The sequence below is a fragment of the Vigna unguiculata genome, chromosome 6 (genome assembly GCF_037176805.1).
Source record: "Vigna unguiculata cultivar grain cowpea cultivar isolate G323 ecotype 2 chromosome 6, ASM3717680v1, whole genome shotgun sequence".
NCBI lineage: Eukaryota > Viridiplantae > Streptophyta > Magnoliopsida > Fabales > Fabaceae > Vigna > Vigna unguiculata.
In genome coordinates this window covers 40,106,200-40,168,131 of record NC_140797.1, presented here as the reverse complement: position 1 = coordinate 40,168,131, position 61,932 = coordinate 40,106,200, and the positions used below count along the sequence as shown (strand labels likewise).

The following is a 61,932-nucleotide window of genomic DNA, read 5'->3' as shown; positions in this document are numbered from 1 at the left end:
AATTATCCGGTAATAATATATTTCCTTATATTATATCTTTTATTCATTTGATTATACCGAACGCTAAAACGTTACCTAATGAAACGTTATAAGTTGTTATCTATGTTAATATAATAAAACGTTTGTACATTCAAAAAAGAAAAATATTATTGAGACGTTGTCTTTGGGTTTGCACGTGCACGTCCTTATGATTGAGTATACGCAGTCAGCAGAGTTATGCAAAACAAATTTTGCACGTACACTGCTAAAATCTCATCATTTTCAAAATCATACGACTCAAACTAAATTGTGGTTTCAGGGAAACATTGGTTTATTGCAAGCATGGTCCTTTACCTAACAATCTAAAACAAATATGAAAAGAAAGGGAGGACGAGATCTTAGATTTATTTTTTTTAAGGATGTTTTCATACAGCTAGTAAATTTATTATTTAGCTAAGATAAAATTGTGATAAATATTTTAAGAGTGTTTAAGTTACTTAAGAGAATAGTTTATTTAAATAACTTAATTTATAAATTTCCAGGATATTTTAATTATTTTATAATATTTTTTCTTACCTAATTAAATTTATTGACTTGACAATGTTGTAAGAAGTCTAACTCTCATTACTTATATATAAAAAAATCTTAAATGACATAAACATATTATAACAATCCTAGACAAATTGTATATTTATCTTGACCTCATGTAATTATTACAAACTTCATGTTAAACTTTCAAAATAATAATAAAAGATGAACTTATAAAAAGAACCTTTGATAGCAAATATAAAAAGAAGATAATAAAATGAAAGATAATACTTTTAAAAGAGATTATGGTCTTCATAAAAATGAAGTTGGAGTAAATGATTTTTCTACTTATAAATTTGTAGTTTAATGTAAAATATTCAAGCTTTATTTATAAAAGATCACCTATGCTTTTAGCTATTTTTAGATGTTTACATTTTTTAATAAAAAAATAATGTTCTTAAAAATTCACTTAACATGAAAAAAGAAAAAGAGAATGTATTTCCTCATTTGATCGATGTTAAACAAACGATAAATGTTTAATAATTGAGGAAGTAAACAATATCCTAGACTACTTTCGACTTATCTTTCTTAATTTGTTCAAATAAGAAAAAACATTTACAACTTTTAAAATTAAACACAAGTATTAGAAATAAATTATCTGAAATAAAACCTAAAATTATAATCATATAATAGTATATTTTTGTTTTGAAATATAACTTTCGTTAATTAACTGTTTGATTATATATTTAAAACAATGGTGTTATAAGTATTTATTCTCATATTTGAATTATTTTCAACAATCTCTTTTTAAGGATGAGTCTCATATGAGTTATAGTTATATGTATTAATCTTACACATATAAGGTATTTGACACCACTTTTACACTGAATATTTAAAAATAATAGTGCTACGGTCTTTATTTTTATATAGTGTTTAACTTTGTCCATTCTATTTCATCTGGAACTTCGACTCGCATTTGGACTATTTCCAACAATAATAAATAATAATAACAAATTAATTTAATAACTAAAAAAAAGTAAAAAAAGAATTTATTAGCTATGGATAACATCTGGCATGGGCATAATGAATAATTAATTGTATACATTTCAACACTAAACACGATATATGATGGTAGTTTTATAATAATGTGAAAGAGACCCCATATCAAATCCACTAAATGCCTTTTATAATTGATAATTATCACTTGTTTTCCTTGGAAACTTTACAATCCAATTATTTTGTGGGTAATCTTTAATTGTTATCATATTCATCATATGAGAAGCTTTTTGCCACACTTCTTTCATCATTCTTTCATCATTGAAACGTGGTGTGGGTACCAATAACAATAATATTTTTACAATAACAGAAGCTGCTGAATGGGATGGATAAAGTTCAATTCACAATTCATTTTTAATAATGTAATATTAAATACTAAATCAGCATTATTCACTATAATGAAATTAAGTTCAATAAAATAACAACAATACAATAAATATTACATATTATAATTTATGTAAAAAATAATATTAATTTTTGTATCATAACTATTCATATGATATCTAATACATTCTCATTTAGGAAAATCGAATTGTACTCTCAATCAGTACGTTAGTTCATCAAAATTTAATGCACTTTGTTAATGTTTTTAATTTCTTTGTCGTCTCTAGCTTACTTTATTAAAAAAATATTAAAAGTTAAAATAAAATAATATTAATTTAAATTTTCTATTATATTATTTAAAATTTACAACACTATATATTATTACTTAAATCATTAATAGTATAAATGTTGTTGGGTGTGAATGCTGAAATATTCTACGAATTAAAAAGGAAAACACACACATGATGAACGTGGAATTGAAGTGAATATACAGTCTGTCAGTTGCTATGAGGAGGAAATGATGTAACTTGTAAAGTCTTCATAAGCATTAATTTGGTGTCTTTCTCTCTTTCCATTCACATTGAACACTCTTATTATTTCAATTTTTAATTAATCCATGCAAAATTATTCTTAAATCTGGAATGCTCATTGCTTTCGCCCTTGACTTTGGCCTATAAATTATCAAAATCAGAAGTATAAATCATATATCCTGAGATTTCTTATGATTTTGAATTAAAGTGTAATCTTACATTTTCATATAAAATGATAAACAACTTGAGTCATTGGTGTTAGTTAGTAGATAAATGTTTTTTAGTTAAGCACTGAACTTAGACTAAGTGCTTAAACTTCAATTTTATTAATCCACCTCCACTTTAACTAGAAAGCAAATCCATTGCTTTTTATTCCACAATGTTGCAGAAGATTAGCTCTCCAAAATTATATTGTCCTTATTAATTAATTAAGTAGATATATTTGAAGATCTAAACTTAATTAATGGTAGATTATAATGAATTCATTCTAATCCACCACTAAAATATAACGAGAGCTCGCGAAACGTGGAGGAGAGCTCGTGAAGAAGAGAAATAGTGAGGTTTCATGTAGCTGTTGTACCATATATCAGGCGGTACGTTGGGTCTGAGACTACCAGACATCAAGTGATGTTGGATAAATGAAAAAATCGACATCGAGTGATGTTGGGTGCGTAAGGAACAGACGTCAAGATGACATGACGTCGGACGCGTGGTGAACAGACGTTAAGGGACATTGAAACACACATGGACAAATGTCAAAATTGACGTTTTATTTACAAAAATGTTACCGGTCATTTTTGACGTCAGTGTTCTCTTTACCAAACATAACCCGGTGATAATATTTGTTAGTGAAAATTGTTTACTATTGCAACTGTGGCAAGAATGGAACCATGAAGTGTGTATTTGATATTGAGTTTGAGAGCTTAAAATGAACTTTACTTTGTATTAGAAGTCATTGTGACAATTTTTTTGTTCTATTTTATTAAACTTCAAACCTGAATTGCTTTTTAAGTAAAATCATTAAACTTTTTCCTTAAGTAAAATTCTCAGTTTTCATTCAATTCAATAAACTTAATTTTTCTAACTAAAATATAATGAAAGACTAAATTAAAGTTGTGATGTGATGATTTTTGCATAGTGCTTATTCAAACATGGTGGCAGCAAAAGTAACAGTGCTTCTGCTTTTTATGTACCAAAAAGTCATGCTTTCCAATTCATGACGTTCTATGCATGGTTCGATTCTTTGCTTTGCCTCTCATTATGCAAATTATTCATTTTAATAAAATCATATCGCTTTTGAAGGAAACCAACACAATTTAATCACGCTATATTTAATTTTGTAAAAAGATTTGGATTTTATTTTATTTTTATAGAAATAAAAATTAATATTATAATATGCTATAATATAAAAAGTTTGCATTTTATACTAAAATTTATACTGTTTACATGATTTCACATGTTTCGATTTAAATATAACTTAACATAATATAAACATGACAATCTAATTACTAAAAAAAAATGGCTACTCTGTTGATTTTCCCTTGTTTTCTTTAATATGTTTTTATTTTTTAACTTTCAATAAATATTAAAATTAGTCTATTTTGAAATTTTGAATCAATTTATTTTTTTATTTTTTCAAAATATGTGTTTTTAATTAAATTTTGTTAAATTTATTTAACATTTCAAATGTATTTTATAATAGTATTTGACTTAACATTAAAGTAAAAATACGTTAAACAGTATAAACAACTCAAACACAATCCTAAAATGCATATGAAACATCAAATAAACCTAACAAAATTTTGTTAAAATGACTAAATTAATTTAAAGTTTTAAAATAGACTAATTCCAAAATTCATTAAAAAGTTAAGGACAAAAAAATATTTAACTTTTTTTTTACATAATTAGTTTGATCTAGCAAACCAAAATACTATAGTCGTATTTTTCTTTACTCAATGTCTATTACTTATTGTTTGAAAGTTTAATTAAATAATTTGTCCGTGGTTGAAAACCCGATAACAAGTTAGTACGAGGAAATAATGGTCTTAAACCCAATTTTGACATGCGTATAAAGTTAAACTTAGTTGCCTTACTATACGGTAATAAATAAAATGAGTTATTGCACTCACTCAATCACATGGACTTGTGTGAATAGAAAAAGTGATATGTGCGATTTTAAAATAAATACTATGTTATTTTATCACTATTTGAAACCTGACCACTTTATATTACACGTGACTTTTGTTTTTTATTTAAGGAGAATGATTATTGATGAAGATAACTCCTTTACTAATTTTGAGTTGTAATCGATAACATTCGTACGCTTACTTTTAAAATTATTTATGACAAAGTTTAATTTGAAATATTTTATATTTTCAATTTAATTTTACTAAATGTACGCTGGATTTTGTGATGTCGAAGTTATCATACCCAGTTCCACCACTCTACTATATTATCCGTTCAATGTTTAGTTTCGATTATTTATTTAATTTGAGATTTGACTAGATGAATAGCTTCCAACAAACACACGTTACAAATTATTGTTGAGACACCCGTGATGTCACAGTACACTGCATCTGCATAGGATTTAAATCTATCTGGGTCAATTATTCGAAATAGAATCCTAAAACGAAAACTAATATATCTCAATATTTAAATAATCTTTATTGTCAGAATGAACATGATAATATAAGACAATGTTTCTAATTATCAATATCTTACATTTTCTTTATCATGCATTTTTACCTATTTTCATTTTTCTTTTTTTATCTGCTTCTTGTAAACTCACAGCACACGGAGGATTTTCCTCAAGAGGAAAAAAATTAAATACATCAAAGTGAAAAATCGTGAGGATTTATACATATGCTAAAAAAACAAATAAAAGAGGGAAATTTAGTCATTATGGTAAGGATAAGGATACTATAACTCCTATTTTTTAATTTTTATCTTTTATCTTCTGACATGATTTAATATAAATTATTAATTTTTAAAAAAAAAATATAATTGTATATTAATCAATGACTTATATTAAATTATGTAAAAAAATAAAGGATGGAATTAAAAAATAGAAGTAATATTATAATTTTCCTTATGATAATATGTTTTGGGCTACGAATTTTAGAGATTCGTTGGATATGGGTTTTAACTTTTGCCACTGCAACAACTACTATTTGTCACTCCCATCCCTAGAACTCAATTTTCGTTTACCTAAAGGAGTAATTTTTTTTCCCTGTTGGGGGTTTTTCTTTATTGAATTGAAATAAATACTTTTACTATATTCAACTTACACATATATTAACTATAAATTGATTATATGACTTATTTATACTTTTAAATTGTCAAATAAGTTATACTTATTTATAAAAATAATAATTAAAGTTTAGTAACTAATAAAGTAAAACGATATTATATGATTATTTTGGTGATCTATATCTAAAATATATATATATATATATATATATATATATATATATATATATATATATATATATTTGATATTTTTTATACTTGTTTTATATATTGTTAGAGAATTTCTTCGATAAAAAAACAAAAACAAGACTAAAACAAAAAAATGTTCGCATACAAATCGTTTTAGATTTAATTATTATATATAATTTATTATTTGAATCAAATGAATGTGATCATAAGTTAAGAAAATAACAAAACAATCGATCTCCGCATAAATTAGCATAATTATCTTAATTAAGAAAATATATATTTTTTTTAAACAAATTCACCTTTCAGATTATTTATTGAATTACAACAATTCTAGAAACTTCTTTAAAAGTATTTCCTCTTTAATATATTATTTACATCATTATTTTTAAATTATATTTTACTATTTTAAAATAAATTATCAACAATAAGAAAGATTGATTTAGCCAATATATTACACAAACTAAAATAAAAATATCATTTATCTCTTCAAAACCAATTGAATTCACTCAATAAACATGATGTAGATGTTATTTGATTATCTTCAATTCTATTTAATCCTAACTCCACGTCGTCGTATTGTTTGAGAAAATAACGAATTTACATGAAAATGTTCAGACTGTGAGCATTTGCAAAAGTATGTCGTTCCAGGAGTCAATTGGGCCTGGGAGACACCAATGCAGGCAATCATTCTGGACCTTAGAATTGAGCAAAGGATGAAACTGGCGGTATGGGCCTGGATGCCCATCGGGCCTCAACAGTGAAAGCCCAGTGGTGTCCAAAAGTTTGAAGTTGGGACTTGCCTTCTTAGCCCAGTTAAACTCTTCAAGTTCAATGCTTCTCAAGATGGAATCCTCATACCTCACATCTATCTGCTCCTCTTTGAAGGGCAGTGTCCTATTGCAGTACCCTCCACTGAACCACTCCCCGTTCTCAAAGTGGTCTGGTGTGGTCGTTCTGAAGAACACAACCGCTTTGTGCTCTGAATGTGCCATGAAATCAAAAGCCTGATGCAATGCTTTGCTATATGCATGTTGGAACCCTACATCTGTTAAATTCTTTCCATGGCATTTGTGGCACCCTGTTACAGTGTTGTTTTCATGGTATATTGCTGTCTTGAGGAACCATTTGCCACCTGCGATTACAACGTAGTCAAAATTCTTGTACTGGCTGGTCCACTTGTCGTCCACAATGTCTAGATGAAGCTGTGTTTCTGAAGAGGAAACTCCATTGATGTCCTCGAAAATATCTGCTTTCACAAGGAATGGGCTCCATAGTGTTGAGAGGGTGAAGTTGTAGGAAGGGAACTTCCATATCCTTGATTTAAATTCCTTATCATGATACACCTCATCACCTGCTTCCACCTGCACCACATAATCATTTCAACAAATCTATATTCATGCCACAAATCGGAAAAGTGATAAATTAACGACGCATACCTGAGAAAGGAGCAATTGAAAGAGAAAAATCTATTCAATCAGAAAATAACCGGTGTTTACACTAGTTTAGTCATAACTAAATTAATTTTGGGGGATTAAATTAGACTTAAATTCGACTTCTTCTCGCATTAATGATCATTGATCACAGAATTAATCACAATGTTCTCGCATTAATGATCATTGATCACAGAATTAATCACTGGCTAGTGTTTAAGATTAAGAATTGAGGTAGACAAAGCTGTTTGAAAAAGACACCATGTATCATGGAAGTAGTGGACCAACCACACAAGCACAAGCTGTTTTCCACAATCCTACTTCTACAGCTTTATTTACAACGACATATAGAACTACACCAATAATCTATGGAACTATTAGGTAGATCACACCACATGAACTGGACTCGGTATAGAGCTAACGGCTCCATTTCTAATTCTTGGCTTGTACTGTAAAATTAAAAAAGAGGAAAAAACTAAAAAAGATTTTAGTTTGTTGTGATTTGACAAGCCAGCGAAGAGGAAAACATGAGTGTGTCTAAAGCTGAGTAGAAAAGAATTGACACCAATGACACGAAAGAAAGCATTTCTTGTCGGTGAGAGAGATGAAGAAAAGCATTAAGAAGCTCTAAAAAAGGAAGGTAAGTGTAGTAGTACCTGTGAGAGAAGGCACAGTAGAGATTGGACATGGTTGCGAGAGATGGAATCACCGATGAAGGCCCATGATTTATCCCTCATCATGTCAAGGAATTTCCCAGGACTGAACTTTGGTAATTCACAACCTCTTGGGTTCCACCTCCAATAAAGGTACCCCGAATCAGGCCGTCCATTTTTCATGCAGTTCTGATGAGCTTCGATCACACGGCAGCTCTCATTGTTGTACATTGGACCATTCAGGTCCGGCACCCAATCTCCCACAAAAAGATCGCACTCCACTGCATCTAAATATTTCAAAGGAAAATCATCAGCATTGCATCAACATTTCTCACTTCAAATCACAAACATATGCAATGATTTGTTACCTTGGGTCTGGTTTGGCGGAAAATGAAGAGAATAAGACGGCGGAGGTGGAAAAGAAAGAAAGGGTGAGTGTGGTATTGCATTTGCAAGAGGAGGAGGATTGTGCACAACAGAGGACAAACTGAAGGAATCGGTGAAGAGGAGGCGAACAGTGAGACCCAGCAAGAGACACGACACTGCCAATTTAAGGAAGAAACGATGATGACGACTGTGCTTCTGCGCGAACAATGAGTTCGAATCAGACCTCGTTTCCTTCATCATCTCCTGTCACTCCACACCACCAAGAAAGGAAAATCTCTGACGCTAAAAATGAAAACTTTACAACTAAGGCTTTAGCTACTAAACAAAACAAACGAACGGACCTACAAGAGTGACCAACTAATAGTGGGTATGAATGGAAATATTTTAGAATTAATTAATAGAATTAAACTGCTTCTTCTGTACTTTTTATGTGTTCAAGAACGTTTGCACTGTTCCGAGTGAGAGCTACTATAATAAAAAATGAAAATGTGGAAGAAGTGAAACTTGTTGTTTGGTTTTTCCCCGGCCATAGCATAATCGAATGTGTGTCACAGGTACAACACTCTATATGCTGTTTGTGTTTTTTTGTTTTCATTTTATGTATTCTGTTCTTTCCATAGCTTTTATGTCCTGTCATGTCACGTGCTGTGCTGTCATTGTGTCATATTCTATTTTGAGATGGGATTAAATTAACACTGTTTTATGGAGGTGAGCTACTTTTATTAAATTTATTTAATTAAATGTCGATTTGAAATTAAATCATTTTTATTTTAAACGTAAACTAATGAAAAAAAAAGAGTTTTTAGAAAAATGATAGCTTCGAAGGTGGAAATCTAACGAAGAGTGTAGTTAGTTTTTTGACAGACCAAAATCCTCCTAACCATACTCGAGTTTGCTTAGAAGGAATATTTAGCAATTGTCGTTTTCTTACTATGTTGGTCAAATTTTATTTTTCAGTGTTGATGTTCAAACAAACCCAAATTTCACAGCTTTACTTTTTATAAATAAAAAAAAATTAAGATTATATCATATGTTAATGACTTATAAGACACTAAATTCTGAGAGCATCATATTCTGTCTCAATTTTTTTTCTTTATGTGCCTTCTTTAAACTGTTGTGGTCGCATTTGGAATTTTTTTATTAATGGTTTCATTAATCCAAAATCCTTTATTCTCAAACCTTTTTCCCAATTTCATCTCATTTTTCTGTCATTGTTGAGTGATAAAATATATAAAATTTCAGGATAATCCTTTTCTTGTTGAAAATGGTCCACACAAAAACCTTAGTGTTCATGATAAATTTAAATAATGGCTATCTTTAAAAATATAGTTTAATTGTTTTTTTTTTTAATTTTGGGTTTATTCAAATACCACAATCTTTTGAAAATCTTCTTTGGACAAAAGTGTGATACTACACATGTGAACAGAGATCCGAACACCAATTATCACAAATCTCATCGTCTTTAAATTAAATTAATAGATATATCCTATAAAAAATACCCAATAAAAAGTACATATTTTTTAAACAGATTTTAGTACTTCAGCACATGAATATTTAATCTGGTGGATAAGAATAATTTATTATATAACCTCTCAATTTTAATAATAAGGCGAATAAATATTTGTTTAGCATAAGTATGGTTTATCCATCATAAATTTGGTCATAAATATTCTCTTAACTCTCACTATCCTCTTTGGTGCTTTCACTGCAAAAAACAAAAAGCGAAAGCTGAAAGCTCAAGGCCAGCTCATTATCTTTTCCGTTATTAATTCATTTTATTTGAAAAAAGAAGAAGGATAGAGTTATGTCGACATGAATTGTATTCCACCCATTTATTGTATTGTTCCATCTCTTATCTCATGATGATGAATATACTTCTGTTTGGATTTTAGTTTGGATCACCTAAGTCGAATTTAATTTTTATTCAACAATTTAATTTTAGTTCAGCCATATTGGATTATGAAAAAGTTGAAAATTTCGATACGAATCAAAAATAGATATGATCTAATAAGAATTTGATTTATCTATAATAATAATAATAAGTTAGATTGACTCATCAATACACTCATAAATTTTAAATTATATTAAAAAAATAAAATCCTAAATATTCTTCTCTCTTTAAACTAGTATAACTAAATTATATAGATATTTAGAACAAATAAGATTATGTAAAAATGTATAAGAAATAAAAATTCAAAAAGTAAAATGACACACCAAAATTATAATTATAATATTTTCCTTTATGAATTTATAAACTTATAATATGTCTTAATTTAATTTAAATTTTAATCAAAATTATAATTTTGACTTTTTTAGGATTGAAAAAAAAATTATATATATTTTTAATTAAGTGAACCAACTCGTTTAATTCACCAATTTGTGGTGAGTCGTGTTAGAAGTGGGTTTTAAACCTAACTCAACCCCACAAAACCAGCTTGTAAGGTGAGGTTTGCACCTCACTTATATATTATGAAATAACCTTATCTCTAGTCGATGTGGAACTTCCAAGTTAGGTTCGAATTTTGTAAACTCGTTAATAAGTGAATTAAGTTGAATTGACTCACTAAGTGACCAACCTAAAATAAGCCAGACCCGCCTACTTTGACAGCTCTGGAGTGAAAATGTTATAAGTGGATATAAAATTAGTTTGATGATATAATTTATTTATTTTTTATTAGGAAAGTGTTTGAACTAATAGGTTACAATTTTTTTTTAGTTTGACTTGAAATATGATTGTGATGATGATGTTTTTTTTAAAAAAAATAATAATAATTGAAAACCAATGATATAATATGCAAACAAACTTTACAATATAAATTTATACATGAAAGGATGTATTTGATATTGATATTTTTATTTTTATTGTAATGTTTCCAAGTCACAATTAATTTGCTTTTAACTCAACAAGATATACTTATATTAGTTTAATATACATTTTTACAACTCCATGACATAACTATTTGCGTGTGGCTATGCATCATAAGAAATGACCAATGAAAGAAATGGGACAAACTTTAACAATAGGTAATATCAAATTCAAGCCATGTACAAAATCACATGAACTTGTTCATACAATGGAAGAAATTCAAGTAATCTTGCAAATCTTTCTACATAAGCATACTTGGACAGATCTTTAAAAAATATTTTGTGTAACCAAAGTTGATATACAAATGTTTTAAAATACCGAATATGTAAAATATGTTAAAACTAAAATAAATTAAATATATAAAATACACTACAACTAAAATAAATTGCTTAAGCTCCGCCACTGGGTACTTTCATGCCAAATCCACGTTTCCATCTCTCCATCCTGTTAAATTGTGGGAGAAAAAACATGCACTGAAATTTTCGAACCGAAAGCTCTCAAGATTAATAAAAATACGTTGGTCAAAGAAAAATAACATTTACCAACCCAATCTGATATAAGTTATAAATCACTATAAATTGAATTCATTTAATTTATATTTGATAAGAAGTAGTATAGATTTAATATACTTCAATTTAACCCAATACAAATATTTTTATTTAAATAAGTTTTAATGAAAAAGAATTATATCTGCTTATAAATATTTCTATATCATCATAAAATAAGTTTAAATTGATTTATGGAGAAAGTAATTTATAAAAGTTAACTTTATAAAAATTAAATATTAACTCGATAATCTAATTTTAATATGTAGAAAGAATTATTTCACTTTTTCTTTGGAAATGTTTACAAGAAATTTTTTCATAATCAAAATTTGCAATGATTTGCAAGATATTGATTGTTTTATTTCTATGCCGAAATTTTACAAGCATTCAACGTGTTTCATGGAATGGAAACCTCCATCCAATACAAGCTCAATTAAGATGAGATCGCTGGGAAAATGTAGCAACACTAGCATCTCCAAGTATATATAGTAGGAGCTAACACGAGATAACTAAAAAAAATACTTAAATATATATTTGTAATGCCTAAACTTAAATTTGAAATTAAAATTTATCTCAAATTTTGATATATTTTGATTTCAAATTTTATAATAAATATAGTTATTTTAATTTATAATATTAAATATTTTTTATGTATCAAATGAAGCTTAGTTTAATATTAAATTTTAAATATATCAAATCGTGTAAATATTTTAAAATTTAAAAATTAGACTGTATCAAGAAAAACAAATTCAAATTTTACTTCAAATATTTAACCCATATAAAAAGAGAAAGAAAATTATATATATATATATATATATATATATATATATATATATATATATATATATATATATATATGAAAAAGAGTATAGGGAAAGAGAATTATCAGAGAATATATATGAACAGAGTATAGGACTTACGTTGGTGCAAGTTTGCCTAGCCCCAACAGCTCTTCACCTGTGTCTTCATTCAGCACTCTCCCAGAAATTTCAATTATATAAGACCTATCTCTATCCTTGGGGAGTCCTCTCTTAGCTAGCAAATCCAAGTCTTTTTGGTGAAGTTCCCTACCATTTACATAAACACCAGTATTTCCACCACAACATTTGTATGGCATGGGAAGATTGAACTCTTCTATAAATGGCTGCACGAGAAATCACCTTGTTTAATTAAACCGACTAGGGTGTGTATGTTTATATTACAACCAACATAATGCAATATAAGGGTAGAATTAACTTACAGGAATTATTCCAAGACAAGGCCCTCCCATCACACCCCAAAATCCACCTCTAAAATCATACCTATTCAACACAAAATCTGTCACTTGAACTACATAAACAATCAACAGAAAATTTATAACATCCACAAATGTTATATTCTATAAAGGGAATCCAAGCATGAAAGGCTCACTTTTGTTTTGACAGTTAACACATACACACAGAAAATTGCAACTTAACTGAACCTACTAACTAGGACAGGAACTGACTGCAGCTTTGAGACTTATCACAATTTAACACATCACTATTTAGTTGCACAAATTGAATTACCCATTAGATCGGGTCAGTGCTGGTGAGTTAGGAAAGCAAGCACACACAATTTTTGGTTCTAACTATATTGTTACCATTATAAAAAATATGTATAATTACACGAAAGTTTATGGTAAAGTATACATACTAACCAATATTTTCCAGGAAGGATTATTCCAGCTAGCTTTTCAGCCCTGTTGATGACAGGATTTGACATACGCTTCCCATTTACAGCAACATAACCTGGTAACATGACCTGTATGATTAAACCGGAAGAAATTTTGGAAGCTCTTATCCATAGTGTTCGCAAAAAATGATTTAACACCTTTGTACTTCGCTCGTGATTCATGTTTATAACGTTGTAGCTGAAATAGTGGTACTGCCATGCCAAATCCATGCTTCATTTTCTCCACGCTGTTAAATTGTCAAAAACACACGGCTTCAAAATTATCCCAATTCAGTGCTACCAAATATTAATCAATTTAGTGGAATATCAACTACTGCATAGTACTAAAATCATATTGAAAAAATGAGTTGCAAAATCCATGCTTCATTTTCACAACACCTTTCAGCTCTCAAATTTTTCACTTTCACTAGAAAAATCTTTGACAAATAGATTAATAAAGAATGAAGACAATAAAAGAAGAAACTCGTATACTCCCTCACGGAGACAAAAATGATTCAAAGAGGACATGAACAGAATCGCGCTTACACGGGTGCCAATTGGCCAAGGCTGTTGGACTCTTCACCTGTGTATGCATCAAAGACTTTCCCAGAAATTTCAATGATATAAGATCTGTCTCTATCTGTGGGAAGTCCTTTCCCTGCTAGCAAATCCAAGTCCTTTTGGTGAAGTTCCCTGCCGTTTACATAAACATCAGTATTTCCACCAGAACATTTGTGTGGCAAGGGATGATTGAACTCTTCTATAAATGGCTGCACGAGCAATACCCTCATTTACTTAACATAATCGCATTGCCTTTAAGCATACATCCAACAGATAGCAATAGAATAATGGTATGATTAACTTACAGGAATTATTCCAAGACAGGGCCCTCCCATCACACCCCAAAATCCCCCCCTAAAATCATACCTGTACAAAGCAAAACCTTAGTTAAGCAATCACCACAAAATATATAATTGGTTCCAAATTGCAAGATCACACATCCAGAAATATTATACTGCAAAAGGGAATTAATACCAAAGCATGAAACTCAATTTTAATTTATTTTGTCAGTGAACACATATATACTAAAGAAAATTGGAATTTAACCGAATCTACGAACTATAACAGAAATTGATGTAAGCTCTATGATATATCACAATCTAATAGCATCAGCATACTATTTATTGCTAACCAATAATTTCCAGGCTGGATTGGTCCTGCTATTTTCTCGGCCTTCTTGATGTTAAAGTTTGACATGGGCTTCCCATTTACAGTAACAACGTTGAGTAGGCTTGGATCACCTGTATGATTCGACCAGGAGCAATCTTGGACGCTTTTCTTGATAGTGTTTTCAACTTCAACTGAGAAATTGTCGGTGGCTGTTGCAACAATCTCAGTCCGAGTGAATAACATAAAATCTTCTTCAACATCTTCAGCACTGTCGCTGTTGATCGCACGGTCCACTACCGAAGCAAAACTCCGCACAGGGAATGTTTCTTCACCGCTGGAACCACTACTACTCCTTATTGCACTGTCCACTGTCCAAGCAAAACTATTTAACGCTGTTCCCAGACTGGCCATGCTTGAAAGTTGAGACGGTGGACACACACTTGCATCAAGTGGGCGAGTAAGCACACACTGAGACACACAACGCGTATGCGAAAGTAAGAGGCAAAGAGAATGCTAACCACCGATTCAACCCTATGTACCTCTCGCGCCCAAAAAAGTCTCATGTGAGCGCAGAAATGTTAGTTAGGGTTGTTATATTTAAAAGGTTTAATTAAGTATTTCTTGAAATGGTTCTTTTGAAAAATTAGTGTAATACGGTTCTTTCCGTTAAATTTATTTAAATGGATTAAATAATTTTTATTAGAATTAAAGTTGTTAATTAGAATAATTTATTTTATTGATATAATTATACTATTAATTTTAATAAAAGATTATTGATTCACTTCGATCAATTAATCAAAAATATTAAATTACATTAATTTTTATATAACAAAATCAGATTAAAACTAATAAAATATAAAATGTGGTTTCTTCAGAATTTGTTTACGAATTCAGAAGGCTTACTGGATGAACCTTCAACTCATCTAGCTTCCTTAGAAGCTCAGCTCGATCCTGCTCAAGGTGCTGAACCATGTCTGCACCATCTGCTTCATTGCGATTCCTCCACGATCCCATATATTTACTAGAAAAGCCGTTGGAAGGTCCTTCATCAGGATACTTGGAAGTGGAAAATCTCACACTTTCCATCTCAGTTCGTGGCTTAGCATCACTGCGATCCACTAGGCCCTTCTCCAATGAACTTTCCGATTTACCAGAATCTCCAACTCCAACCTTACCGTCATCCGACAAGCTACCACACACATAACCCTTATGCTTCGCTGCAAATTAAAATCAAACGCAACTAAATTTACAAACTAAAAAACTTAACCGTTTCCAATTTCTTTCCCACCACAAAATATATAGGATCATGATACTCTGCCGCAACTAAGACGCAAACAAAAACTGATTGAAAGTACGGGATCGTTTACTAATAATGAAGTAAAATATGGAACTGCAAATTTCAACCACGATTTCTTCTGATGAGAATGTGTTCATTTTATAAAAAAAATTTGGAAAGCACGTCAAAATCAAAAAGTGAAAACAGAACCAACGTGACCACACAAGAGAGGATGAAAAAAACTACCTAGAAGAACCGCACCACAACCACCACATTCATAAATAGAGTAATCGATGGGTTCGTGAAGAAGATTTTGACACTTTGGGCAACGCACAAATCGCACCTTGGCCGAGTCGGACATGGAGAAACGTTGAAAGGCAAAGGGACTCGGCAAACAGTATCAACACCAGCCGAGAAGAATAAATGTTGAAGCACATGAGAAAAGAAATGAGAAAAAATCATATAAAAGAGAGTGTTTGTTTCTCCCTAAAGTGCATGCTTGGCTTCTTGGAAACAACAACGTTAGAAAGGGAAGGGTCGAAGGTGGTGATGACGTTAAACAAGCAACGCTCAGAGAGATACTCAAAAGAGAAAGAAACTCTTTGTCTCTCTTTTACTTTCGGCGCTGCAGCTGCTCTGCATCTTCATTTGGGTTTTCTTAGTATTTTTCTAAAAATTGAAGCACCAAAGACATGGAAATAAGGAAGGGGAATTTCTTCTTCGACCTCCAACTTTCTTCACACCTCTAATAATTTTTTAAAACTTAAAAATACCCTTTAACTAATTAAGAAAAATTACGCAGATCGCACTCCAAATCTAATTCTGGACGTCAACTTCCATATATATATATATATATATATATATATATATATATATATATATATATATATATATATATATATATATATATATATATATATATATATATATATATATATATATATATATATATATTTAATTTAAAGTTTTTTTAATTGTATTTAATTTTTAATTTTATTAACTTTTTAACAAATAATATAAAAAGAAATTTAAATTTAAAAATATAAAAAATATATAATAAAGAAAATACAATTAAATTAAATATTTAAATTTTAAATATTATTAAAAAAATTCAAATAAAATATATTAATTATATAAAATAAAATAATTATAAAAATACATATAAAATAAATAAATTATATATATATATATATATATATATATATATATTTATTTATTTTCGAAAGTCTATTTCTGATAAATATTTTTGACATCTAAAAGTCTAAATTCTTCATTTTCGGAAGTAGATATACAAAAGTAAATTTGAGGGTGCAGTTTGTGTATATCTTTTTAAATGGTCAAAGAATAATTTTGGATTTTGAAAAGTTTTTGGAGGTGAAAAAAAATATTAGAGGTGTAGAAAAAAATTTCTAAGGAAAAAGGGGTAATCAATCAAGAAACACACGGGGGGCTTTTCCCTACACCTCCAACAATCTCTCTTGTATCTCCAAAAGGAAATTTATTTCCATGTTTACCCATGGTAAAAATTAAGAGTAACTGCGTCTCTCTTTTTTACCGCACCTCTGCACCCTAAAACTATACACCTTCACCCTCTGCACCCCAAAACACACCCCAATAAAGCAAAGAATCAGATTCCCTACACCCCAAACAGAAGAATCTTGACCAATGTTAACCTAGGTGCGCGTAAGGAGCCTCCCTCTTCTCCCACGGGTCTTCTCCCACACAGCCTTCATCCTTCTTCTCCCTCTTCTCCCACACAGCCTCCACACACCGTTCTTCTCCCCACCTCCACAGCCTCCTTTTCTCCTCCACACATCGTTCTTGTTCCCAGCGCAGCCTCTTTTTCTCTTTTCGCGCAAGTCCGCAGGCTCCATCTCTCCATTTGCACATTGAAGTAATGTTATTGTATTTTAATTGATTTAATTGATTTTAGCAATAAATTAGAAGATCTGTTTCATCAGAAACGGTCTTTGTTTGAATATTTCACAGAAACGGTTTTCCAAATCCGTTTCGAACATGTGTGAAACGGAATACAAATTCCATTTTTTTTTTAACGAAACGGATTGTGGAATCCGTTTCCCAGGAAGCTGAAACAGAACTCACATTCCGTTTCGTTTTTATTTTTTGATTTTAGCTGAAACGGATTGTGAAAGCCGTCTCCCAGAATGCTGAAACGGAACCTGAAATCCGATTTGGGTGTGTTTTTTGATTTTTCATTGAAACATAGTGTGAAATCCGTTTTAGACTCTTTTCTGTGCATGCATGTGAGTATTATATTTTGTTTCTTTTCTGTGCATGCATGTGAGTATTAACATTCCAGATTCAAGTGGGTGGTTGAGATCAGACTCCCCAATAATCGCACTCGTCTCTGGCTTGGTACATTCGAAACCGCTGAAGAAGCAGCTTTGGCATACGACAACGCAGCGTTCAAACTCAGAGGAGAAAACGCGAGGCTCAACTTCCCTCATCTACGTCACCACGGACCAAGCGTCTACGATGACTTTGGGACCTACAAGCCTCTCCCCTCTGCAGTGGACGCCAAGCTCCAAGCCATTTGTCAAAGCTTGGCCGTCACCACACACAAGGAAGAAACAGCAACAACATCGGAGTTTGAGGATGTTAAGGTGGGGATTCAGACAGCCAGTGGCGGATCTTGACCAATAATTATGGGGGAGCCAAATTAATATATTCAAAATTTTGAACTTGTATTTAATATGAACACCATTTTAGATACACTCTCATAATTTCATCTTTTTTACTAATTGGATATTTTCAAATTTGAATATGTTTTCCTGTATAATATTGTTTCAAAGAATTAATATCAAATTCATCATCACCTATAATTTTTGTAACCTTAAGAAATGACTCCTCGAATTGAACAATTGGATTATAAGTACAATATTCTGGTTTCTGTAAAGAATTTGAATTTGTTTTCATTTTCATCTTCGTGGGTAGTTTTCCTTTTATTATTTTTGAAAAATAAATATAAATTCTTTTACTCTTCATCAATTGACCTATTATTTTTAAGTTTGAAATTCAAAAATAGTTTATCATAATCTAATGAAAAATTCAAAGATATAACTAATAAAAGAAAACTCTAATAATCAATTCACAATTGAAAACTTGTTATGAAAAAACACATAGTACATTAATTTTTCTTCTATCTTAATAAAAAGTGAACATACAAAGGCTCATGAGATAAAAAAAATAATGCTAACTATAATAAATTATAAAATTATAAATTACAAAATTTTAAAATAATAATATAATAGAATAATAAAATGATATAGATGACAAGTCAGACATAGAAAGATAATAATTACGTCAGCCTCTTAACAGTCACATCATTCCATTAAGAAAAAAAGTTAATATCAGATACTTGATCAGTACTCGAGGGATCACACAAATTTATCACAACTCAATTAAAAATTATCAAATTTATCATGAACCTAAAACATAATTAAATTAAAAATAAATAATTTAATTTTTATTAATTTTTAATTTAAAATTTTATAAAATATTAAAAGTTTAATATATAAATTTTAAAAAATTAAAAAAAAAATTTGGGGGGGCCGTGGCCCCTCCCTGCCCTGTAGAAGCTCCGCCGCTGCAGACAGCATCCTCGCCCTTGTCGGATGAATATTCCTCCTCCTCCTCTTCTTCTTCTGCAGGCTCCTCTTCACCTGAATCCGATATCACTTTCTTGGATTTCTCGGATTCTTATGAAGCAATGGACAATCTTGGGTTGGACCTGGAGAAGTATCCCTCAGTGGAGATTGATTGGGCAGCTTTATCTGAGTCATCATGAACGATTAATTAGTTATCACTGTTCTCTCTGTTGAATATTGGTTTAGGCTTTCCGTACTTTTGTATTTAGGTTTGGTTTTTTTGTGCGTCTTGGGCAGCCACTGCAATCAAACTTTTAACTGTTGCAGTTGCTTTAGTGCAGATAGGTGAGTCACAGTGGTCATGGTTTTCTTGGTCTGCTGGTGTTTTTTTATTCCTTGCGTGACCAGGGGAGCTTCTACTTCTCTTCATGTTCATACACTAATTTACAATCGATGATTAAACTAATTTAAATTTAAAAGTGTATTTTAGTATACTTTCGAAATTTTTAAATCGTGGTAGAGAATTCTAACCTCTGTTATAAATGAACTACTTTTTTTCTTGAATTGGACATTTTTTCTTTGAATATATTAGTCGCGTGCAGGGAAAATTGTTGTGCTAATGCTTACAAAGCAAATATAGTGTGAAGCGAATAGTAATGATAGTTAAGAATCTGTGGAGAAATGAAGAAGATGCGCATAACTTGTGTGTCTTTGTGATCTTCAATTTTGGCTTTTGAGATTGTTGTTGTTCACTTTAGATGTAATTGTAAGTATAAAGATTTTGATTATGGTAGAAAAAGAATGTGAACGAGATCTGAAGTTGCAACTCAAAGATAGTAAGAATTGATTTCGTGAGGAAGGGATAAAGCTATAATCCTCCGCGTTCCTTATTTCCTACTTTACAACCTTTAATTATGTGACTTTGCGGCAACATAAAACAAAAAGTAAATAATCATCAATTTAAATAAAAAATTAAAAACCCCTTTATTTTTATAACTATGATTTAATACCTATAAATCTGCAGGATAAATGCTTCCTCATATACACTTATTTAAATTAAAAATGCTTTAACATAGAATGAAGTAGTTGGTAACATGGTTATGGCTTTTTCAATGCATGCACTGCTTCATGGCTTCTGAAACGTTATGACTACCTCGCTCATGAAAAAGAAGACAATGATCTCACAACTCTCCAATTGCTGGCAAAGATGCCCTCCACCTTTAAAAGTCAGACCCAAATGGGTCCTTTCAAAAATTTAACATACCTTTGTATGTCTTCTTCTCCATCCATATATATAATTTAGCTTTTGAATTACAGACATGCATGTGCAGGTTATTATTAGAATGGTCATGTAAATTCATGAAACGTTGATGGTTGTGGGTGGTTCTTTTGGGTTTCAAAAACTACTTTCTCTTTCTTCCTTGTTCCTTTCTCTTTCACGTGAAAGCAAGGTTTGGCTTTCTTTTTCTTCCTTTTCTATTTCTCTCTCACGTAAACATATCAAGCCTGGAATGGGTGTGTGCTTATGCAGTAGTTGGTGTAGGTGGGGGTTTCCGTGAGTTTGAGTGCATGGTGCATCAGTTGTTGGTTTCACTGAAGGGTTGTTATTATGGAATGTGTTCTCGTTGTAGAGTGAGGGGCTTACGTTTGAGGAAAACTCAAAAGTTCCACTTCCACAGTGACATACATGGACAGTGAATACACATTCCGTTTCACATATTTAATAAACGGATTATGTAATCCGTTTGGCCAAAAAATTTAAAATTTAAAATTTATGAGAAACGGAATACGAATTCCGTTTCATAAAGTTGTGAAACGGATTCTGTAATCCGTTTCAAAAAAAAATTTCAAATTTTTTTGAAACGGATTACAAAATCTGTTTCCCAATTTTATGAAACGGAAATTCGTATTCCGTTTCCCATAAATTTTAACTTTTTTTTTCGCGAAACAGCTTACGTAATCCGTTTCGTAAAGGTTTGAAACGGATGCCAGAATGCGTTTCATACAAGATTCTGTGTTGTTTTTTGAAACGGAATGTGGAAGCTGTTTAATAGTTTCTGAAACGGAATACGAATTCCGTTTCACATCATAAACAGAAAAAAAAAAAAAAAAGTTAAAGCTCAAGGACCACACAAGAATGAAACGGAGAATGAAACTGAGAAAATTTTAAATGAAGGCACACGAAGATGGAGAAAAAACGGGAGAAGAAATAGTATCGTTTTGGGGGTGCAGTTGGCGACGCAGTAAATAAAATTTACTGCATCCCTACCCACTTTCACCTAAATATTAAATAAGGGTATAATAGTAAATTTTGGGGATACAGAGGAACTGTTGAAGGTGCAGGAAGAAGCGCCCAACACACGGGGGACAAAATTTACTCTTGGGCCACTCAACTCGAGGCCCATTAGGAATATCATGAAACTGAAATGGTTTAAAGATTATGTAGGATTGGTTAACGATGGCTGCAATATCTTTGTTTCAGAAGAATAATGTTGTTAGAAGGTTTACTAGATGTCTCATCAGGAATGATTGAGCTTTCAGTATATAATATATAATATATAAATATATAAATACAGTAATAAAACAGGAATAAAATTTATATCAAATAAATAAATGGACTCACAAGTATGTTATTTTTTATAATATTTTTTCGTCCCCGTCTTATTATTTAGATGATACTTACATTTGGATTGGGATGAAATTTATTACTGTTTTTATTCAATTTTATTATATATTTTTGTATTTTATTTTTAAACTAATAAAAAAGTGACGTTTATTAGGAATTACAAAATTTTATGAGTTCATCCTGTTTAATAAACTTTTTCATGATTTTATACTTTTTAATACATTTTGAACCATTAAAGATAATGTTTTAAAAATAATATATCAGAGAGCATATACAGCACAATAAAAAAAATCATAGTAAGTAATTAAATTTAACTATCGTGATCAAATATAAATAAAAATATGAACTTTTTTACTTTAATTTTTTTTTTACTTTTAAAAATTTGAAAATTGATATATCTTATTCATGCAACATCAGCTAATTCTTGCGGTATCAATATATACTGAAAACCTTGAATCAATGTTTCAACATGAAAAGGGAAAGTCACTGAAAGTAATTTCAATTTGAATGCAGATAAATGAATACTTATTTAACGTGATCCTACCAAACATGAATTTATTTGTTGAAGATTGTTAATTTTTTTTTCCAAAAAAATAAGTGTATTTTAAATAAAAATTAGTAGTCAATTTTTTTTTTCATAAATTAAGGGATTAGTTTTTCAAAAGAGTTAAAGACCACTGAAAACAAAGTGTAGCAAAAAGGCTATAACGTCATGGATATATTTATGTGTTCAACTAAGTGAGTGGCTAGAAGTAGCCTATCTGAATTAAAGAAGGTGCTACGGAAAGTATTTAGTGTGTGTGCAGTTATGATTAGTTGACTCTACCTGTGACATGCATCAACATAAATACAACAATCAAAATTTGCTTTCAGCTTTTAATATGTTTCAACCACGTTTCTGTCTGTAATGTGTGTTAGTGTTAGGTTTGGATGAGTTTTTTCTCCATTCAAACCCTACTTTTTCTAAATGCATAACAACAAACACCTGGTATTCAACTCCATCGTAAGCTGATTTCTTTTTCGATTTCACTATAGATGATTGGAGTAAAATGTCAGAAAGCATGTGGGTCCGCTTCATGTTAATTAACTAAGAAATTTTACAAACTTCAGCTATTAACGATTCCACAGTGTGACGTCAAGTAATATTAACCGTACTTACCTTAATGACCAAGTAATACGCAAGGTTATTTGGTGGGAATGAAGAAAGAGTCATGGCCAAATATTATAATCATATACAATATATTACAGATAAAAAAATGGAGATATATGCATAGGCAGAATATGACTTTTACCTATAGCCCGAAACAATGTGATACTAAGTCAATAATTCTTGTTTAGTTTTCTTCCATTATAAATAGTAAGATTTTTGTTACATCTAATCAAAATTCTTGCACACAAGATAGAAGAATGCACAGTAGTCTTGTTCCAGATCATAAAAAAAAAAATAACATTTCCATGATTCAATTAGAAACGCATAACTACAAGCTGACCAAGGAATAAATTTCAATTTTTTTTACATCAAATTCTACACTACATGACTTTCCGCACAATTACTTTTACTTTTCCTAAGACTGCCTGATATCAAGCGTAGAACTTCTAATGCAGTTTTTTTTTTTGGTTACCTATAAGCATTTTAAAAAAAATTACAATTATATATGTAATATAAATTCATGTCAAAGACAAACCCCTTGAACTTGTCTTGCAATGGAAAATTTTCATTAATCTTGCAAATATCTCCAGCTTGTTCCATTAGCACGTTCCAAATAATGTTTTCCGAATCAAATGGATGAAAAAAGATTCATCTTCTCCAACCTGTGGTAAAATATTTCTTTCTACGTTTTGATTATGTAGAAGCTCTAGGTGCTTTCATGCCAAATCCATGCTTCACTTTCTCCACTCTGTCACATTGTCAGAAAAGCACAGGTTGAAAATCAGCCAAAGCAAAATGCTCCTCTTCAAGATAAATAAAATTTAATGGAATATGAACAAATTTATAAAAAGTTAAATGCTGGAATCATAGTGGGAAATGAAGTAAACACAATCATGTGGACTTAAGTTCAGACAATGTACGGAGAAAGAAAGAATAATCAATCTGGGGAATAAAAATGATATAGTCTTCAATCCGAAGCTTCAAACACGACCATAAAATTAGAAGTAAACCATCCGCACGTTTGCTTGCCTGTTGTCCACGTGAATTTGTACGTCTCTACAGAAGCTATCAGGCTTTAAATTCAGCATCTTTTAATCCTTTGACTTGATATTTTACATTTCAGATGTTGTTTCTAAATATTCTATGTCAGGCTAACATTTGATAGATATAAATTTAGTACATGGTCATTTGCAAGTAGAAGATATATACTCAATAGAGGTGTAATGGCTCGGGTTGAGTTGAATTGAGTTTAGTCTAATTTTCAATCCAATCCAAATAAAAGAAAGGAGTATTACTGTCAGAGAATTGGGTGCGACCCGCTTACATCCCTCCTCAATGAGAAAAAATAAAACATGACAACATCATAAGTGTACCCTAGATCACTAGTAATAGAGATTACCCATCTTTTCAGCTGTTTTATTTTCTTCATTTTCACCAAAAAAAATTGATAAATAAAATAGTGAAAATTGAAGACAGAAAAAAATTTAGTATATTATATCCCTTTCACATAACAACAAAATGATTCACAAACTATCAGCTGCAGCTTGCTGCAAAAACCATGCCTCTCACCCATGGTAAACCTATAATGATTGGCAAGATTCTGATTGTTTTATTTCTAACCTAAAAACCATCTTGAAATTGCCAAGTGAAAATGTGTATCTTGGAAACCTGTTTCCAATCTAGGGCTCAAGATCACAGGCAATTGTGAAAATTAGAGTTGCTAGTAAAAAAATGATGAAAATGGTGTTTTAGCAAATCAGTAACAACATATCATCTCTGTGTATAAAGTAGGAAAAAGAGTGAACTTAAACAAAAAAGGAAGACTAGTATTAAAGATTAGGAACAGAACAGCACTTACGTTGGTGCCAGTTTGCCAAGGCTGTCCAGCTCTTCACCTGTGTCTTCATCCAGGACTCTCCCAGAAATTTCAATGATATATGATCTATCTCTATCTGTGGGAAGTCCTCTCCCTGCTAGCAAATCCAAGTCTTTCGGGTGAAGTTCCCTACCGTTCACAAAAACACCAGTACCCCCACCAGAACATTTTTCTGGCAAGGGATGATTGAACTCGTCTATAAATGGCTGCAGGAGCAATCACTTCATTTAGTTAATATGATTAGCTTATGTCTCCAAGCATACAACAAACAGGTTGTGATAGAATGGTATAACTTACAGGAATTATTCCAAGACAAGGCCCTCCCAAGACACCCCAAAATCCAGCCCGAAAATCATACCTGTACATAAGAAAATCTATTAGTGCACTATAAGCAATCAGCAGAAAAATTATGGTTAGTTGAAAAGCGCATAATAGCACAACTACAAATGTAATTCTGTAAAGGGAATGTAGACATGAAACTCAGTTTTATTTGGTCAATGGACATTTACTGCAGCCAATTGCAATTTAACTGAATCCACAAACAACAAAAGGAGTTGATTGGAGATCTCAGATATAAATCAATCTAAAAGAGCATCAGGTATAAATAATATGGAAGGTTACAACTGACGTAAAGCATACTAACCAATAATTTCCAGGCTGGATTGTTCCTGCTAGCTTTTCAGCCTTCTTGACAACACGATCAGATAATGGCTGCCCGTTTACAGTAACGTTGGTTTTACTACGATCATCTGTATGATTAGACCGTGAGAAATCTCGGAAGCTTTTTTTGATAATGTTTGCAAAAAATGAATCACCCCCTTTGTTGGATTTATGATTATCGTGTTCTCGACTAGCATATCCAGAATCCTGGGAAACACCTGTGTTTGAATAATCATGGACATCCATCTCGGTAGCAAGTGCGGCCTCTTTCAATGAATTTTGACGAGATGACATCTTGTCCACTTTTGTCTTCTCTTGCTCTGAGCGACTGCTTTGGTTTCCTTTTCCAAACCGATTTACAGCATGGTTATTATTGGAGTAATCAAAATACTCCTGTAGAGGCGAACCCGCAGGAGGAGATAAAGAATCTGTAGTTGGCCGATGAATGGACTTAGTGGCCTCCCTTGGATCAATCATTGCTTCCGGACTATGTTCATCTTCAGAGGTACTGAGAGATGAAGAACGAAAACTTGGTATCTCCAGGGACTTGTTAGAGTTCAAAGCACCCATAGAGAGAGGTTCCCTGTCTACAGAATGAAAATCATAACCAGAATAATCATCAGATGAAAAGTTAGCACCAGTCCTGTTGGCATGAACTCGGGAATGTGACATACGGCTACTCCCAACCTCATTAGAGCTGTTATCACCTCTAGAGGGAACTCCCTTTGTTTCTAAATTAGGAGAAATAATCAGCTTATTATTGATGACAGCAAAGCTTATTTCTGAGGAACAAGCCCCACATTGAACTTTCTGCCGACGATTTTTCACTAGAACCAATGCCTTTTTAGGCAGTAACAGCAACTCAGAACAATTATGACATGAGATGAAGGGCGAACCACCAGCTACAGGATAGCAACGCTGGCTACTAGTAGCTAACATTACTTTGCGGGGACGAGTTCGAACAAAACTACCCATCTCAGAGTTGAAATCACTACCCCATCTTGCATGTAATTGGTTTTCACGATAAGTCGCAGGAGGAATGGCTGTTCTGGAATTATGAACTTGCGGACCAAATGCCCCTGGGATGTCATGATGGTATAACATAGGATCATTTGGAATATCAGGGAATCTGCTGTTAATGAATGAAGCAGGTGGTGCTGGCACCGAACATCTTCTTTTGTTATCATAACAGTGAAAACATGAGCAAGAAGGTGGATGAAGCATTGCATTATTATGTGAGTATAGTTCATAAGAATCTGGATTAGTATCAACATACCGTCCAGGATAGTAGGGATGTAATGGTTGTTTTGGGAACTGGTGTGGACCTCTCCTCAGCATTTGGGATGCAAAAGGATCCCCATATCGATTTGGATTATGCATTGAAGGAGGGAAGTTGGGCATAGCCATGTCATGACTACTTGGATAAGGGTACGAATCATGATGATGATAGTTGAAATGAGTGGAGCCTGCCACATGCTTATCAGTGCCATAAAATTGCCTTGAAGTTCTGTTCAACCCAGATGATCCATCTGAAAACCAAGGATCGGAGCCACCATAGGGATGAGGATCCGGAGGAATCGTCCTTTCATCAGGAATAATCTTTTCCTTTTGGTTGCTTACCAATTCAGAAGACTTACTGAGGTGGACCTTCAACTCATCTAGCTTCCTTAGAAGCTCAGCTCGATCCTGCTCAAGGTGCTGAACCATGTCTGCACCATCTGCTTCATTGCGATTCCTCCACGATCCCATATATTTACTAGAAAAGCCATTCGAAGGTCCTTCATCAGGATACTTGGAAGTGGAAAATCTCACACTTTCCATCTCAGTTCGTGGCTTTCTCCAAAACTCCTCCATCTCAGTTCTCTCTCCATTCTGCCAATTAGAAATTCTCCCGGAGAATTTAGACCCATTCTCACGACTAATTCGAGACTTGTGTGGTTCCTCCTGTTCTCTTCCTATTGATTTACCCGCTTCATCTTTACCACCATTGACATCAACATCATCATCAAATACCCCTTTCTCAATAATACCCTCTGGTTGATTCAGAAATTTCTCCTCCATGTTATCTACTTTATCCACATCCCTTTGAATTTCGTCCCCTGAAGGACCACTACTGGACTTAGCATCAACGTCCGAAGCATCACTGCGATCCACTAAGCCCTTCTCCAATGAACTTTCCGATTTACCAGAATCTCCTCCAACTCCAACCTTCCCGTCATCCGACAAGCTACCACTCACATAACCCTTATGCTTCGCTGCAAATTAAAACCAAACGCAACTAAAATTAGAAACTAAAAAGCCTAACCCGTTTCCAATTTCTTTCCCACTACAAAATACAGGATCATGCTACTCTGCCGCATGTAAGACGCAAACAAAAACTGATTGAAAGTACGAGATCGTTCACAAACAATGAAGTAAAATATGAAACTGCAAATTTCAACCACAATTTTGTCTAATGAGAATGTCTTAATTTTATTAAAGAAATTCGGAAGCACGTCAAAATCAAAAGTGAAAACAAAACCAATGTGACAACACAAGAGAGGGGGGAAAAGCTACCTCGAAGAACCGCACCACAACCACCACATTGATAAACAGAGTAATCGGCGAGTTCGGGAAGAAGATTTTGACACTTTGGGCAACGCACCAATCGCACCTTGGCCGAGTCCGACATGAAGAAACGTTGAAGGAAAAGGGACTAGGCAAACAGTATCAACCCCAGCCGAGAAGAATAAACGTTGAAGCACATGAGAAACGAAATGGGGAGAAAGCATATAAAAGAGAGTGTTTGTTTCTCCCTAAAGTGAATGCTTGGCTTCTTGGAAACAACAACGTTAGAAAGGGAAGGGTCGAAGGTGGTGATGTCGTTAAACAAACAACGCTTTCTTTCACAAAGTGAAAGCAATAGGTTCAGAGGGTGTGTGAGAGAGAGAAATAGAGAGGACTCAAAAGAGAAAGAGAAACTCTTTTTCTCGCTTTTTCTTTTGGCGCTGCAGCTGCTGCTGCATCTTCTTTTGGGTTTTCTTAGTATTTTTCTAAGAATCCAAGCACCAAAGACAAGGAAAAAAAAGAAAGGAAGAAGGGGTAATTAATTAAGAATCACAGCGGGGACAAAATTTCCTCTGGGAATCTAAGAATCTGGGGAGGTTAAACTCTGAAAGCTGAAATTATCATGAAAAATTACTGAAACATCCTGATTTAATTTGAGTGTTTGGGCTTCAAAGAGAAAGAGTGAGGGATTAAAATAGTGTACGAGAAAAACACGGGATCATTTTCCAAGGTTGTAGTGTACTGGTTCTATGCCAACGAGGAGAAACGACCAAATAATTGTGTCCAAAAACCGAAATGAGTAGGCACGAAACGACGTCGTAGGAGGAATCCCCTTTGGCGAGTTGCCTAATTTGTGCATAGGGAAGCGAGAATAGTAGAAGAAGTAGCAGTGGTTTGAGACAGAAACTAAAATCTAAAACCGCAACTTAGTGGGTTAGAATCGAAGTGTGAGGTAAAAATTTATGACGTTTTTCTCTTCTTCTCTGCTCTCTGCTCTGATTCATGCACCAATCACCTATCAATAGGGGCATTTTTTTTCATTTATTAGATTCTTACAAAATTCTACTGCAAATTTACCTGTTTTCTTTCAATTACCATTTCATAATATCCAAAATATTCAAACTTTTCTGTCAGAACCTGTCAAAACACTTAGCTTCTTAAAATTGCATCTAATCACATATTTAAGAAATAATAATGATATATGTTTTTCGCAATTAGTGTGAATTAGTTTGGGTTTAATATTTTGAAAATCTTTTGTTATAAGTAAGATGTTTAATTGAAACATAAATTAGACCATTTGATAAAATAATAATAAAAATAGTAGTAAGGTTGTGATATAAAATTACTCCACAATAAATATTTTTATTTATTTAGATAAATGTTGAACTCACATTTCCTTATTCGTTGTGTCAATACAAGAATGCATGCAAATGTAATTTGTATCATTTCAAATTATTGCAGTTGTTGTTGTTGATCATTACCAACATCTCAGACTCACACACCATTGGAGATGCTCAAGAATTGTTTGACAAAATGTGTTATATGGTCGTAATTTGATTATTATTAGCACGTGTTTTTCTTATACCAGTTTTTGCTTAAAAGGTATTTGACAAACTGTCTGAGAGAAAAATTGCATCTAGGGTTCCCACTATGAATGTGTTTTGATTTGTACCCTTTCACACCGTTCACACGCATAAACCTATTCTGGGCAAGGCCCAATAAACCTTAGAATGCGAAAATTATGTTAATGGCAAAGTATAATTAAATTTTAATCAGTAACAGTTTTGGCCATTGCCCTAATTGTCTATCTTTCTAATTTGTGGCATGGTTAAGATCAATCTAAACCAAAGATTGGTCCAATATTCCACAAAGTTCACGAATTGTCATGTATGTACACGTGATACTCATAACTATTTTTTCCATCAATGATTAACATTATTTATAGTATCCTTGTAAGTAAATTACTTGTTTTAGAGAAGTTTAATTTTATTTTGTTTGGAAGTAAGTTTTAGGAATAATATTTTATTTTATCTAGCTATCATGACCAAATGCTAGAAATCCAAATTCACGGATATTATAAAATGAATTAATTAACATAAAAAGTGTTCCCATGTTTTTGTGCACAGCTTTCACGAAAAAAAACTGAAACAAAAAAATGGTAGACATGAAAATTTTATCTTTTTCTTTTGTTATGTATCTTTCAAAACTAAAATGAGAGAGAAATCCATGGGTGTCAACACAAACATATACTGGTATAACTATGATGTCAACATCGCAGTTTGGTCCACCACATCACCTAAAGATGTTGGAGTCATCCATTATTACTGCCATTGTTGTCTCATTGTCATCACCTTCAAAGTTATGCTCACTCCATTCATAAGTAATTCTCTAATATATTTTATCACCACTGTTTATCATTATAAAAGTTAAAATAAGTTTGGTAAATTAATTTTATATCTGAAAATCAGAAATAAAAATACTAGTGTAGTCGTGAACATAAACATACACATTACACGTTAAACTACATTAAAATTTTGTGTCGTTTATTTTTCTTTCTTTATTGTCTTGTTCCTAACATCTCTTACCGATAATAAAGTACATTTTATACAATCATGTAATAATTTAGAATTTTAAACTAAAATAAACAAAATCTTTCCTCTGCTTGGTAAACAATACAGGTCGTGAAATAAATTCATAAAAGATGTGCATTTTTAGTAAAAAAAGCTCTTATTTTTATGATATGTTGAGTGTGGGATGGGAGAAAAGAAAGAGAAACTGAAAAGCAAAGTTATGTGTAAAAGAGAAATTTGGAGAAAGCATAGATTTTCACAATTGAGAAGCGTTTACCAGAATGAAAGTTATACACAAAAAACAACTCACTGACATCAACAACAACATTTCCTTTCTTTATCACTATGGGAATTTGCACACCAAGCTTGCACCCACTATTCTGAAATTAGAACAATTCATAATTATTATAAATCAGTTTATAATATTTTTACATATTTTATTTATTATTTTAAATATAAATACTATGCGCAAATTAAAATGTTAGGTTCTGAAAAAATTGTCACAGTTTGTGTTTGAGCCAACTAGTTTTTAAGATAGAGAACTAGGTGAAATTGGTTAGTGAAGGTAAGAATAATGACATCATTAACAATTATAGATACGAGAAAAAAAATAATTTATGCTATAGTTGTAATGAATTATAGAAAAAGGAAAAGAGCAAGGACAGTTGCAACTGGGTGCAAAAATACAAGTATTAAAGAACAAAGATAAAAGAAATAGCAGTGAACTTTTTCGGAAGATGGCAGTGGATGTATTATCACAATTCATGCAAAATATGATCGCATGAAAATTATATTTTGATGGAGCCACTTCAAGAAATAATAAAGAAAAAAACATTATCGGATCCTACATCAACAACATAAATAAATTTGTGTGTATAAATGAAGGAAAATTCTGCATTTTGAATTAGTATTTTTAATGGATTAAATCATACCCACAAAATTCTATTATATATCATTAAATGTAAAATTGAAATAAGTTAACACTACAATTAATCTCATATTATAATTTGCAAACATAATATGTTGGTAATAACAAAAAATTGTTAGTAATTTCAATTTATTAAGAGTAAAAAAATCTGAGTAAAATGATATAGTTAATAAATTTTATTCATGAATAAGAAAATCTATTGATAATTCCTGCCCATACAAAATGTATTAATAAATGTCGCGATTTGATTTTTTTTTCATCATTTTTCTGTTTCTCCTCTCTTTTTTCTTCATTTTTTCCTTCCTTTTTTTCTTCTCGATTTGACCATACAAAATTTATAAATATAAATAACACATTTTTTAATGATACCCAAGATTAACAAAGTTAAAGAACATTCTTTAAATTATATAAACTAAAAAAACATTTTAAACTTGAGAAATGGAATTAATTAATTTCAAAAAGTTAAAAGATTGAAACATATTAAAATTGTGTTGTTTTGATGTTTAACTTAAAACTAATAAAACAATGACGGGTCTGGATTTTGTTGACAAAGTTAGTAAAATTTGGATCTGATTAGATGGAAGTTAGAAGCTGGTTTTGGCAGTGAAGTTAATGTTATATGTATAATTAATATTATATACAAACCTTGTCCATGTGATTAACGCACTCCATAATACAAAGTCGCTAACAAAATTAGTTGAATTGTTCTTAGTAATCATGATTTAGATTTTATATTAGTTTTTTCATTGTGCGTCTATAATATACTAATTATTATTAATTTTGATATTTTAAAATATATTAAAAAATATATATTTAAATTATCAACATAATATATTTTTAATATTTAATAGAAAATAATACTAAAAAAATTAATTAAAAAAATGAACTCATCGTAGCATAATAACAAACCTACCAAACATAAAATAGTTGTTGTTCTAAAATAGAACTTATTTGATTGTTTCTTTTACTATGTTTTATGGTGGTTACATCTTCGATGAAAGAAAGTCAACGGCTTAATTGATTAACTAAAATGCTTTGTTGACATATATGCTTTGTATTAAGATATAGTTTTCTTTGTATTTTAAAAGAAACAAATTCAGTTTTAACATAAGTTAATTTGTAAAAAAAGATCAAGCTCCAAAATGTTATTTTTTCAATATAAAATGTAAAAGAATTATAGATAATTTTTCTTCTTAATTTTTTTTTTTTTTTGTGTAAAAGTTTGTTACTTGGATACATCGGTTGGTTAAGCTCTTTCAATTCTGAATATGATAATATAAAGAATTTTGAGGTAGAACTATTCTTTCTTTTTCTTTTTTTTTTTATTCATCGGAGAAAGATTCAAAAGCCTTAAGAAGAGGCAAAATATGGAAGGTGACCAAATGTTAATACAGGAGCCAATCACACTTCAACATTTCCAGAGGTCAACATTGTCACTCTGATTTTTCAAATATATATATCAAATTAAAAACCAAGTGGGAAAGACAATTGTTTTTGTTACAATTAAATTAATAACAAGTATTATTAAATTCTACTGATAAACTAGTTTCATTAAAATATGTGATTGCTTATTTTAAATTTAAATTAAAAACTTAGTCAAGAAAGTTGAATATTAATTTATTCAAATAAGTAAAGTGTTGATAAGAAAGAAAAAAAACACACCAATCTTAAGAGAATATATCAGACATGAGATACAGTATATATTCATTATTGAAAAAGTCACGTATGTTTAATAACTTAAAATTCTCATAAAATTTAGATGCTTTTAAATATTACATTTGCCTATTTTATAACAATAAATTTGTTTATAAAATTTGCATTTCCTTAATGCTTAGTTTACAAATAAAAACTGTTGCAAAATTATGTAAAAGTACACAAAAACGGCATTCATTAGAGTGATGAGATAAAATTCTAAAAGGGTAGGGTATTGAATAAACATATATTTTGCAAAGTTTCAACCCACATTCTGTATATTGGTTTTATATGATTCCTGCTTCATTGGAAATTCTACTTTTATAATATATTCTTTTAGTCCTCAATAAAAGAAGGATACGAACAATATCTTATATGATATATAGAAACATAACAATTTACAAAAAAAAAAAAAAAAAAAAAACTCATGCAGTTCTTTTTCTATTCTTCGTTTTCACTTTTGTTTATGGATTTTTAATCTCGTAATATTTTTTAAATATATTTTGTATAGTAGGGGTCTTAATTTAGAGTTTTCATAAAATCTTTACTTTGAAAAAAATCATTTTATTGTTATGAAAGTATCTTATTATATTCTCGTAACAAAAAGAGAAAACTTAAATTATTTATTTATAATTGAAATGAAAATTTAATCTTATATTATACCATGAGATATAAAATTTGGGTGATGTTTTATTTAATACACCCATTATTTACCTTGTACTTAGGGAAAATTTTATTCCAATGTATTGGATCATGACAAACAAGAAAGTTGTCAAATCTATAACAGTATAACAATATATAAAGAGGTTTTCTCTTTTGTGTTCATATTTCAAAATTTCAGTTTTATTCTTTAAAATATAATTATTTATTAAATTTTTGAAAATTGACTACTATTTTAGATGTTTTTTATAAAACGGTCTATCTCTGTTTCTTTTTTTTTTCTTACTATCAATAGTTATTCTCTCATATTTTCTGATATATTTCATTTTATTTATAATAAATATAATTTTATTTTATACATTAATTTAATAAAATTACAATATTATTACATACTAATATAATATCACGCATATTTAAAAAAGTATACACACATACACAACAACGCATGTTTTTACCCTAGTAGAAAATAAAGAAAATGTTTAACTTTTATAATTTAAAACATACATAGCCATCAATTCTTTAATAAATAGAGTAACATTCTATTTTCGAATATCTATACTCCAATTCATTGAGTTGAGTCCTTTGTGCTCCTTTGACTAAAAGCTCAAAAAGAAATTGAATGTAGGTTATGCATTTCTATCTATAAACTTGGAAAGGAACAAAAAACCATTAAATTAAGTCATAAGATTTTTGTTTTATAGTAAACTCACATGACCCACTTTCATTTTTTTTAGAGTTTTAAATTTTATCCTTGTAAAGAGAAATTTTCTTTTTGAAGGAAGAAGTTCAATCTATATGAAATAAATCCTCTGGACTTGAAATTTTGTTGGAATGAAAAAAGCAATTTGCTTTTGGTCTAAAAAAGAACTAAAAGTGTCAACATGCTTTCGTGTTACGACCCACACAAACATTGGTTTTCTCATTCACCTATATCCATTCGGGCTTTCTCTATCATGGGCTCTTGACAAAAACCTAATAGGTTCAAAGCTTATATTGGGCTTTATCCTTTTGCACCCCCATAAATTCTAACTGCAGTCTTTATAATTTCTAAAATTCTTTTTTGTAAAAGTGACTTCCACGTACCTTTTCAGAATTTTCAAACTAGGATTTATATTTTGGAAAAGATAGTGGTCCACTCAGAAGTAGGGAGTGAGTTGGAGAAGGACAAGATGCACTTCATCCAACTATTCAAATTGTGGCTTCCACTTCCACATGCCAAATTCCCGATTTTTTTTTCTCTAATAAAATTGTATCTTATAAGGACCACTTATCTATACACGTAATAATTTTAAAATTTGTCAATTCAATACATTTGATGCAAAATTGCAATAGTATAGTAAATTTGTCTATCATCTCATGGCTTAATAGGAAAGCTGAAATAAGACGTTTGAAAATATCTTTCGTATCACGCTATCAAAAAATTAATGAATAAAATGATAAAAAATAATTAATTATTGATCAATTTAGATATCAATTTATAAATTATAAAATATTAGTAACTAAAATAATTTTAAAAAATTATAATTGAAAAATAAAACTTTAATTAAGGAGTTGTTATCTAAATATACTTTTTGTCATCATCTAATAGTTTGTGTAGTGTGTTTAATTTATTATTAGAAGTCACCGAATGAGTAATCTTTTATGTTTCCTTGAGGAAAACCAGAAGGAGTTGCGAGAAGGTACTTACATGGAATGACCGAAAAACAATTATAGAATATTGATTGTAACATCAGGTGACTGTGCTATTTGTTCATCTTAACATCATATCAATCGACATGACAAAAATAAAACAAGTCATTTATTGCCATCCTTAAAATTGCTATAATTATATAATCAACTCAATTTGTCTTTTCCTTCAATTTTTCAGTTCTCTTAATCTTTTTTTAAATAAATTTGTTTGCAACGGTAAATATTTCATGTAATCTAACCAAACCAAAAAAAAAAAACTCAAAGGAAGCTTATCTAAATGATGAAAAGCAAAAACACATATCTCGTGTCTCTCGCTTTCTGTGTTTCATGTCCCACTAATAAAACATCGACACGTGTATCACAAAATAATTTTAAATTTTGAAAAAAAAAAATGTTGATTACACAATAAATAATAAAGTAGAAACGTGTATTAATTATAATTAACTAATTTGTCAGTGACGTTTGAATTTTATACTGAGTATGAGTCACCTCCACACTATCTTAACTTGTTTGTATTTTCTATTTTTATTTGAGTTTTGTGGATAAAGAACCCACCTTTCGAGCATAGAATGGTAGAATAGAAGCATTATGAAACTTGTTGGCCACTATCGTTTGTGATGTAGAAAAGAATCGCCGAGTGTTACCGAGATATTTATTAGTGCATGGTTTGTCTCTTGAGCCCGAAAACCACACCACATGTATGTCTCATCAAGCTTATGTTGTCTCCACGCTTTTTATCCTCCAATCTTTGGGGCAAGATATATTACGCAACTTGGGTACTCGCATATCTCTAATCGACAACTTTTGAACAAAGTGTTATAGTAAGGTTTAAGCAATTTAAGTATATGCAAATTGTGGTCGGAGAACAATTCTTAATGTAAAGTCAATTACACTTATAATTTTTTTACTTGAAAAAAAATTATTAAATTACTTAAAAAATCTTGAACTATTTTTATGAACACCAAGTCCAAAATATTTACAAGATATTCAGCCTCACGCCGACACTCATGGCCCTTAGCTTTTGAAGTTCTTACTACCGACATGACATGGGGTTATATCTATCAATGATTGTGGGAGTGGCCGTCAAGGTGATTTATTTAAAAAAAAAAATGAATAAACCTTTTAACACCTTTATATTAATTTATCACTTGATATATAAATTTAGAGAAACAAAACATAAATATTTAATGTCTTTAATTATCATGCTTTATATAGAAGGTGCCACTGTACACTGTCAACTGTTTTCTGGATGTGACAGTGACTATATATTGGAGAGATGACGAGGAAGATAACGAGGTTGACAGAGAGAGAGGATGAAACGACAAAAAGGATAAGGATTGAGAAAATGGCCAAAATTCAAGGCACGAAACAGAGGTAGAGAGTTACACAATGTGGTAAAACTAAGCCAACTTTGTTTGCAGTTTGTTATTCCTAGCACAAAAGTTTCAGAAAGCAGTACTGAGATAGTTATTCACAACATTTTCACTCAAGATTTGCAGCACCATGGCGTTTGTAGGACCAACACATCTGGGTGTCTTGTACTGACTAACAGCGGTTCCTAGTCCTAGGTAATGATCAAGAATCTTCTGGAATGTTCCTCTCCGAACAACCCGCAGTTCGAGGGCTCCGATGCAGTTCACTTTGCGAGAACTGGTGTAGCCTGCATCAACAAAAGACTTGTCCAAACAGTTACAGCATTCGTGGAGGAGTTCTTCACTTGCTTCCCCACTGATTTCCCAGAAGATCACGTAGTGTCCCGGTTCTTTCGATACATCAACGTGGCTACTGAAATCAACAACTTCTAATTTTTCTTCTGCTAACAGCTTTGCAGCTTCTTCCACAGCTACCTGTAAATCCTTCTCGGTGTTCTTGTCGATGTTAATGTTTAGCAGAAGACTGCTACGCCGAATAAACTTCAGTTCTGGAGTTGAATTGTGGAATCCCATAACCTTCACCACATCCCCCAATCTATACCGGTACAATCCTGTAATTTTTTCAAATGATTAGATATTCATGCTGTTCACACGTCTGAAAACAAAACATGTTTTTACCAATACTGTGCTCTGTGTGTGCACATTTAATTTGAATTATACTATATAATCTATGTATATAAACTTGTGAATAGGTTCATGAAATCATGAGTGTGATATATGCCTAGGTTACATAAACAAATTTCCAAATAAAATAATGTTTACGTTTTATCAATGTCGAAAACAAACACTCTTATCCATGTTTCTAATTGTGTTTTAAAAAAGAATACGAGGCATGCAGCAAAATTAACTAGCACAATCAAGATAATGTCGAATCATGCAATCTAATTCCATGAAATGAGCGCATGAAAATCCACAAATAGTTGTCAAAAACTTATTGACTGGGTCTAACTTGCAACTTGCAGGATTATATATAATTGCTGCATGTCATATATTTTATTCTGATTAGGTGTATATATGATGTAACTCTACAAGCATCAGGAAGAAATTTCTCCAAGTTGGTCCCATGAAAGATCATGTCACCAAGCATACAAAGCACCCACTTCATTTTCTCAGTCCCCATCACATAAAAATAATAGAAATATTTACGTTTGTTTTATGCTATGCACATAACCAAAAATTTGGAGTGAGGGGGCTGCATACGAGAAAGGACCAAACCCTCATCATCGTGCACTAGGGAGACATATGCAGCACCGAGACAGTGAGCTGTACAAAACCATCATAGTATTTTAACGTTATTAAAAAAAATCTGTCGGTTGATGTCATTAGTTACTTATTAGCTCGCCCACAACAAGGTACACATGGAACATATATTTTGTACTGCAACATTAACTCTTGAAAGAAGGAAGTAGGTGGTAGTCTTCATTCACTTCTCACTCCCATTCATGAATGCCATGCATGAACTAAAGTCAAATTAATGAAACAATAATTGAGTACCTGCTGGATTGGTCATAACAACTTCATACTCTTCACCAACCTTGACTTGAGTGAGGCTCACGGGCTGAGGATCAATACAAAGGAAATCTGGTTCACCACTGGTGTTGTCAAGCTCTGAGAGAGGAATGAATTCGAAGTAACCAATGTGAGGAAGAACAGCATATGTGGCACACTCAGGGGGGTGTTGTGGGTTCACATTTGCTGCAATCCATCCCTCAGAAGATCCATAGTCAGCAGTCAACAAAGGCAACTCCCCTGCATAGTGCCTCAGCTTTTTCAAATAAGGCTCCATTGACCCAGTCATGATGCCATAAACATACTTAGCATTGGGAAAAACCTCTGGTATCAACCCGTACCAGTTGCTCAACCCCGTACACTTTTTGTGGATCAAGTTCGCCAATTTCGGGTTTGGCTTCAGCAGTTTAGACATAGCTGTTCGAATGGAAGGTACCGTGACCCTGCTGCTCAGAACCCCTTCTCTGATATCATTACACAGCTCTTCCCACACTAGTTCAAAGGTTCTAAAAGCATGAACGATACTGTGAGCGAATGTAGAAGACACAAATTGAACTTCGTCCCGGAATATCAGACCACACAACAGATGACAGTACAATGATTGGAAAAAATCAGGACCAAATATCACTTCGTCTGGGCTGCAGCATTGGGATTGCATTGCCCTCATTGCACACTTATAACCAGCATTGCTGAACACATTGCTTGTAGCAGTTCTAGCCGCCAGACCTCCCTTTGTTTTGAACTGTTTGCTTCCGTATATAAAGCTCAAAGCCTTCCCATTTTTTATGGGAAACTCTCTGCAGGAATGCAATTGTGTGAGAAGACAGAATATACCAAGATTCAGTTTGGACAAACAAAAAAGGAATTCAGTTAAAATCGCCAACAATGTAAAGATTTGAAGACCACTGTCCAATCCAATCATTAATAGTCAAAAAGAGAATTAGAATGTTCCAATAAAACTGTTTTACAGTATCATTTACTCTCAGCTTGACATACATGATTAAGGTTTATTACTTTTATTAATCAGCTCATAACGCAAAAATTAATACTAACAAGGGGTGAGAAATGGGGTGAAATACCTGTTTCTAAAGGCAAAAGAGGTCTGGTATATCTGCATTGTGGTTTCATACAATTCATCGTTCCAGGGTACATATTTTGGCTTCCCCTGAGTGGTGCCAGAACTGCAAGAATTCCATTTAGAAACTTCGCGCAACAGTTCAAACTCAAAAAAGCAGAGAGAAAGAAAAAAAAAATAATGCACCTTAAAGACATGGTTGTGATGGGCTTGCCAGTGAGAATAGGAGAAGCATCGCCATCGATAATTCTGTATATGTAAGGTTCCAATTCTTTGTGGGTAACCATTGGAACACAGGCCTTGAAACTCTCTGGGTCAGTTCTTCCATTGAGACCTAAACTCTGCAAATACTCAGCTGACGCGTTATCTTCCAAAATCTTTTTCAGAGTTTCCCTCTGAACCCTTTCCGCGTCCTTCGACAGTAACTCAAATTCTTCTATAACTTTGTCCATATTAAACTCCTCCACTCTCTCAAACATTCTCGCGCTACAAGAAAGACACAGAAAAGAGATCAGTGTTGAGTTCTAAGTTCTCAATTTTAGCAATAATCTCTGTAAAATTTGCCCCAGCATTTGAATGAGATGGGGACGAAAACCCAAACTCAATCCAGACAGTGATAACGCAGAAAAGGACAAACAGTATTATTCATGGGTAGAAAAGTCGGACAAGGCCAAACAAAAATCTAATCCATGTTTCCTTTTAATTGCGTATGTTTTTTTTTTTTAACACGTACATTGAATCTTCTCAGAAACAACAAAACCATGGGAAATCTTCAAATTGTAAGAAATGACAAATTGATGATAAAAACGGTGAAAACGAAAACCAAAGAAATAAGAATGAAAACTCCGAGACTTTATATTCCGTTTTTCTATGCACACTGTTGCGCCAGTCACAAAGGTCAACTCTGCCTTTGGATAGAACAATCTAACAGTCTCTCGCACGATAAATCTTCAAAAACCAAATCAAAAAATTCATATGAAGCAAACAGCAAGAAATTTCAACTGTTAATAAAAAAAAAAAGTAAAAATGGTTAAAAAGAGTTACTGACAAAGAAGTTTCAAATTACACTGGCTGCACAAAAACCGAAGTCAGAGATCAAAAATTAGTCCACGACCGCGGGGTAAAAGACCAGAACCAGAACAGAAAAAAGTGGTCCCATTAAAGATGAGGTTTGGAATAAAAACCAAGAGAGCTAGTTTAGAAAGGAAAAAAAAAAGAAGCTGAAACGCAATGACAACTAAGAACAATAACAAGAAACAAAGCAAAACAAAATCAGCGGTTGTTTCGGAGCTATAAGATTCAGAGGAAACATGAGAGAAGAAGAAAAGTCAACGAAAATTATCGACCAAGCTAACAAAATCATCAGAATTCATCTGGGTGTACAACAGTTACACGACCCGGCAACACAACCTAGAAGCCACCGAAATTAAGAATAAAAAAAACCATAGTTAAACCAAAATTGAATACCTGTGAGAATCTTGGTGTGTTTTGAGGAGTGGTGGATCTGCTTGGTTGAGTAGCTTGAATAGGAGTTGGAGAACGAAAGAGAAGAATGTGTTGTTTGATGTGTTGGGAAGTTGGTGGAAATTAGATTAGAAAGAAAAAGTGTTGTGTGACTTGGCACTTTGGTGCAGGGTAGTGGAGTTTAGTTAGCACCGAAGAAGAAAGAAGGAATGAAGAATCTTATGGAGGATGCAGTAATATATATAGGCCATGGTCAAAAAATCAGTGCTACACAAAAACCTGAAATGCCCAAAATAACCTCGTCGTTTTATAAGAATTACGCTTCCCGCTATTGAATTGGATTCATAGCCGCACCCATAAATGTCACCTCCACCGTGGGCCCCACACCACAAAGTTCCACTCCCTGTGTTGTTGCTGCTTCTGATCATGTTTCAGAGTCACTAACCTTTTCTTTAATTTTTCTCCGACCACAAATTTTTTTTTTCTCTTGGGAATTTTTTTTTACATTAATTAGTAAAATTCAGTTTTCACTGGAGGATATTTTATCCATGTTTTCTTGATTTTAATAAACTATAGTTACTTGTATAATTCAATATTGGTAAAACATTTTTAAAATGTCTAAGTTATTTTAGGTTGAATAGGGTTTTTTTTTTCTGTTGATTGTGACTTAAACCTACACTACACTCAGCCATCTTGAAATATATTTATGCAACGATCACTGTCATATGTTTTATTTGAGGTATGTTAAGCAAATCCCTTTTCGTTATTAACTAATTTTTTTCCAGTGCTATTTATTTTTAGTTTCAAATAATTGAGGCTGATGAAATCATTTTCTGATTTCTAATATTTTTCAGAAGTTTTAAGAAATAACAATATCTAGAGGAATATACCGAAATGAGTGTTTATAAAAACATGTTTTAAATGTTGAATCGTTTTCATTTTTATTTTCACTTTTCCAGTTTTGTAATTTCACAATCTTGCTCTGTTGAATTGTAATTTAATACAAGGAATCTGAGTTTAATCAAATGGATTTCTTAGGTATCACAACCTCGTTGTGCTAGTAGGTGTTATAAATTCAAAATACTCGAAAATACACCAAAAATTAAACAAGAAATTATTAAAAAGTTAAATTGTTAATTTTATATTAGAATAATTAAACAGTTTAATTAATTGACTCGATAACTAATGTCTAAATTTATTTGAGTTGGTAATTTAATCTATAATGCACGTAAATTTATTTATTTTTATGAAAATCAGCGATTCAATTTAAATTTATCTCACGGTTTAATGGGACAATACTTATTTATTGTACAGGGACTTGTGTTGCTATGGATTTTAAAGGTTTAAGAAATATTTTAGATGTCGAATAATTTGTCATGATAATATTGTAAATTTAAAATATAATTTGCATTGCTTTAAAATTTATTTATTATTTAATATACTTTATCACAATAACTTTGTCCATTTAAAGATATATATATATATATATATATATATATATATATATATATATATTAAGTAAATTGGTCCAATCAATATATTTATGATTTCATCGATATAATAAACCGATGAATTTTACCAGTGAATAAGTTTAATTGCTGTTTTATATAATGATGTGAGATACCGGTTAAATGTGATTTTAGAATCAAGTTTAATATAAAATTAAAATTTGTGAAAATAAAATTTGATATATTTTAATTTCAGATAACATACATAATATGTCATTTTCTTTTTCCAATATAGGAACGTAAAGTAAACAATACTCTGATTCTTTCTTCTTCTTCTTTTTTGGCTTAAGCGTTTATTGTGTCGAATAAATAATTGCTTAACGTTTTGCTTTCTATTTAATACAGAGGTGGTTTTAATTATGTCAAATTTTAAGAAAAACTATGTTTCATAAATTTGTTTGATCTTTTAAACTATAAACTATAGTTTTAAATATAATGTCACGGAAAGAAAATTACTGCTTTCAAAATAGGTTTGGAGGCTAATGATAGAAACATAGACAAAGTATTAATTTGGATATTTCTTTGGAAATCATTTAAAAATGGTTTTTTAATAAAAATATAATGAAAACTCAATTCTATTCTATCTATTATCATTAAACTTCATAAATAACATTAATGATACATCTTTCTTCTAAGATAAGGTTATGTAAGTCTTCAAAAATGTCATTATATACATGATTAATGACTACGTGTTACATGTTAGCGTTGATTCCTTCATTAGAAGAATTGTAAAATAGTTCATTTTCAATTAATCAGCATTTGTTATTCCAAATGACTTATTAAGGTTTTGTAAGAACTATATACACAGTTATATTATCGAGGAACATTGACCAATCATTTTATAAAGTATTTTATCAATCAACCACCGCTTTTAAAATATTTTTTATTTTAAAATTCAAAATTCTGTTATGATATTATCCTTAAAAATCATTTTGAAAGATTAATAATCTTAATAAGGCAAGACTATTAAATGAATTGAAACTTTTTTTATTATACGTATTTGATCTCATGGGAAACGCTGTGTATTGTGTTCATTCTTATCTGTACTGTCAAAGAAAAATAGAATAAAATAGAAAGCACTTCCAATGGTTGTTGCTGCGTCTTCGCTGATTCATCATCACGCGTTTGTCCAATGGAAAACCCTAATTTTATAATTTTCCCCCTTTCAATTCATCAATTAAACCTCAATCTATAATCAAGAATCAAGATACTGTTCTATAAATATATAATAATTTTTTTTTGGCTTTATGTTTCTCTGACAATGTTATTACTTATTTTAATTCCTAAACAATAAAGGTTATGGATTGTCATCTTTTTTATACAGTTTTAAAATATTGAAACAATAAGTTTAGAAATTTAAACCTTCACTCTATTACTATTCTTCTTTTTTCTTATATTATTCAATATATTTTGGAAATATGTTATCATATAAATCTAACACTGTTAAATAATGAGTATGAATAAATTGTCAAAAAGTTTGTATTTAGAGACCAACACATTCTGATTAAAGTTACTTTCATTAAAATGTAATGTTTATTAAAGTTTCATTGAATATTCGATTTTTCATCTTCACAAATATATTAAGACTTGTTTTTGTGTTAAGACATAAAGTTATGACAGTATTATTTTCATGTTCATGTTAGATTGATATTAAGGCCCATTTCAATTCGTCTATTTGGAAGCAGGGGCTTCTCCCTGCACCCCAAAGTATTTATCCTGTAACTCCAAAACTTTTTTTGTTTCCAATTTTACCCTTAAATAAAGAAAGAGAAAACACAGTAAAAAAAAATTAACTGCACTCTTACACCCAGTCAACACGAATCTGCTTTTGTTGTAGGCCTCTGCACCCCCAAAAAATGTCAAAATGGATGACAGAATCCGCTTCAAGATTTTAAATATATTTTTTAATTTTTGTTTTGTTTATTTATTATGTTTTCATATATTTTAATATATATCTAAAAATAAAGTAATATATATATATATATATATATATATATATATAATTTGATTTGTAAATAACTTTTTCAAAAATAAATGTAATTATAAAAATAAATAAAACTAAATGATAATTAAACTTTAAATTGGATAAAAGAACGAAATTCCAAATCCGTTTCTGTTTTTTTTTTTTTTAATGAAACGGAACGTGGAATCCGTTTCGCAGCTGAAACGGAATTCCAAATCCGTTTTTATTTTTTTTTTAACGAAACGGATTGTGGAATCTGTTTCGTGTTTATGTTTTTCGTGCTGAAACGGAATATGTATTCCGTTTGGTGTTTTTTTTGGTTTTTCTGAAACCCGTTTTAGCGTGTTTTAAACTGGTTGGAGAGGTGGAGCGTGTTTTAAAGTGGTTGGACAGGTGGAGAGAAAAGTATTAATGATTGAATTTGAATTGGTAAAGGAACACAGCCTATAAGGGAAGAGTGGGGTGTGTGCATGATTGATGGGCCATGGGAGAGAGAGATTTGGGAGACGGAAGACACATTCCGTTTCATTTTCTTAATTTTTAGCAAAACAGATTGTGTAATCCGTGTTGGAGGAAGGTGAAATGGAATCCGTTTTGGTGGTTTTCTTGGTTTTTTAGAGTGTGAGATTCGTTTACGTAATTAATGTAATTAAGGAGTGAGTGTTGGAGTGTGAAATGAAAAAAAAAAGAATACTTAGAGTGATATAAAGGAGAAAGAAGACACTACCTGATAAGAGGGCTAGGTACACCAAAAACACCAAAAACAAATGTATTATTGACTTACAGCATCCCCACAACCACCTACGAACATGAGTAATAAACATATATATATATATATATATATATATATATATATATATATATATATATATAATTTTGTAATGGGTGCGAAAATCATAATTTATAGGAAACGGAATACAGAAACCGTTTCAAAACGTTATGAAACGGATTCTGTATTCCGTTTCAGAAAAAAATTTGCAATTTTTTTTATGAAACGGAATACAGAATCTGTTTCATAACGTTTTGAAACGGATTCTGTATTCCATTTCAAAAAAAATTGCAATTTTTTTTATGAAACGGAATACAGAATCCGTTTCAAAACGTTATGAAACGGATTCTGTATTCCGTTTCATAAAAAAATTGCAAATTTTTTTGAAACGGAATACAAAATCCGTTTCAAAACAATTTTTTTTATGAAACGGAATACAGAATCCGTTTCACAACGTTTTGAAACAGATTCTGTATTCCGTTTCATAAAAAAAATTGCAAATTTGTTTGAAACGGAATACAGAATCCGTTTCAAAACAATTTTTTTTATGAAACGGAATACAGAATCCGTTTCATAACGTTTTGAAACAGATTCTGTATTCCGTTTCATAAAAAAATTGCAAATTTTTTTGAAACGGAATACAGAATCCATTTCAAAACGTTATGAAACGAATTCTGTATTCCGTTTCCCATACAGCTCTCACGACCACGAACCACACAAACCACAATGAAACTGAGCAAAAATTTTAATGAAAGCTGGATGATGGAGAAGAAACGGAGTAGAAGAATACTAAATAGTAACGTATAATAACGTTTTGGGGGTGCAGGGACGTTGACGCAGTAAATGAAATTTACTGCGTCCGTACCCACTTTTACCCATTCTCACAGTATATTAAATAAGGGCATAAACGTAAATTTTGGGGATACAAGAGATTTCTTGGAGGTGCAGGGAGAAGGCGCCTTGGAAGCAACTAAGTCCAAAAATATATGCTCTGTTTAAAAAGTCCAAAATTTGACATTGGGCTTTGTTCACGTACTTGCCTAATATGGCAATTATCATATATGGATTAGTTTCATAATTAATTTGATTTGAGATTAAACACTTGTAATCATTTTTTTGTAATGTTAATATACTTTTTTCTGAATTTTTGAAAGCTTCGTGAATAAAAGATAATGATTTGTTTGCATGAGATCGAAGAAATAGAGAGGAGAAAAAAAAGTAATTGAAAAAAAGAGAAATAATAATAAAGTGAGAATAAGAAAAAGAAGAAGTAAATACAATGGGACAAATACCAAAACGTGGTCGTTTTCATCTCGCTCGCACCTTGTGGTGTGGCCAATACTTTCACCCATTGGTGGACCTTGATGTTAACATAGCAGCAGAAAATAAAAATAGATTAAGAAAAAAAAAAAGTTTTTTCATGGTGGGTATTGGACTTTCAAGAAGTGTGGTGGAGGATATACTCAAATAGTTTTATTTTTCACGTATTTTAAAATAAATTACACTGAGCAATACGATAAATAAAAAACAAAATAGATAATGGAATGAGGTAAAGAAAATGAAAAATGAGAACGGCCAAACTATATTTTATTATTTGTTTGTTTTTTTCTTCATCATACATATGTATTCTTTTATTTATAATTAATATCGGACAACCTTATTTTGCAAATAAATAAAATAAATAGAAGAGACAAACTTATTTTTTGAATATGATTTAAATCATTCTTATTTTGAAATCTAGTTTATACCAGAAAATGAGTTAGATTGAGTACCGATATTCGTTTAAAAAATACTAGAAGATGTTTTAAAATGTGTAGATATTTATTGGATATTCATAAATATTTTAAAAAAAATTATAAATTCTTAAAATTAAATTTAAATAAAATTATAAAAAAATATAAAATTAAATATAAATTAAATTTAACAATAAAATATAAATTAAAATTTAATTAATAAAATATAATTTTAATTTTAATTTTTTACGGATAACAAATATCTGCATATACATATAATATGATACACATAATCGATCTATTTATAAACAAGTATTAAAATACTCACTATCCATTATCAGCAGATAACAAATATCTATAAGTATTAATTATATGTCATGAATTTTATCAACAAATACTCACAAATATAAATACATGTATTTTTGTCGTTCTTAATTCTAATATATGTTGAATCAAGTGAACTTAAGTCTCAACCTACTTTAATTTTATTGTGAATGAATTTATTTATGTAAACAAAAATATACGAGAATCTATTATTTTTATAACCAAGAGATATAAATTATAATTCACTGCCGGTCTAATTATTTTTTAAAATAAAATAGTATTTTTAGTTATAAATTCGTGTTCGGAATTGAAATCCAAACATTAATGAAGTAATCTAAGGATGTGTGTTCAAATTTTATTGTTGTGATTATTATAAAATAAATAAACAATGAAATGTATAATAATTTTTCTTGCCTAGACACGTATGAAAAAACATTAAAAGAGAGAAATGTGATTTCATTTAAAAATGGAGTGATGTTACGTGGTAATGGACTGTGTCCACGTATATATATATATTTTGTATGAATGGTACAATCGAAACGAACGCCGTCACAGGGGGAGGTTGGTTGTGGTGTTGGTGGCTCTCCTCACTCACACTCTTGTCTGAACCGTCACAGAACATGTCTTTGCCGTGAGCGTTGGGAACCTGAGATCTCAATTTCGCATACCGTTAACTTTATTTCCCCTTAAAATAAAAAATAGAAGGTTAGGGTTTTCATGGCTTCGGAGACAAAGATCGTGAATCTGGCTGAGGAAGCCAAGCTAGCCACGGAAGGTGTTAAGACTCCCTCCTATGCTCTTACCACCATCTGCAAGTCCCTCGTCGCCGGTGGAGTCGCCGGAGGAGTGTGCGTCTCATTTCTTTAACTTTTCTTTCTTCCTTTGGGAAACACATCAACACACACACCCCGACATATGCATGCGTATATGTATGCATTGATTGCATGCTCAATCAATTTCAGGAGAATTTGACTATTCGGAAATAGTTTTTTTTTTCCCCAATGTTATTGTTTCCGGAAACTTCGATGCAACTGGCTTCGTCCGGAGCCTGCTATATTAATATTAATAATTAAACTTTGATTTTTCACTGTACGGGAGCAATGAGGAGCTAGTTTTTCTGTTTCGCGAAATCTCTTTCTTTGTTTTTTTTTTTCTGTAATTTTTTATTCAATGGAATATGATATGATCTAGTAAAATTCGAGCCTTACTGTTCACCTGGGAAATAGCAAAAGTAAGTTTCTGTACATCTATCTCTCTGTGTATGGATTAGATCAATTGTATTAGATAAACGCCAGTTTTTGTGGCTATGTAACAAGTTTAATTTCTTCTGTGTAACTAATTATTTGTGAGACAACTTATTAAAATTTAATTACTCTGATTTGCATTAAAATCTGTTTCCTTGTTTGAATGAGTGTAGTGTGTTCCTGTCCAATATGAGAGAGAGTCTGCTTAAGTTTGGAATCCGTCGGTTTAGTTTTATGCTTTTACCAACATAATCTGACTTTGTTGGATATCTGTTAGATGTAATTTCAACATCCCTTTTGCATTATGTTCAGCCTTGGTTGACCTGAAACCTTTTTGTATCTATGTAGATCACGAACGGCAGTTGCTCCGCTGGAAAGGTTGAAGATTTTGCTACAGGTTAATCAGTTTAGTTGTTTACTTCGAAATGTGATGTTGGTGCCGGGATGTATCAATATCATACAAGTGATGTAATGTGATGTACCTTTGCTATTCACAGGTTCAGAATCCACACAATATAAAATACAATGGAACGATTCAAGGTCTGAAATATATATGGAGAACTGAAGGTTTTCGTGGGCTGTTCAAAGGGAATGGGACTAATTGCGCTCGAATTGTCCCGAATTCTGCGGTGAAGTTCTTCAGTTATGAGCAAGCTTCTAAGTAAGCTTTCCTTTAGATATTACGATCATGTACTACTGCTGATAAACTTCTACTGATGGGATTCTGCAATCCTTTTTAACTTTTCTTTCAAAACAATGTTCTTCAAGCTGAGGGTCTCTCACTCCTGCGCAAAGAAGTTTCAATTTTTATATTTATGCATTTCGTAGGTAACGGTAACACTTTTTCCTCTTCTCTACTGAATGTTCCTTTTCTGGCAGGGGTATACTACAACTGTATCAGAAGCAAACTGGAAACGGTATGTCCATGTTTATTATTTTCCCCTTCTGGTGTATGTGTATTGTTGTCGAGGGAGGGGGAGTACTGGTTCAGTAGCTTGTTTTTGCTTTCATAATTTTGAGGGGAAATCACTTTTTTGAAAGGATAAAACTTAATCAGTTCTTTAGGTTCTGTTCTCCAGTAGAGCAAAACATAACATGTATATTAATTTTGGACCACTTCATCCTCTTTTTTAAATATTTCATACTTGGGTATAAACATTACTATTTTCATTCTGTGCTTTTTACATTGGAGAGCAACGCTACAAGTGTGCTAAGTAACTCTATCTAATTTTTGTCCTTTTCATATTTCTAGTAAAATTTTGATCATAAATTATTTTGAACTCAGAATAAGCTAACCCTAATACCCACTAGGTTGACTTTAATAATTTCCTTCTGAAAAATATTTCTAAAAATAATCAAATGGAAACAAGTAGGCCTAAAGAAATTTGTCAATAATAAAACCCCTGCTAAATATTATTTTTCCTTGTACTTCGGCAGAGGATGCTCAGCTGACTCCTGTTTTACGTCTTGGGGCTGGAGCTTGTGCGGGAATAATTGCCATGTCTGCTACTTACCCGATGGACATGGTTCGAGGCAGAATAACTGTACAGGTACTTTCTTTTTTGCTTTTTACCTATTCCTTGTTTTACTTGCTTTTGGTCAGAAAGGTAGCCGGAAACGCATAAAATTAAGATACTTGTTATAGCAGTGGAAAAAAAGGTTTATATCAAAGTGTCTTAATGTTTTTTGTTTTCTTAATACAACACTAATTTTTCTTTTCCTTGTATTTGCAGACAGATAAGTCCCCTTACCAATACAGAGGAATGTTTCATGCTCTGTCAACTGTACTCAGGGAAGAAGGTCCACGTGCTTTGTATAAGGGATGGCTTCCTTCAGTCATTGGAGTTGTGAGTAATTTTTCTGGAATTTCTTTGTAGGAGTTGATGATTACGGCCGTAATCATAATTCTACTATTAGCTTTCTGGAAATTCACATTACATTTGACAGTAACAATTAGGACCTGAAGGTTGCAGTTGGGGGAGGGGGAGAGAACCTATGAAACACTTGACACTTGATTATGTTGAGTTCTTGTCAATGTCTACCCCCTTCTTAGGGGACAATTTAATAACATTGCTTTTTGGCGCTACTTATAGATGTGGGGTATGTTGGTAAGGATGTGTGACTAAGGTCTTTAGTGTTTATTCCTGGTTATTATCTGTAGTTAGATAGCATCTAGTCAGTACATTGTGCAGAACGTGGGATCAACATCAGGGTGTAGGATTGATCATAAAGCTTCACTTAACATTGATATGTTTGGTTTTAATGATTTGGATATTTAACTATGTTTTCTAATAATTGTTCTTCTACGGGTTAAATGTTTCGAAGAAAAATTTATTTACATAAAGGCTTACCACTGCTCAATGCTCTGACTCTATCGATAGTAAGTTCTAATAATTAGTACAACTATTGGGGGGCGAGGGGTGTTATGGCGACAAGTTTTTACCTGGTTATGTTCTAGGTGGAAAATAGCTAGGTGCACAACGCGCTAAAATCTAAATCGCGCTGCAGCAAAAGTGCTCAACTTTTGTTGCAAACCCAGAAAAGAGTTGGGGCAAAACAAATTGATAGAATGAAAAAGAATAGAACAAAGGAGATAAATCTCTCCCTCTAATCGTTCCACCTCCACAAAGAATGAACAGATCTCTCTACCTTCATAAAGAGCAAAAGCTCAATTTACAAATAATAGCTGACAAAAGGAATTCCCCTCTTGTCAGTCCTCCTATTTATTTATATCACTAACTCCCTCCCTCAAACTAACTAACTATTAACTAATACCCCAGCTGTATTAATTTACTACCTCTTCTCTCATTTCTAACATCCTGAAAGTTTATAGAAATGTGAAAAGTTACTCTTCTAAAATATTCTGTGTGCTTTGTAATTATAGTTAACTAACTAAAGTTTGCTTTAAATTTGAACAAAAGCTCCCGTTTTTTGTTCTGTCACCAGATTTATTGACTTAATCTTACTCTTTATTCCTGTTTTTCAGATTCCTTATGTGGGTCTCAACTTTGCTGTTTATGAGTCTTTGAAAGATTGGTTAGTTAAATCCAATCCATTTGGTATAGTTCAAGATTCTGAGCTGAGTGTGACAACTCGCCTGGCTTGTGGTGCTGCAGCTGGAACTATGGGACAAACCGTTGCTTACCCTCTTGATGTCATTCGACGAAGAATGCAGATGGTGGGTTGGAACCACGCAGCGTCTGTCGTAGCTGGTGATGGAAGAGGGAAGGTGCCACTTGAATACAGTGGCATGGTTGATGCTTTTAGGAAAACTGTTCGGTATGAAGGATTTGGTGCATTATACAAGGGTCTGGTGCCGAATTCTGTAAAGGTCAGGCCTTCTCCAGTATTCATAAATTATGTTACGTTCTGAAAAAATGTGGGTAAAACATATGTGCATAAATATATATGCAATGCATCCGTTGAGAGAGTAAGGTTTTCCTTTCTTCTCTTTACGAAGGTACTATTAATGTACTATATCTATGAAGCACTTAAAACAAGTTTGTTCATACATGTCATCCGAATGTTTTCTGTGTGCGATTCCTATATCATACTCTGTTGGTGTTACTTCCCCGATTAAAGCTGTGAACTTCACAAGCTTCTACCTGATTAGAACGAAGTCTGTTTTTGAATAGTTATTGTAAGACTCAAGTGTCTGTAGTCTGGGTCAAGCATTTCACATTTCGAACTTAAATTATATACTAATCCAGCTCAGATTGAGCTCAACTTGATGAAGTGCATGATCAATTACCACTAAAAACATAAGATCTTAGGTTTTTAATGTTATTAGCCTTGTCTCACATTTTTTTAATCTAAGTCAAAAACAATATTTTACACTTTATAAGTGAAAACGTTGTTTCATTAATTTATGAATTGGTTATAAAATTTTGGCTTCATGTTAGAATTTGTTTAAAAGTCTTTTACAATTAGCGTGGAACCACGCAAATCAGTGCACTTTGCATAGCACAACCTACAATTAAATCAATTATCTGAAGATATGAGCAATCTTAATCTCTCTTGACTCTTGATTTCTCGCAGGTGGTTCCATCCATAGCAATCGCGTTTGTAACATATGAGGTGGTGAAGGACATTTTAGGTGTGGAGATCAGAATATCAGACTGAAGATTGTCAGCCATCTGATAATTGATTGCCTGTTGTTTTCTTGTAGGCAAGGGGATGCTCAGAGATGATAACATAGGGTTATGTTCTTGGTTTACATCTCTTCATTGAGATGGGAAGCACTTTAGTTAGTGTGCATAAATTATTTCCCCTTGTATCAATTTGTTTTGCTCTGTGAACATGATGTAGCTCTTAGCTTCATATTCATCTTCTATGGCAATAAATGTTGTAGGAAAAACAATGCACAGACTTATCTGCATGCCTTTCTTCACGAGTGAAGAATTTTTTTATTGATGGAATATCCAGTGATTCGCTACTTTATTTTATTACAATCGATTTGACGGGATAAGTTAAAAGACCATTGCTGAGTAATTAGTCATTATCCTTATGAGTAGTAAATTATTTTTATATATAGAATTATTGGATAAAAGGTGGGGTTTATCATTGGAAATATATGTGGCTTCAAGGTCCTAATGAAATATATCCATGCAATCTGAACAAACCCGTCAATATCTGAATATTTTTCTCTCTGATTCCAAGATCTTACTAGAATATGATAAATTGTTCAGTCATAGTCAATGACAAGTCTTTCCCCCAACTATATAGAACTTAGCCATTCAAGTAAACATGTCATGTTGTTGGAAATCTTGGACATTTACGATCTTTTGATATACAAATATATCAGAATATGGATATCTAAACAACACATGAATAAATATCATTTTAAAACGCACACCCCCGATACACACATGAATAAACTTGAACCAATTACTATTTAGCCCATGTTTGAGAGACTCTTTAAGAAAGAAAAGAATCGCATATTTTAAGAAAAACTCCGTGAAAACAAATGATTATTCCTTCATAATAAGTTGAACTAATACAGCCAATTTTAATAAACTAAACACGGAATATAAAATTGAAATTACAACCCAATTTAATCTAAGTAATTCATGTATTAATATATTTAATATTAAATCCTATACATTTCTTCAGTTTTAAATCAGGTTGGGTTTTAAACACCCTACCGATCGGTATTCATGTCCCAACTAACAGAAACTGTTTCATATAGCATATACATGAATTGCGTCAAGAATGTTAACTTGTGTCCACCATCATTCATACTTCAATTATCTACAGCTTCTAAAATGGTATTCATATATACCTTGATGCAGACAAATACCCCTCTACCAAAATCTTGCCATAATCTCTATATATGTTGATTTGTGTACTCCTCCACAATAGCAAAATTTGGCTTCACATTTTTCTTCCATGCCTGAACACAATAACAATGACTTTGTACAATAATAATCACTCAGTTTTTAGGCTATACGATTTTTTTGGAAACAAAACTATAAAAAAAGAAGAGCTACGAATTGTTTTTCTCCCACTTGTTTGGTTTCAGAAAAACAAGCAGAATGAATTCAGATGACAAAATTCAAATTATACTCCATCTTTTCCTAATCTTAGAGATTCTTCTGTATTTTAATTCAGCTTTTTTTCTTTCTTTCAAACAGGAGAAAATCAATTAGAACCTCTAAAAAATGCAGAGTCTCAAGCTCCAAGTTTGTATCATGATTTGAAAAGAAAAAGATAACTGATGCAACAATTCATACAACAAAGCTAGGAAAAATTTAATATGCAATACAATATATAAGATGTGGAAGCTGAATTACCTGGAGTCTTTTACTGTAGTTTGAAATCTTGATGAAATTGGCTTTCTCCCAAGCTTAGGATCGTGTCTCCCTCGTTTCTTTCTTTGTAATCGTGATGTGCATTTTCTAGTTACAGTAATCTCATCTTTTATCTTCTCTTCACTCTCCTCATCTTCTGTACACTCATCGCTTGAGAAGTATAATAACGAGAGCAACACAAGCAACATGTTGAGCTCAGCTAGAGATGTATTTGGCATGTGTGAATCACTCAATGCATCAACAACAGCATCTTCTTCCCCTTCACACTCTTCCAGCGTATCGATCTCACTCTCTCTTTCTTTCTCTGGTTCTGCCATATTCTCTCTAACAAATTTGGTTCTTCAAATCAAACCAAGATTTTATACTGTCTGCATCTGTTGATCCGTGAATGTGCTTGTGTGCATGCCTGAAACTTGTTTCTGTGAGAGTATATATACATAAATAGATCATAAGGATGTGTACAGAAGCCATTGACCTAATTTGAGTTGAGCTAAAGTTTAAACACATTCGATTCTCAATTCCATGTTTCCAATTTTGTGTTTCTATTTGAAAGTGTGAGGTTATTTTGATTGTGTCTTCCTCAATTGGTGCATGCAATATATGGTGGAGAAAATATATGACATTGTAACAATGACTCAACTATTTGTGGCTTTGTGAAATTGCTTCTTCGAGTTCTTATTACAGCCACCGAAATTTCTGCCTTCAATTACTTACAAGATTACCCTAAATCTTGCCTCTTTCATCAGGTAGGGTTAGTTAAGTATAATTTATACAGGGATGAACATCAACAAATTACTATTAGAAATAATAATAATAATAATAAGTAACAAATACATAAATAAAATTTATTTAGCTTCCTATTTTTTTTTTTTTAATTTAGATTGCATGAACATTTTGGCCCTTCTAAGCTTTGTTAGTTGATTAAGTTTCTTTTATTATTTTAAAATTAAACAGTTTTTTCAACTTATTTTATTCATTTTTAGAAGTTAAATCAATTAGATTGTTTTAATCTTTTTACTTAAACTTACTATGATTTAAAATATTAAATTTACCTGTAGTAAAAAAAATGATTTTTTTTTTCTTCCTCTACACATTCTACAAAATTAAATTCTTCATTTTTTTATTAGCATTCCACCGAGTTACTTGTTTCTTAAATTTTAAATTACTCTATATTTCAAATCTATCGTAAATATTGAAATATTTGAATATGAAATAAGAATTTGTGGTATTTTTATGTAGAGAGAAAATTGACAAAAAAAAGAGAGACTAATTATGCTTAATTTTAAAAACGGCGAGACTTATTTAATTTAAAAAATATTCGAGAGAGGAAAATCATGTAGTTTAGGTGAAAAAGAAAAACTAAAAATATAATTAAGCCAGTAGTTTATATATATTTTCTAAACAATATGTTTCTTTAATAATTTTTATATAATTGTAATTCTTTAATAATATTTATTTTCAAAATATGTATATTATATCATTCTAAATCCTTTTGTTAGAGTTTTAGAAGACGTGTTTGTTCTTGTGATTCATTATTCACATAATATATATTTTGAACACAGGTATTTTGATTGTAATGTACCTATATTAACATCTTGAAAGCACCAAGATATTCTTGAATATAGTCTATTATATTTATTACATTAATGATTGTATAACCTATGTTATTGCACATTATTTGTAATCAGTTATGCATGAATTATATGGCGACTGTAATTTAATTCATTTAAATTTGATTATTGTAATTCAATAAGTTGAATTTGAGACATAAAAGTTATTTATGACAAATTTTCACTTTTCTCTTTTTTATGTATTCTTTTTCAATCAAACACGAATATTTTTTTTCAGGTCATTTTTTTTCTAAACAATTTTTCATTAATTTTTTTATCTTTTGTTCTCTCTATTTTTTCACACCATCCAAAGGCTTGGACTGAGGTTGTTGAATTTAAAAGACATTATTCTTATTTTATTTCCAAATAATATTTTGGTATTAAATAACTCGGAGAGACACGCGCCAAAGCCCTTCATAGCAAATGAAAGAAATTTGCATTAAACGGTGCGTTTGAGTGCGTGTTTCTTGAGTCTCTCTGCGTGGATCTGCAGAAGTGTTAGAAGATGCAGTGGTACTTCGTCGCTGCGCTCCTCACCGTTCTCACCAGTTCTCAGGTGACTCTCACTCTCTTCCATTCTCCCAAATCCTCACATTCAAACCCTAATTTCATCCATTTCCATCTCCCATTTACGCACACTTGAAGTAGTTAATGTTAATTTGATATCGATAAGTTTCACGTGGCAGGGAATACTCACAACCCTCTCGCAAAGTAACGGAGAGTACAAATATGATTACGCTACGGTCCCATTTCTCGCCGAGGTTTTCAAGGTAAATGGAAAAACATTTAATGCGTCAATTTTTATTCGATGGGAACCGAGTTTTTATGCTGCATAACATCGGTTTATGATTTCATCTTTGTTATCATACTCAGCTTGCGGTGTCATGTTTTTTACTGTGGAGGGAATGCCAAAAGTCACCCCTGCCAAAGATGACGACGGAGTGGAAAACGGTGGCTCTATTCCCTATTCCCTCGGTTATATATCTGATCCACAATAATGTGCAGTTTGCTACACTCACTTATGTGGACACTTCCACCTATCAGATAATGGGAAATTTGAAGATTGTTACCACTGGGGTGCTATTCAGGTGCCTTGTCTTTTCACAGTTCAGATTTCAGAACGGTGTTTTTGATCTCTCAGTTAGTGTCTCAAGTTTTGAATTTTTCATTTTGTTTCTTTGTAGGATGTTTTTGGGTAGGAGGCTTTCTAACTTGCAGTGGATGGCTATTGTGTTGTTGGCTGTCGGGACAACCACTAGTCAGGTGTCGAAGACTTGATCCTCACAAATTTGGTTTTGTGCCTTTAAATTTATTTTTATAAGAAGTAATCTACTATGATTTATGCATTGTTTTATATGGATTATGAACTGGAAATTCAGTGTTGAGGAGTTAGATGAATATCTAGTAACGACGTTTGTACTCGCTAGGGTAGCAGTGATGGAATACGTCTGGATATATTTTATCGGTCATTTACTAATGTGACACTCTCGTAAGGTCATTTTCATGCAGCAAATTTGTTGTTTATTTTTGGAAGATGCCTCACTCTTGCACAACTTCTTCCTCATCCTTTCCTCCTTCTAACAATATTTATTTTTCCTTAAATTTCTGATTTGTAAAACTGCATTCGTGACATGAAATTAAGTCATTACATGCTAAACGTGATTTATTCTGTGATAATTGTAGCCTGTTAAGATCCTGAGCTTCAAATGTTAAAGTTTGAGTAGTACATTCTTGGATTTAGAAGGTTTCAAATAAATTCAACAGGCTTTGGCTTCCTCTGCTGACATTTGTACATGGTATCAGAAAACAAAACAAAACAGAGACAAAGTGGCTGACAAATCACAAATGGAACAGATAATTTGTTTCCGTTGCATGATAGTAGTAGAAATTTCCCTTGAAATGTCCACGAGTACAAAACCTAAGAGATGTAAAGGATAGCATGTAAAATTATACAAAATTGAAGCATAAATGCATCTTTGTTCTATTCTGTATTTTTTTCTTGTATGGTCAATGGTTTATATATTAGGTAAATTAGTCTTGTGACATAAATTTTCTTTAGAATGACCACTACGGTTTGTTGTATTAGGTTAGGGGCTGTGGAGAGACTTCCTGTGAATCCCTTTTCTCAGCACCAATTCAGGGATACATGTTAGGAGTTCTATCTGCTTGTCTCTCAGCATTAGCTGGAGTTTATACCGAGTTCTTGATGAAGAAAAACAATGACAGCTTATACTGGCAGAATATGCAGTTGTACACGTAGGTATTTTTTCTTGATTTTGTCAAATGTCTAAAAATGTATAGGCACATGTGTTTTTGATCTTTTAAACTGTTTACTTCAGAAGAAACTTTTTCTCCATTTCTTCTCCCTTAGCCTATTAAATGAGTGTGGTTATTTTATTTTGTTTTCACTTTCTAAGAACGAGCAGAGCATAAATAACTGTTGAATTCATGCAGTTCATTCAATATAGATTCCTAATTCCTAACTCTTCGAACTTGACATTTTTTGTGGTTTTTCTGCTTGCTTTTTGAGGTAGGTGTTATATGTTTAATAGATTTGTTTTTCCACTGTTATTGGAGTGTTTGTAAAATAAACATGTGGTACCTTTTTTAAGCAATTTTTTTTTTTTGGATTTATTTTTTAATTCAGAGAATTTTTATTTCTGCACTGTTCTTTGTTAAAGAGAAATTAATGTGTATGTAAAATTGGTAGAGGTGTCAAGGGCTTCTTGAGTTCGTTGTTATGGCACTCTGGGAATGACCAGTTATCATGGTCAAATATTTTTCTACATTTACTTGGAGGAATACGCATGAAGTGAATTTCTTTTACAGGTTTGGAACACTTTTCAACATGGCAAGACTACTTGTGGATGATTTCAGAGGTGGATTTGAAAATGGGCCTTGGTGGCGACGTATTTTTGATGGATATACTATCACGACCTGGATGGTGGTATTGAATTTGGGTTCTACTGGTCTTTTAGTTTCATGGTTAATGAAACACGCTGATAATATTGTGAAGGTATATCCTTGGACCCTCCTGCCACCGTCCTTTTCTCTTGTGTTTGTTTTGTTACATAATCTATTTTACCATAGAGCTTGATGCTGGGTTTATCTCCAAAGAATAATATTTTTCATACAAGGGAAATAATTTTAACGCTGAAATTAGTAAAGTATAACATCACAATTGGTATTTGTTTGTTTATTTCCTCTCCTAATTATTAGTTGTTGATGCTTTCTTTAGGTCTATTCCACATCAATGGCAATGCTGCTAACAATGATACTTTCACTATTTCTCTTCAACTTCAAACCTACATTGCAGGTAAATTACCTTCCACACTCTCTCCCCCTAGCAGAACTGTTAAGTCAAATCAATTTGTTGCACATAATTTTGCAGATAAGCTATATTATATGTTCTCAGGCTATAAGTGGTTATTATTTTTTATTTTATTTTTTCCTCTTTACAGCTTTTCTTGGGCATTATCATTTGTATGATGTCTCTACACATGTATTTTGCCCCACCAAACATGCTCTTGGATATGCCAATAACTGTTAAACCAGACGAAGAGAAGCTCATTGAAGTTTCTGTTGATAGAAGACCACATTCATGATGTTGTATTGACGTCTGAATACAAGGCTTGGGTAAATGACATTTATTTTAATTCTGTGTTTTTGTTTTATTTTTCAAATGCATAATATAAAATATTCCCATACAACATCTAAAAGTGCTACATAACGTGTGGCATTAAGAAAATATTTATTTGATATTAAACAAGGCTTTGTTGCTTTCTTCCTCGTGTCGTGCTGGTCCTGGGTTTTACTTGTGGAAAGCCACAAATAGCCCCTTGTTCATGAGGTTAAGGTGATTTATGGTCAACCCTTCCCAAACCTCAAAAAATGTTGGTAGCGCGATGCATTGGGTCACCCTTTTAAGGAGTTCTATTATATGTTAGTGTAACTGCACAAACGTCACATTATATCCCTGGATTTGATGTTGTGTTGTTTATATGTGTGCTGATCTTTATGAACTATGAAGCTAACCTAATCGAGTCGCCCACCGGGGTGGGCGGGCTTTTATGTTGCATGCAGTACTCTGAACTGAATGGAGTATCAATTTGAACGTGATATTTCAGTTTTTTTGGGTATGCGATACTATACTGCATGCAGTTTAAATATAGCAGTATTGAGCTTCTTCTAGATTGAAAGACAATCACAAGTCTCTTAGTGCTAATTCTACTTGCGAAATATATATGGCCACTAATGTAAACTGTGCCTGGCTTCGTTAATATGATAGCCTTGTTATAGCTTTTTGTGCCTATTGTTTCACTTGTACGCAAACGATTGGTAATTTTGGTTTTCAGTATTTTCTTATTGGATCTGCAGGTAATATAATTTGTTCTTTCCCAGGTATTCCTATAAGGCCTATTAAAGTCAATAGTAGAGCAGCAGAATGCTGAATATTATTCCACGCTGCATTGGTTCAGTGACTTTGTAGAGCAAAGGCATCTTCGGTGGTGTGACTTAAACTCCATATGACAAATTCGGAAATCCCTTGTGTTGCCTGTGTTTAAGTATATTAGAAGGATGTTGAAGGAAAAAATTTGTTGAATGAAAGTGAGCAGAATTTGGTTTAGACGGAAATGTAATTTTGCTATTGGCTTTTGTTAAGTCTGTAACTTCTCTAGCTGGTAAGTGAGTGATAGAGGTGTTATCCATTGACATAAAGTCACATGAAGTCAAACCAACAATGTAGTCCATCATTCTACCTGATTACTGTACTCACTCGGTAATTCTTCTCCATTAATGAATTTAAGTAGAGTTGTTTTGCAGTTTAATGCTCATGTAATGCCCTCTTTTTTATTTTTAAACGAGCACATAGAAAGCACATTGATTTGGGGGAAATGCATTATACTTCCCTTCACGCAGAGATTAGGTCTAGCAAACTGAAGTTTGTATCCATCTTTGAATGGAAGTGAGGTTATCACAACATTCTATGAATCATAAAAAAGGAAGATGAATTGAAAAAAATCATTAACATTCAGCATTGATTGACATTTGTTTGATATGTAGAAGGTAAGATAGGGCGTTTTTTCCCTTTCAATTCGAATGTAATCATGTAATGAGCTTCTTGGCTCGGACTTGCCGAAAATGAAGTTTTACTGTTTAAGAAACCAGTGACAGATTAGTGAATATTGAATAATCTTGAAGAATCGTTCTATTTTTTAGCATTCAATATTAATAGTTAGGCAAATTATAAAGCATAAGAATCCAAGAATAATTTAAATGTGGGATGGTGCATAGTGAGCATGTGGTTTGGCTTTGTGAAAAACACCTATCATTGCTGTACTTGGGGTAAGGGAATAATTAAAAATGGATAGTGAGTCTCTTCTACCTTTTGCTTTTAGCCTTTATATGTTCTTGAATCTCAAGTGGGTCTAAACTTTTTCTTTTTATTCAAGATTATTCAATGTTTAGTTTCTATCAGTTGTAAGCTCTGTAGTTACTCTTTTGCTTTCTTTATATAAGGGGGATGGTGAAGTGAGTGAAAAGAGAGATTATTTGGATCGTGACAAAGTGAGTGAAGAAAGTAAAAAGTTTATTGGTGTTTTGTTTGAC

At 31.7% G+C, this 61,932-nt stretch overlaps 8 protein-coding genes across 14 annotated transcripts; 3 read left to right on the top strand and 5 right to left on the bottom strand.

Annotated features, from left to right (window-relative positions):
- Positions 1 to 6,304: 6,304 nt before the first annotated feature.
- LOC114187159 (protein trichome birefringence-like 25) lies at positions 6,305 to 8,835 on the bottom strand. The gene is made up of 3 exons (XM_028075308.2): positions 8,307 to 8,835; positions 7,942 to 8,225; positions 6,305 to 7,216 (listed from the first exon to the last, which is right to left on the bottom strand). The coding sequence occupies exons 1-3, from the start codon at positions 8,563 to 8,565 to the stop codon at positions 6,467 to 6,469; spliced, it is 1,293 nt and encodes a 430-aa protein (XP_027931109.2). The 5' UTR covers positions 8,566 to 8,835; the 3' UTR covers positions 6,305 to 6,466.
- Positions 8,836 to 11,457: 2,622 nt separating this feature from the next.
- LOC114189058 (uncharacterized) lies at positions 11,458 to 16,454 on the bottom strand. 3 transcript variants are annotated; one of them, XM_085674407.1, is made up of 10 exons: positions 16,218 to 16,454; positions 15,502 to 15,815; positions 14,621 to 15,066; positions 14,295 to 14,355; positions 13,975 to 14,198; positions 13,588 to 13,676; positions 13,415 to 13,505; positions 12,977 to 13,037; positions 12,657 to 12,880; positions 11,458 to 11,664 (listed from the first exon to the last, which is right to left on the bottom strand). In XM_085674407.1, the coding sequence occupies exons 1-10, from the start codon at positions 16,309 to 16,311 to the stop codon at positions 11,604 to 11,606; spliced, it is 1,665 nt and encodes a 554-aa protein (XP_085530533.1). In that variant the 5' UTR covers positions 16,312 to 16,454; the 3' UTR covers positions 11,458 to 11,603. The 3 variants fall into 3 exon arrangements, with proteins under 3 accessions (XP_085530533.1, XP_085530531.1, XP_085530532.1); XM_085674405.1 differs by having other exon boundaries at positions 16,121 to 16,393; XM_085674406.1 differs by having other exon boundaries at positions 11,458 to 11,635; positions 16,121 to 16,386.
- A 1,732-nt stretch (positions 16,455 to 18,186) lies between these two features.
- On the top strand, positions 18,187 to 19,848 carry LOC146885889 (ethylene-responsive transcription factor ERF060-like; the record flags this gene model as incomplete). The annotated part of the gene is made up of 2 exons (XM_085675124.1): positions 18,187 to 18,517; positions 19,492 to 19,848. Coding segments are annotated over 2 exons (522 nt in total), but the record flags the coding sequence as incomplete, so codon positions are not given.
- A 3,693-nt stretch (positions 19,849 to 23,541) lies between these two features.
- On the bottom strand, positions 23,542 to 29,230 carry LOC114189057 (uncharacterized). The gene is made up of 5 exons (XM_028077761.2): positions 28,351 to 29,230; positions 25,778 to 28,049; positions 25,432 to 25,492; positions 25,117 to 25,340; positions 23,542 to 24,006 (listed from the first exon to the last, which is right to left on the bottom strand). Exons 1-5 carry the CDS (start codon positions 28,463 to 28,465, stop codon positions 23,952 to 23,954), a joined length of 2,727 nt encoding a protein of 908 aa, XP_027933562.2. The 5' UTR covers positions 28,466 to 29,230; the 3' UTR covers positions 23,542 to 23,951.
- An 8,045-nt stretch (positions 29,231 to 37,275) lies between these two features.
- LOC114188102 (jasmonoyl--L-amino acid synthetase JAR4-like) lies at positions 37,276 to 41,572 on the bottom strand. 2 transcript variants are annotated; one of them, XM_028076624.2, is made up of 5 exons: positions 41,365 to 41,572; positions 40,084 to 40,383; positions 39,902 to 40,003; positions 38,808 to 39,619; positions 37,276 to 37,864 (listed from the first exon to the last, which is right to left on the bottom strand). In XM_028076624.2, the coding sequence occupies exons 2-5, from the start codon at positions 40,374 to 40,376 to the stop codon at positions 37,326 to 37,328; spliced, it is 1,746 nt and encodes a 581-aa protein (XP_027932425.1). In that variant the 5' UTR covers positions 40,377 to 40,383; positions 41,365 to 41,572; the 3' UTR covers positions 37,276 to 37,325. The 2 variants fall into 2 exon arrangements, with proteins under 2 accessions (XP_027932425.1, XP_085530876.1); XM_085674750.1 differs by lacking the exon at positions 41,365 to 41,572 and adding an exon at positions 40,946 to 40,969.
- A 6,617-nt stretch (positions 41,573 to 48,189) lies between these two features.
- Positions 48,190 to 53,320, top strand: LOC114188103 (mitochondrial adenine nucleotide transporter ADNT1-like). Its single transcript, XM_028076626.2, has 8 exons — positions 48,190 to 48,506; positions 49,251 to 49,299; positions 49,400 to 49,563; positions 49,782 to 49,819; positions 50,340 to 50,452; positions 50,636 to 50,749; positions 51,889 to 52,233; positions 52,941 to 53,320. Exons 1-8 carry the CDS (start codon positions 48,376 to 48,378, stop codon positions 53,022 to 53,024), a joined length of 1,038 nt encoding a protein of 345 aa, XP_027932427.1. The 5' UTR covers positions 48,190 to 48,375; the 3' UTR covers positions 53,025 to 53,320.
- Positions 53,321 to 54,142: 822 nt separating this feature from the next.
- On the bottom strand, positions 54,143 to 55,173 carry LOC114186548 (uncharacterized). The gene is made up of 2 exons (XM_028074483.2): positions 54,695 to 55,173; positions 54,143 to 54,294 (listed from the first exon to the last, which is right to left on the bottom strand). Exons 1-2 carry the CDS (start codon positions 55,027 to 55,029, stop codon positions 54,276 to 54,278), a joined length of 354 nt encoding a protein of 117 aa, XP_027930284.1. The 5' UTR covers positions 55,030 to 55,173; the 3' UTR covers positions 54,143 to 54,275.
- Positions 55,174 to 56,728: 1,555 nt separating this feature from the next.
- Positions 56,729 to 61,151, top strand: LOC114186800 (Nucleotide-sugar transporter family protein). 4 transcript variants are annotated; one of them, XR_003605156.2, is made up of 10 exons: positions 56,729 to 56,878; positions 57,009 to 57,092; positions 57,196 to 57,410; positions 57,507 to 57,585; positions 58,409 to 58,578; positions 59,152 to 59,338; positions 59,561 to 59,638; positions 59,784 to 59,958; positions 60,406 to 60,458; positions 60,724 to 61,151. XR_003605156.2 is itself a non-coding variant. In XM_028074823.2 (9 exons), the coding sequence occupies exons 1-8, from the start codon at positions 56,828 to 56,830 to the stop codon at positions 59,925 to 59,927; spliced, it is 1,008 nt and encodes a 335-aa protein (XP_027930624.1). In that variant the 5' UTR covers positions 56,729 to 56,827; the 3' UTR covers positions 59,928 to 59,958; positions 60,724 to 61,151. The 4 variants fall into 4 exon arrangements, 2 of the variants coding, with proteins under 2 accessions (XP_027930624.1, XP_027930623.1); XR_003605155.2 differs by having other exon boundaries at positions 60,700 to 61,151; XM_028074823.2 differs by lacking the exon at positions 60,406 to 60,458.
- Positions 61,152 to 61,932: the final 781 nt, after the last annotated feature.

Bases quoted from the DNA above. Each gene is read 5' to 3' on its own strand.
- LOC114187159 (XM_028075308.2), bottom strand. From the start codon at position 8,565: ATGATGAAGGAAACGAGGTCTGATTCGAACTCATTGTTCGCGCAGAAG. The intron at 8,226-8,306 runs GTAACAAATCAT...TGAAATATTTAG, and splicing joins TCCGCCAAACCAGACCCAAG to ATGCAGTGGAGTGCGATCTT. The intron at 7,217-7,941 runs GTACTACTACAC...TATGTGGTGCAG, and splicing joins TACTGTGCCTTCTCTCACAG to GTGGAAGCAGGTGATGAGGT.
- LOC114189058 (XM_085674405.1), bottom strand. From the start codon at position 16,235: ATGTCCGACTCGGCCAAGGTGCGATTTGTGCGTTGCCCAAAGTGTCAA. The intron at 13,677-13,974 runs GTAAGCGCGATT...ACAATTTAACAG, and splicing joins CTTGGCCAATTGGCACCCGT to CGTGGAGAAAATGAAGCATG. The intron at 12,881-12,976 runs GTAAGTTAATTC...TTTCTCGTGCAG, and splicing joins CTTGTCTTGGAATAATTCCT to CCATTTATAGAAGAGTTCAA.
- LOC114189057 (XM_028077761.2), bottom strand. From the start codon at position 28,465: ATGTCGGACTCGGCCAAGGTGCGATTGGTGCGTTGCCCAAAGTGTCAA. The intron at 28,050-28,350 runs GTAGCTTTTCCC...TTTAATTTGCAG, and splicing joins TTGTGGTGCGGTTCTTCGAG to CGAAGCATAAGGGTTATGTG. The intron at 25,493-25,777 runs GTTAGTATGCTT...TCTTATGTACAG, and splicing joins ATCCAGCCTGGAAATTATTG to GTATGATTTTCGGGCTGGAT.
- LOC114188102 (XM_028076624.2), bottom strand. From the start codon at position 40,376: ATGTTTGAGAGAGTGGAGGAGTTTAATATGGACAAAGTTATAGAAGAA. The intron at 40,004-40,083 runs GTGCATTATTTT...GAATTCTTGCAG, and splicing joins ATCACAACCATGTCTTTAAG to TTCTGGCACCACTCAGGGGA. The intron at 39,620-39,901 runs GTATTTCACCCC...GCATTCCTGCAG, and splicing joins TCTTTTGCCTTTAGAAACAG to AGAGTTTCCCATAAAAAATG.
- LOC114188103 (XM_028076626.2), top strand. From the start codon at position 48,376: ATGGCTTCGGAGACAAAGATCGTGAATCTGGCTGAGGAAGCCAAGCTA. The intron at 48,507-49,250 runs GTGCGTCTCATT...GTATCTATGTAG, and splicing joins GGTGGAGTCGCCGGAGGAGT to ATCACGAACGGCAGTTGCTC. The intron at 50,750-51,888 runs GTGAGTAATTTT...CCTGTTTTTCAG, and splicing joins TTCCTTCAGTCATTGGAGTT to ATTCCTTATGTGGGTCTCAA.
- LOC114186548 (XM_028074483.2), bottom strand. From the start codon at position 55,029: ATGGCAGAACCAGAGAAAGAAAGAGAGAGTGAGATCGATACGCTGGAA.
- LOC114186800 (XM_028074823.2), top strand. From the start codon at position 56,828: ATGCAGTGGTACTTCGTCGCTGCGCTCCTCACCGTTCTCACCAGTTCT. The intron at 56,879-57,008 runs GTGACTCTCACT...TTCACGTGGCAG, and splicing joins CCGTTCTCACCAGTTCTCAG to GGAATACTCACAACCCTCTC. The intron at 59,339-59,560 runs GTATATCCTTGG...TGCTTTCTTTAG, and splicing joins ACGCTGATAATATTGTGAAG to GTCTATTCCACATCAATGGC.